A 72,089-nucleotide genomic window follows, 5' to 3' on the forward strand; every position below is an offset into this window, starting at 1 on the left:
CTTTACAAAAGTTGTTTATCTATCAACAACCTTTCATTTTCCACCATAAAACTTCATAATTCATGCATACTCATCCATGACAAATTAATCCCTGAGATAGCTAGATTAAGCTATTACGATCTCGGAAACATGAAAGTTACTAAAAATAGGACAATAATACTTACCCAATTAAGCCAAATAAGCTTGCTCAAAACTTAATTTCCATGGCTAGGGTTTCCATGTTTTTGTTTAGGAAAGATGATATAAAATGATGACATTTTTATTGTATAATCATTTATCCTCTTTTGTTATTTCACTTTCCAATTTAGTCCTTTTCTTTATTTAATTTTCCAATGATGACTAATCATACTTATCTACTAACTCCTCTAAATGGTCTATTTTCCATATAATGACCTCAACTTTTGAATTCCATAGCTATTTGTCCCTTTATCTACTAGAATTCAACTTTTGCACTTTATGCAATTTGGTCCTTTACATTCAATTAGACATGTAACGGATAAAATTTCTTTACGAAATTTTCATACGATATTTAAATCTTAATGCAGACCATGAAATAATATTAAAATACTTTTTTATTCTGGAGTCGGATTTTGTTTTCGAAACCACTATTCCGATCTCACCAAAAATCGGCTGTTACAAGAAGATCCTGTACTGTCTTAGCCTAAATCTGTTGTTTATAGTTATGCATCGCTTAGTGGCTTAGGTTTTGTTTTGATGCAAGCTGGAAAGTTTTTAGCTTATTCTTCTCGACAGTTAAAATCACATGAGAGATATTACCCGACACACAATCTGAAATTGGCTGCAATTATTTTTGCTTTAAAGATTTGACGACATTATTTGTATGGTGAGAGATGTCACATTTACACTAATCATAAAAGCCTGAAATATTTGATGACTAAAAAAAGAGTTGAATTTGAGATAGCGATGGTAGCTCGAGTTATTAAAAGACTATAATTTAGTAATTGATTATCACCCTATAAAGGTTAACATTGTTGGAGATGCATTAAGTCAAAAAATCATTGTTTGCTTTGAGAGTGTTGAATGCTCGAGTTATTAAAAGACTATAATTCAAAGCTAGACTAGTGTTTCTTCAGAAAATTCGAGAGTTGCAAAATGATGTCCTGGAGTTAGTAGCTAAACGATATCATATTCAGAGTGATCCATCTACAGAATTTAGTGTTTGGGGGTATGATATATTGTACTTTCACAATAGATTGTGTGTTTTGAATAATCTGGAATTGAAATGAGACATTTTGACTAAAGCTCACAGTAGTACGTACTCTATTAATTCAGGTAGTACGAAAATATTTTGTGATATGAAACAGATGTATTGGTGGTCGGGTATAAAACGAAAAGTTACTGAGTTTGTAGCTAAATGTTTAGTTTGTCAACAGGTGAAAGCTGAGTATCAGGTACTATCTGGACTATTACAACCTGTTATGATTCCTGAATGGAAATGTGAGCGAGTCACGATGAATTTTGTATCTGGATTGCTTGTATCATCAAGAAAGAAAGATTCAATTTGGGTTATTGTTGATAAATTGATGAAGTCAGCTCATTTTATTCAGGCCAGAACGGTTTATTCATTTGAAAAAATAGCTGAGTTGTATGTGTCTGAAATTGTTCGATTACACGGGGTACCAATGTCTATTATTTCTAATCGAGACCCTAGATTTACTTCTATATTTTGGGGTAAATGTCACAAGGCTTTGGGTATAAAACTCAATTTCAGTACAACATTTCATCCGCAGACAGACGGACAGTCGGAACAGGTAATACAGATTCTGGAAGACATGTTATGGTGTTGCATTCTTAAGTTTAACAGAAGCTGGGAAAAATATTTTCCATTTGCTGAATTTGCCTATAATAATAGTTATTAGTCCAGTATTAAAATGAAACTATTTAAAGCTTTATATGGTAGAAAATGTATAACATCGTTATTGTAACACCCCTAACCCATTTCCGTCGTTAGATTAGGGTTACGAAGTATTACTAAACAATCAAAAACATTTGAACCTTGTATCATTCAAAATTATAATCATATCATAAATTATTCATGGACATGCATATAGTCCCTGAATAAAGCCCTCAAGGCCTTAAAAATAGCCTAAAAACAATTTGGGACAAATTTGAATTAGTTTGGAAAGTTTAGGAAAAAGATACAAAATCTACAAAATAGGGGTCACACGACCGTGTGCCTCACATGGTTGAGATGCATGCCCATGTCTCAGGCCATGTAATAATCGAACTAGGGACACACGACCATGTCCCAACCCATGTTCTGACCCGTGTAACTCTCTAAGTAAGGTCACACGGTCGTGTTACACGCCCGTGTGCCAGGCTGTGTAACTCACTGACTTGCACCCTAAATAATTTATCAAATGACACAAGATCGTGTCGCCAGGCCGTGTGTCTCACACGACTGAATTACACGTTCGTGTCTCAGGCCGTGTGGACCCAAAATATATCTTAAACAATAAGTTTACCAATTCAAGTTTACTTAGACTCTAAGTAATCCATTTATCACCTTTAAGACCTATTCAAAGCGACATTAATCAAGCTAAAAACATGCTAAATCAAGCATCATAATTTCCTAACCAATGTATCCTCATTGATACCACAAGTATATACAATTTTACAATAAAAAGAACTATCATTCAAGGCATTTTCAATCATACCATCTCACATTCAACCAACATGCCAAACATAGGCATCTCAATCACAATATTCCAAACACACTTACCATGAGCTTGCACTTAAACATCATAACTCATTCACATATATCACATAAGTTGACTATTTGCACTTAAGATCATATTAACCTTTTACATATCAAAATAATAGTAATGACATACAAGCATATTACATGTCATAAAATCCAAAATGAATGTTCCAAAAACTACGAAAAATGAGTGGATAGTGTGAATTGAGTGCCAATCCAACTATCCAACCTTCAAAGTCTCCATAAGAACAAAAAATAACACAAGTAAGCTCATTGAAGCTTAGTAAGTTTGACATGCTAAAACGATAAATGTTACCGAAGTAAGTACAATAAGTCAAATAATAATACAACCATATGTGTGTTCCCTATCATCTACAATCTCAACCAAGTGAATTTCAAAATTTTATTCAAAGTCCAAATACATAACATAACCATCAAAACCACAAAACAAGTTACATTACGGAGATTACAATCTGATGAACGACTTACGAATACGAGTACATCGATATTTCAACTGAAACACACTAGATGCCCATAAGAGCTAAACCATCTGAAACACACCAAATGCTCATACGAGTCAGTGCACCCGATAACACACTAATGGCTCCGAAGAACAATCCCAACTAAAACATACCAAAATAGGGAGTATAACATGAGAGTTTGCAACAAATGCTAAACCTCAGTCTACTTGGGAAACAGATATATAGAACACTCCACAATAAACTCCACTCCAATCCCCCATAACACACCATATCTCGATTGTACTCTATCCCAAGTTTAATCCGATCCAAGTATTGAATTTCAAGAACTTTTCTCAAATATCTTTACATCATTTATAATAAAATATATCTATTATATCACATTATACCATAAAAAATTTCATATAAATGTTAAATTATAAACTATATGAACTTACCTAGACTGAATTGTAGTAGTTGTAGAAGTTTAGGGACTATTCTGTGATTTTTCCTTTTCCACGAATATCAACAGGGTCTTGATCTAAAATGTAAGATTTCTCAATTATTAGCTTACATTTCACCTTTCAATTCACTTTACATTTTATACCCTTTTATTTTTTAAAATTTACATAATTACCCCTAACGTTTACAACTTTTCAATTTAGTCCTTTAACTCAAAAATCATCAAATTAACCATTTTTCTCAAGTCAACATTTTATCCGAATATACTAGGCCCTTATACAGTCATTACTAGACATCAAATTCACTATCAAACCCTAAAACTTGTCATTTTCACAATTTAATCCATATATCAAAATCTAACAAAAATCACTTCACAAAATCACCAAATACCACATCAAAGCTTCAAATACATAGTTATCATAAAAAAAATTTCAAGATTCATCAATGGAAGCTTCTAAAATTATTAACAGATTCAAAAACGAAGGTACAGGCTAGTTGGACATAGTTGCAACGATCTCAAGAACATAAAAAATACAAGAAACGGGTATCAAATTCACTTACATGCAAGGAAAATAGGTTGACCGATTCTTGAAGCTAAGTTTTTGGTGGTTTTCAACTGTAGAGAAAGCAAAATGAAGAAGAAAGACTTTCTTTACTTAATTTTATTTTATTTTAATTACAAAATTACCATTATACTTAAATTATTTTCAATTTTTCATTAAAATTCACTCCAAAATTGTCCACTATCAAGAAATAAGGTTTATTTGCCTTATTGGCCCTTCCACATTTATTAGTTAAACTATTTGATCATCTAAATGCAATAATTACTCTATTTTGCACATTTTACAAATTAGTCATTTTTCTTTAATTAACTATCTAAACGTTAAAATTTCTTAACCAAATTATAATACGACTCTAATGACTCTATGAATATTCTAAAAATAATATTTACGAGTCTATACGACAGAAATTTGTGGTCCCAACATCACTGTTTCGTCACCATTGAAAATTGGGCTGTTACAGTTATACTAGTACGAGTTGAGTGAATCCAAATCAGTAGGAATTGATTTGATTCATGAAACGTAAGATAAATTTCGAGTTATTCGTGATTTCTTGAAAGCCGCATCAGATCGTCAGAAGTTGTATGTAGATTAAAGGAAAGGATATAGAATTTGCCATTGGGGATGAAGTGTTTTTGAAAGTACTATGTTTTAACAGAAAAGGAAAATTGAGTTCGAGGTTTATCGGGCCATATGAGGTGATTGAAAGAATCGGTCCTGTAGCTTACAGATTGGCTTTACCTCCTGAGCTTGGAAAGATTCATAATGTTTTCCATGTTTCGATGCTGAGACTGTATAGATCATATCCTTCCCATGTGATTACCCCCAGTGATATTTAATTACAAAATAATATGTCGTATTTCTGAAAAATCAGTGAGAATTTTAGCTCGAGAAGTAAAAGAACTTTGGAATAAGCAGTTATCACTAGTAAAAGTTTTGTGGCATAAGCATTGTGTTGAGGAAGGTACTAGGGAAATCGAGGACTTGATGAGATTACAATATTCTAACTTATTTTCATGTCACAATTTCGAGGACGAAATTTTCTAAGGGGGGAGAGTTGTAATAGCCCATTTTTCAGTGGTGTCAAAATAGTAGTTTCGAGACCATAAATTTTGACATGTCAGCCTGTAAATGTTAATTATATTTACGAGGTCATTAGTGTCGTATTAAATTTTGATCTAGTAATTTTAATGTTTAGATAGTTAATTAAAGAAAAAAGATTAAATTGTAAATACTGCAAAATTCAATTAATATTTAGTTAATAGTTAAAAAGGGTTAAATTTAAATGTGGGGAAAGCATAATGGCAAATATACCATTAATTTTGGTAGTGGACGGCATGAGGTAGTTTGGTAAGAAATTTTAATTAAAATAAGGTTAAAATAATAATAAAACAAAAGCAAAATAAAAGTAGGGGTTGTCATCCTCTTTACTTTTTTCTTTGGTTTGGCTGAAACACCATTTTCTCTAAGGCTTGGGAGTTTGGTTTTTATTATTTTTGAATGCATGTAAGCTCAATTTTTACTCATTTCTTGTAATTTTTATATTTTTGTGACCGTTGTATTAAAATCTAGCTAGTACAAGGACTAATTTGTGAAATTAGCAAAGTATAGAAATTATACCATTGGTGATTTTAAATTATTTGGATTTTAATTGGTAGAAAATGATGTTTTGAGTGTTTAATAGAAATATTTTTAAGTGATTTTGTATAATTTTCAAGTTTAAGGGTTTAATTTAAAATAAATTAAATTAGACATGATTTTCTTGTGAAATTTTAGCATGTGAGGGCTGATTTGGGATATTTATAATTTTTTATAATGGGTATAAAGTTTAATTGTAGAAATAATCATGTTTTGGTCTTAGGGACCAAATTGAATAAAATGTGAAAATTTTGGGTTAATGTGAAAAGTTGTAAATAGAAAGTTATATGTAATAAATTGAACGGTATATTAAATTGAGGCTACTAATTGAAATAAATCATATCATAGATCAAGAACAAGTAGATAACCGAGGAAAAAGGAAAGTACCTGAATAGTCCCTGAATCTTTGCCGTTACTACAGTTTAGCCTTGGTAAGTTCGTTCGGTTTATTTTGATATAAATTGCAATATAAATTGAATGAGTTGTTGAATGTTGAATGTTGAAATGAATGTTTTACTATTAATTTAATATGAATTGAGGTAATAAATTGCTTGGATTTGTTTTTTTACAAAAATAACTCCTGAGCTGGACGAACGTAGGATAGAGTACGATTGGCATGTCAATATGTTATAATACGAGCTGTTCAATATTTGTTTGAGATGAGATGATGATTCATGTTTGTTTGTTTTCATTGAATACACCAAAGTCCAGCATTTGTTGTGGACTATCGTGTTATATTTACAATGTTTCTGGCATGTTACCGAGGGTGCAGATGTAAAGCCTTCGGGCTTGGCACTTGGTGCCGAGGAGTGTTATTAGTTGGATTAGCTTATTTGAGCACTTGGAGTGTTTCAGATGGATAATTGTGCACTCATATCCATATACCGTTCATTGGGCAATGTTTCTTGTGTTAAATGTCTTGTTATTGAATTGTTGAACAATTATTCATGAATCTCTTGATAGCATTGTGGTTTGATCGTGAATGATCTCGTACTTGTTTATGTATAAACTCACCTATTGTGGATTACGGTTGATAGGAGACTCTGACTTTTAATCTTGTTATTAAAATTTTTATATTTAATTTTGTAAGCTTTATCATTTTAACTGTTGAACTTACTAAGCTCTAGTGAAGCTTACTCGTGTTCTTTTCTGTTCCTTATAGATAACGTTTTGTAGAGTCAGACGATCGAATCAACTTGAAGATCACACTATCCAGATACATTTTGCTAGATTTTGATACATTTATTTTGGGTTATATGGCATGTAATAGGTGCTTTTGTATATGTTTAGATACTTATTACAAATGTTATGTTTTAAGCTTGGTATAAGTTTACTTGTGTATGTGTCTTTAATCTTGGTGTGAATATGTTCATATAGAGTTGTTTTGGTCATGTGATATAAACCTAATTTAAATGTTTGAATCATGGTGTGAATAGATGTGAATGATTAAGAAGAAATGATAGGTTTGGCATGAGTTTCACATATGAACTTATGAATTTGAATGCACATTAGTTGATGTGTCATGTGAATTCAGGTTGATAATTGAATTGCGGTGTCAATGAGGACACATTGGTTAGGCACTTAGGTTGATTATTTTAGCATGTTTTAAGCTTGTTTAAATGTGCTTTTAAAGTATGGAAATGGTTGATTTTGATTTGGATTGGAACCTAAGTGTTAGAAGAAAATTTGCCTTGTTTTAGAAGCTTTTTAAGGTGCACGTGACCTTGTAATCCCTGTTTCTAGAATTTTTAAATTTTTGCATATTTTTTGTTTTGGTTCCAATTAGTTTCACTCTAACCCAAACTATTTTGATTCAAAAAATGATATAAAAAACAAATGAGGTTTTGGTTGAAATGATAAGGTTGAGTCATTGAAGTCTATGGTGTCTTATGCTTGATTCTCATTGTGTAAGTGTATTTTTCTAAATTTTGTATAAAATATAAAAAAAAATCCTCGTAAAAATATTTCTTACTTTGTAAAAGGAATGAACGTTCAGTAACTTCCTAACTAAGTTGAGACTCGATTAATGGGTGACACCAACTAAATCAAGCATGTAATGAATACTAGATTATTACAAACACATAATGTGGGTGAAGATTTTATGTAACAAATATACTTATAAAAAATTGATATAAAGAATAAATGAGGTTTTGGTTGAATTGGTAAATTAAATCCTATCAAGTGTATTTTTTTAAAGATTTTACACAAAATATAAAATTATAAAAATACTCTCATAATAATTTTTCTATTTAATAAAATTAATGGGTTTTTGATAATTTTTCATCTAAATTAAAATCCAATTAATAGGTAACACTAATGTTATACCAAGCTTTATTTGATAATATATTTTGATATAACAAATTAAAGCGTTTTTAAATAAAAGTTAAAATTCTGAACCTATTACTTTGAACTCTTAGAAAATTTTTAAATCAACCTTTAAATAAAGTTAAAATAATTTCAATCATGTCACACCCCAAAATTGAGCTGAGAAGTTTTGAGGGTAAATCAAGAATTTTGGCTCAGAATGGGTTCAGAAATTTTGAATTGTGGTAACCCGAAATTGTTTGTTTATGGCTTTTTGAAAATTGAAAAGATTTTTGAAAATAATGTTTAAAACATTTTAAATTTTGAAATAAGGACTGAGCTGTAATATGGTCTAAATTATGAGTTTTTAAAAGGCAATTAAACAAAATTTTAATTTTCACCCAATTTTCCCCTCCATCTTTATAAAACCCACATTAGTCTCTTCTCCATTTAATTTTGATTCCCAAACTTTATTCCCTTGATTTCTTTCGTTCTCCCAACATTAAACTTCCATAGTATTTCAAGAAAAAGAACTCAAAACACCATAAATTCCTCCATTGTTAAGTTTTTGGGTTTTTCGAGTTTTCGATCAAACATTTGATTTTTCGTCAAATAAGGTAACAATTCGATTCCTTATTAGTTTTTGATGTTATTTGATCTTTTAAATTGATTTTTTAGCCGTTAAATCTCATGTTTTAAACAGAAGTCGAAAATTAGGTCATTAATGACGGATTTCAGGATTTTGGGTAAAAACATGGTTTCAAAGTGTTTTTCAATTAGTTTTGACATGATTAGAATATTTCTAATTACTTTAAAGTTTTGTTGAATATTTCCAACGTTTTAATGAATTTTCTTGAAAATTTCCATAAATATGTCGAAAATTTTGATACTATGAATTGGGTAGTTTTGAGTAATTTAAAGGTTGAGAATTAATCGTAGGTGAATAATTAGATGAATAGAATCAGTTTTAGGTAAAAAGATTAAGTATAGACCGAGATAATTTAAATTTAAATTTGTTATGTTGAAGGTTTTGGTTACTTGAGAACTTAGCTTAGACTTATGTTTTTTATTGCTTGAGTTGAGTCTTTAACTAATTTTTGAATGTGTTGTTGTGTGAATTATTGTGTTAAAGCTTCAGATTCATTAAGTCCATCTACGAGTTAAGGAAAGGCTAGTTTGAGCTTTCAGCATTTCGACAAAAGTGTATTTGGTGAATGTTTGGAATCACTACTTGTAGACATGATTCATAGTGTTAATTGGGAACTTAAGAATAACCTAAACCCCTATCCTAAGTTCTGAGTGTAAGCTTTCTATTTCCCTTACTTTATTTTGGCAATTATGTGATTATGTAAATAATTGTGGATTAATTACTATGATGCAATATTGTGATATGAGACATGTGTGATGACTATTGTGAATTATGTTGTGTTGTGGGCATGATATACATGCCAAATGACAGTGATAATGGTATGCTAATAGTGCAAATATGTAGCGAAAGCTAGCAAAATTTCGGGAAGTATATATGTGTTAGATTATGGAATGTGATATTGCTATGACAGGTAATATGTGAGAATATTTGTATGTGATATATGATGTTTAACACCCATATTCCGTTTCCATTGTCAGAATAAGATACAAGATGTTACCAGACAAGTTGGAACAATTAATAATCAATTACATTCAATAATTAATTAAATTCCATAATTACAAGTAACACTCAAAATGAAAGAGATCATTCAGTTTCGGGTCCTAAATCGAGCTTTCAAAGGTCTAGAATAAGTTACAAACATTCAGGAATCAATTTAGAGTAAATCAAAACATTCTTGAAGAAATTAAAAATTTTCAAGTTAGGGGTCACATGGCCGTATGTCCAGGCCATGTGATAGAGCCTAGCCCGTGCGTGATCTCACACGCTCGTGTGCATGGACCCTGTAACTCTCTGATTTGGACCACACGGCCGTGTCGTAGGTCGTATGACAGCTCGTGTCCTAGGTCGTTTGAGCTAAAAAATGTCCAATTCCAAGCTAAAACTTCACCCTTTTTTCTTAGGTACCTAAACACATTCAAATACACAATTTCCATGCCGAAACCAACTCTGAACACACTTAAACATGAAAATAAATTCAACCTATATCAACCAATGTGCCATCATTTCACCTCAATGCATTTCATCACACTTCACTTCCAATTTTGCAAACACAATCAAATTATATCTATACATAACAAACATCCATTTCATTGCAAACTTTAAGTTAAAAATTTACCAAAGCATCTCATACTTTTACCATCAAGCAACATTAAGTAACATGTAGGTTTTTCACAAGTCATTTAAAACACATCACAAACATAGGTATATTACATCAAAACTCTATAAGTGTCATAACCTATATAAATAGCCTATTACATGCTATATAAACCAGCCAAAATTAAAGTCTACCAAGATTCCTGGATAGTGTGATTTCCACGTTGATCCACCCTTCCAAGCCCACAAATGTAATCTACAAAATGAACAACAACAGGTAAGCCTAAATAAAGCTTAGTAAGTTCGTTCGAATATTCATTAAATTGAATCCTCAGCAATCACTATTTCTATGGAGTAGGTACTGTTGGTAGCAATATTTCAGTGTTCATTTCCAACCATCAATACTTATGATCCCATTTAGTAGAATCAGTGTATAACTCTTGTTGAGTAGCACTCAGTATAATCAGTAAATTTTTACTCGCTGGAATAGTATTCAGTATATTTTCAGTAAGTTTTGCTCGATTGAGCAGTATTCAGTATATTCGGTAAGTTTGCTTGTTTGAGCAACATTGCAGTATATTTAGTAAGCTTTGCTCGATTGAGCAACAATTCATTATATTCAGTAAGTTTTCCTCGATTGAGCAACAATTCAGTATATTCAGTAAGTCTTGCTTGATTGAGCAATAATTCAATATATTTAGTAAGTCTTGCTCAATTGAGCAATAATTCAGTATATTCGGTATTCCATTTTCATTCCAAAATAATATAAACATTTGATATATAACCCAGTAAGATTTCATTTACATAAAATATAAAGTCATTATTAGTTTAAGTAAGTATACGAACTTACTGGACTGATTTGTAGAATTTCCAAAGTACAAGGACTACTTTATAATTTTCCCTTTTCCACGATCGTCCACACGTTCTAGATCTAACACAATAGTTTCATTCAATTAACTAATTCAGCAGTAAAAATAAATCACTTAATGCAATTAAGTACCTTTTTGACAATTTATAAAATTACCCATAACTTTTCACTTTTACTTAATTTAGTTCTTAAGCCCTAATCATGTAAATTAATCATTTTTTATTTAAACCCAAGTTCAACCTAACAACATTCCATGGTCTTCTAACAGTCCTTATCCACTATTATTTCACACTAAATACAAACACTTTTATCATTTTAACAATTTAGTCTTTAAACGTTAAAATCATTAAAAATCACTTCACAAAATAGTCCACCCAAAAATAAAACTTCATAATCCATCATAAACTTCAAGAAAAAACTCAACTCATCAATGGAAACATTTATAACATTTAATAGTTTTGCAAATTAGTCCTTGGAATAGCTAGATCAAGTTAATACGAGTTAAAAAACATAAAAATTACTAAAAATGAGCATTAAAATGCTTACCAATCAAAGCTTCAATTAAAAAGAGCAAAACCCTAACTTTTCTAAGCTTTTTCGTGGAGAAGATAAGAGGAAATTGTCAAATTTCTTTTAATTTTGATTTTAACTTAATATATTGGTAATTTTGTAGTTTTTACAACTTTCTTAATTAACTTTAATTAATCAATGTTTAACATTAACTAAACCATCCACCTATACATAGCACCAAAACCATCCACCTATACATAACACCATCTCATTCCACTAACTAAATTTCCATGGTAAAATTATTCATTTAGCCCCTTTAATTTAATTACACAACTTTTTCAGTTTTTACTATTTAGGCCTTTTTACTTATTAAACTACCTAAACGTTAAAATTTCTCACCTAAATTTTAATATGACTTTAGAGACCTCACAAATATTAATTAAATAATATTTACGAATTACTATGTTGAAATTATGATCTCAAAACCACTATTTTTGACACCACTAAAAATCGGGCTGTTAAATGATGTACTGATTTTAATGCACACATATGTGATCGGATATGTGATGGCACAATGAGCATTATTGTGGCACTTAAGGTGAAATTAAATGTGAATCTGATAAGCATGAATTGGGTACAAGTTGTGATTTAAATTGATGAATATTAATAGAGATGACGTGTATTAAATCAGTAATTAAAACTGTGTAATTGTAGATATTTTTGCCTTGTGATCGCTTGAAACCTTTGGATTGTAACACCCCTAACCCACATCTGTCATCTGGTTAGGGTCAAGGGCACTACTAACCAATCATAACATTTAATTACAACATAAACAACGGTGCAAGCTGACTATTAATATCATATTATTCAGAGAGCAGAACATGTTAACTTAATACTTCCATATTATTATCTTATACAATCGAGTAATGAGATATACTATGCAATGCTAAATCTAGTCTTCCACTATTTACACTTTTATCACTATTTATCCCCTCTTAAAAGCTAGAAGTTGGGTTCCCAGCAATGCTATTTTAATTATTTCCATTAGTGCATTAAATTAGACACTGCTTACTGTCTTCAATGATATTAGTAGAATGAACTACTTCATCTAATTTAGGTTCGCTATTTCATTTAAAACCAGGGTAGAAATACTTTGACAGTCCTTAATACAAGTTTATGGGACCTTAAAAATAGTCAGAAAACAAACAAGGGCTAAATTGGAACAACTCAGAAAGTGTAGGGAAAATTTGAAAAAAACTTAAAACAGGGGTCACACGGCCTAGCCAAAGCCATGAGGCTTTCGCAGTTGGGACACACAGTTGTGTCATAGCCCGTGTCTAACTATGCTACTTTGATTTGATCAAACAACACCGGTTTGATTTTCAACTCAGCCATCAAGCTTCCATCATCATTGATACTAAGTTGAGCAACCATCGTTCGCAATTCAACTACTGTCTTCCTACCTAATGCGTCAGCAAGGACATTAGCTTTACTAGGATGGACACACGCCCATGTGCTAGCCCGTATTGATTTCGCACCTTGCTTCCTAAATACACGAAAAAAAACCTAATTTTTAGACTTTCTAAGCATTCTAAAGTCTATAAATACCCATTAGAAGAAGACATAAGGGAGCAATCAGAGAAGATCGAACAAAACACTCGAAGAACAGCATCGAAATCAACTCAGAAGCGGATCTCCATCAAGAACGAAGATCTCCTTTTAATTTCTTTCAAAGTTTTATTGAGTTTCTTTATGTCTTGTGGTTTTTTTGACTTTGAGATGTTTTCATTCAGGATTATGAACTAAATTCCCTAGATATGTTGGGAGGATGAAACCTATGATGAATCATTTTATTTAATGTCTGTTTTTACGTGATAAATACTTGATTCTTGTTCTCAATTATGTATGATTATTTCTTGTTTTAATATTTTTGGGATATTAATTCATGTTTAATGTGCTTAATGCAGTGGAGCAAAAGTCTCCATTTAAGAGTAGATCTAGCATAATTGAGTGGAGTTGCATGCAATCCTAGAAATAGGATGACATAAATCTACCGGATTAGAGTCAAATCTAATCGGGGAATCTATAGATCGAGTTAATGCGAAGATAGAGGTTTTAATTAGAAAGAGATTTCAATTAATCAACTTAGAGTTAGGTGTTCTGACTCTCGAAAAAGATATTAACATAATTTAGGGAATTCTACGGATCAAGGCACAAGTAAATAAATCATTTAATTCATATTCATAATAAAAGGTGAAGTCTAGGTGGATTCTTTCCTAGGTATTGTCTATCTTATTTGTTAATATTCGATTATTTCTTTTATTCACTCTCTCTTGTGTTCTTAGTTAAATTAGCTTAGTAAATTTAGATTAAAACACATCACCCCAAATTTTTGGCTAAATAATAGAAAAATAATAATTATTAATACTTTTAGTCTTCATGGATACGATATTCTCTACTCACCATAGCTATACTATTGTTCGATAGGTGCGCTTACCTTTGTCATATTTATAGTTAGTTTAGTGACCATCAGTTAATCTTATTTTTATAATTTAATTTTGTTAATTAGTAAACTTATTTGTTAAAGGGTTTTTTTGTATATGGTAACGATTGTTTATATAATATGACCGAGCTCTCATTGTCAATGTTTTTTTTCTCAATCATTCTCTTTACAACCAGGATGAAAATTACAATTGTTAAACAATTATATAATCATTTGGATTTCAGTACTTGAGTTTTTATGACTATAGCTAGTTTGAACACTCCAATATCTGTGGACGATGGGTTTAATGAATATGAAAGTGCTCCCAAACATCAAAAGTCTACCACTTCAAAGGTGTGGGATGAAATGACAGAGCTTGAATGTCAGAAAAAAGAAAAATTGAATGCAAAATGTAATAATTGTAAGAGTATCTTTTCTGCTAAATCTTCTAGTGGAACCTCTCATTTAAGACGTCATCTAAATAGTTATTTGAAAATTTTTAATAAGGACATCACTTAATACACCATAGCCACTCAACCATCCTTAGGAGGTGGTCCATCTATAAAAAAAAACTACAAGTTTGATGCTGATTAGTGTCGTCAAGCTGTTTCTACTTTTCTTATGTGTGGCAAGCATTCATTTAGGACAGTTGAAGAACTATGATTTAGATACATGATGAGAATTGCTAGTCCTAATTTTCAGAATATAAGTAGACATACAGTTGCTAGAGATGTCCTAATACATTATGCAAAAGAGAGATATCATTTTAAAAAAGAGTTGGCTAAAGCACCTTGTAACACCCCTAACCCGTATCCGTCGCCGGAACAGGGTTACAGAGCATTATCGGGGTTTATGGATCAATCAGACAGAAATTTCTACTATTTCATTACATATCAATATTCATAATAAAATCAATCAAAACCATATTTACTGTCCCTTATACGAGCCCTCAAAACCTGAAAAACATATTAGAAACAAGTCGGGACTAAATTGAAAACTCAAAGAATTTTTTAGAAATAGTTAAAATTTTCAACATTGCAAGGGTCACACGGCAGTGTGGCCATGCCGTGTGAGCATTTGAAACAAGGACACATGGTCGTGTCCCAATTCGTATCTGTGCCCGTGTAACTCTCTGACTTGGGTCAAACGGCTAAGCCACACGCCCGTGTGCTAAGCCGTGTAAGCATACTAACTTACGCAATCTAAAAGATACAGGGGACACACGGTCGTGGGTCACACATTGCTGAGACACATGCCCGTGTCTCTACCCGTGTGGACAAAAATAGGCCAATTTTCAATCCACATTTCTCACCCAATTTGACATCAACCTAACTTAATATTTTTGCACATCAATTATCACCACATAAAACTAATAAACCCCTAGGCACCTCAAATTTTAACTTAAAAACATATCAACCAAGTATCAAAACATACCTAATTAATTTACCTAACCAAGCTACCAAAGTTCACTACCATTCAAATACATACATACATACATATAACACTCACACTGACATCACAATTATACCTTAATCTCATACCACTATATAAGTTGATTATATAAACAAAATACTATTTATAATATTTACATAAGCTAATTTTTGACCAAAATCATATAAAAGCCTATACATGCCATATAAATCGTATTTAATGTTTCAAAAACTACCGAGATAAGCTAGATAGTGTGACTTTAGTGTTGATCCGATTGTCAAACCTTCTGAAAAATCTATAAAGACATTAAACAATACAAATAAGCTTAATGAAGCTTAGTAAGTTCGACTGTTTAACAAAAATTTTACCGAACCTACTATAACAAGTCAAATAAATACAATCATTCATGTCAATTCCCTATCGTTTACAACTTCAATTGCTAAATACATTCGTATTCAAATCAATGCAAAAATAAATATAATGTCTTTCAAATTCATTAAATAAATCACTTTACCAAAATCTTTCCATTTGAAGAATGACTTATGGATATGAGTACATCGTCAACAAAAGCTCATAAGAGCTGGTTCTCCCGAATAAGTCAATAGAAGCTCAAAACCTGAACAGAAGCTCGTAAGAGCTGAATAGACGCTCGTAAAAGCTAATTCACCCAATTACACCAAACAGAAAGTAAAACACAAGAGTTCACAACAAATGCTGAACCCCATTTTACTTGGGTAAAATGATGATATCTCCTTCCAATACCATCTTACAGTAAATTACGAATGTACTTAAATCCCGCGTTCCATTCAAACCGAATATCCAATTCAATATTATAATTCCAACAATAATTAATTTTCCAACAATAGAATAAATGCATAATACCATTCATCAAATTTATACAAATATGAAATTTTAACCGTACGAACTTACCTAGATTGAATTGTAGTAATTGTAGAAGTTTAGGGACTATTCTACTATTTTTTCTTTTTCACGAGTATCTACATGATCTTCATCTAAAATATAAAATTATTCATTTATTAGCATATATTCCATTTCCAATTCATTTCACAATTAATCCCCTCTTATTTTTCAAATTTACACAATTATCCCAAACTTTTATAATTTTTTACAAATTAATCCCTTAAATAGTTAATCTATCAAATTAACTAATTTTCTCAATCAATAATCTATCCAAATATTCTAGACCTTCATACAGCCCCTAATAAACCTAAAATTCACTATCAAACCCTGATATTTTAACCCTGTCACAATTTAATCCTAAAATTAATATTTAACAAAATCACTTTATAAAATCATCATACAACACAATCAAAGCCCTAAATCCTTGTTATTCGTCAAAAACATCTAATATTTATCAATGGAAACTTCCAAAATTTTTAATAAAATATAAAAAAAAGGTATGGTTTAGTTGGACCTAATTGTAACAATCTCAAAAATATAAAAATTACAAGAGACGGGTAATAATTGAACTCACACAAAGCAAAAATATGAAAAACCAGCTTAAGCTCTCTCTCCTATGGCTATTTTGGTGAAAATTGAAGAAGAAATGTCTAGAAAACCTATAAATTCAATTTGTTTTATTTTTAATTTCATCAAAATTACCATTTTACCATTGAATCATTTTAATTTATTAATTTCTCATCATATGCCACATCATCTTTTAATTTAGGTTTATTTATTACTTAAGTCCTTCCTCTTTTATTAATCAAGCCATTTAATCACTTAATTATTATAATTAACAAGTTTTGCACCTTTTTCAATTTAGTCTTTTTTAATTAATTAACTATCGTAACGTTAAAATTTTTCAATGAAACGTTAATCCTACCTTAATGGAACTCCATAAATATTTATAAAAATTTTTACGGCTCGGTTTATAGAAACGAGGTCTCGATACCTCACTTTTTAAAACCACTTAACCTAATAAATCATTATAAAACACAAATTACCATTTCAAAAACCTTTTTAAAACCATATTTGACTCGTAAATATTAAATAATAATATTTACAAACTTACTCACCGAATTTGGTGGCCTCGAACCACTATTTCTGCCATCACTAAAAAATCGGGTTGTTATAACTCTCCCTCCTTAGAAAATTTTGTCCTTAAAATTGTTACCTGAAAATAGATTTGGATATTGTAATCTCATTGATTCTTCAGTTTCCCAGGTAGCTTCTTCAGAACCATGTCGATGCCACAAGACTTTTCCTAACGGTACTCGTTTATTCCGTAATTCTTTGACTTTCCGGGCTAAAATTTTCACTGGTTCCTCCAAATACATGAAATTTGGTTGTAGCTCAATCTCACTATGAGAAATCACATGTGAAGGATCAGATATGTACCGTCTCAGCATCGATACGTGAAACACATTATAGATTTTCTCAAGTTCAGAGGGCAAAGCTAATCTATAAGCTACAAGGCCTATTCTTTTAACAATTTCATACGGTCCAATAAACCTTGGACTCAGCTTTCCCTTCCTGTCGACCCATAACACTTTCTTCCACGGAGAGACTTTTTAGAATACCAAATCACCAATAGCAAATTCTATATCTTTTCTCTTCAAATCCGTATACGATTTCTAACGATCAGATGCAGCTTTCAAAACTATCCTGAATAATCCAAACTTTATCCTCAGTTTCTCGGATCAAATCAACTCCTACCATTTTGGATTCACTCAACTCAAACCAATACAATGATGTTTTACATTTTCTCTCGTAAAGAGCTTCAAATGGTGTCATTTTTATACTAGATTGATAACTGTTATTATATGCAAATTCAGCTAATGGTAGATATTTTTCCCAAATACCTTCAAATTCAAGTATACATCATCTCAACATATCTTCCAAAATCTGAATCACTCATTCTAATTGCACGTCAGTCTGTAGGTGAAATGTTGTGCTGAAGTTAAGCTTAGTGCCTAGAGCCTCATGAAGTTTGCTCCAAAATCTCGATGTAAATCTCAGATTTCGATCTGAAATAATGGACGTCGGAACTCCGTGTAATCTCACAATCTCAGATACATATAGTTCCGCTAATCTCTCAAGTGTAAAGTCTGTTTAGACTAGGATAAAATGTGTCGATTTAGTCAATCTATCAACAATCACCCAGATCGAATCTTTCTTTCTCAGAGTTATAGGTAAGCCAGATAAAAAATCCATCGTGACTCGTTCCCACTTCCATTTAGGAATCATAACAGGTTGTAGTAAACCCGTTGGTACCTAATGTTCTGCTTTCACCTACTGACAAATCAAACACTTAACTACAAATTCACAAATTTCCCGTTTCATACTCGGCCACCAATACATCTATTTCAAATCACAATACATCTTCGTACTACCCAGAAGAATAGAGTACGTGCTACTGCCAGCTTCAGAAAGGATATCATTTTTCAAATCTAAATTACTCGGAGCACAAATTCTATTGCGATAACGTAATGTACCACTATCATCAAAACGTAATGTATCACAAATTCTATTGCGAATCGTCATCTTGCAATTCCCGAATTCGTTGTAGAAATAGGGGTTTCGTTCTCAACTCCGTTAATATAGAACCATCTTCATTAAGAGCTAAATGAGCGTTCAATGCTCGTAGTGCAAACAATAACGACTTTCGACTAAGTGCATTCGCAATACATTAGCCTTTCACGGATGGTAATCAATAACCAGATCATAATCTTTTAGTAATTCTAACCACTGTCTCTGTCTCAAATTCAATTATTTCTGACTCGTCAAATACTTTAAACTTTTTTTATCTGTAAACATGTAACATTTAACTATAAACACGTAACATTTATCACCGTCTCCAAATCTTCAAAGCAAATACAATCGCGACCAATTCGAGATCATGTGTAGGATAATTTTTCTCATGCAACTTTAATTGTCGAGAAGCATAGGCTGCTACTTTTCCTGACTGCATCAGTACACAACCCAAACCATTGAGAGATGCATCACTATAAACAACATATGCTACTCCAGATTCAGGCTGAGTCAAGACTAGAGCTTCCGTTAACATTTTCTTCAACTGATCAAAACTCTGTTCGCACTTATCGGACTAAACAAACTCAACATTTTTCTATAATAATCTGGTCATCGACGAAGCAATAATCAAAAAATTTTTAACAAAGCATCGGTTGTAACCTGTTAAACCTAGAAAACTTCTCACTTCTGAAAAATTTTTCGGAGTTTTCCAATTTATCACAGTAGAAACTTTGCTCAGATCAACTCAAATCCCATCAGCTGATACTATGTGACCGAAAACTCCAACCTCACGAAGTCAGAATTCACATTTACTAAATTTTGCGTACAACTACTTTTCTTTCAAAGTCTGTAGTACGATCCTCAGATGTTGTGCATGCTCAGATTCTATCTTAGAATAGATTAGTATATCGTCAATAAACACAATAACAAATCTATCCAAATGAGGTTGAAAAATTCGATTCATTAAATCCACAAAAGCAGGAGCGGCATTAGTCAAACCAAATGGCATTACCAGAAACTTGTAATGACCATAATGAGTTCTGAATGCAGTTTTTGGCACATCACAGTCTTTAACCTTCAATTGATAATACCCGAATCTGATATGTATCTTCGAGAACACTGCGACACCTTTCAATTGATCAAACAAATCGTCGATACGTGGCAAAAGGTATTTATTTTTTATTGTGACACTGTTCAACTATCTGTAGTCTATACACAATCTCAAAGAACCGTATTTATTTTTTACAAACAAAATAGCTGCACCCTAGGGAGACATGCTCGGTCGAATAAACTCTCGATCTAATAACTCTAGCAATTGTGCTGTCAATTCTTTTCGTTCAGTTGGTGCCATATGGTATGGTGATATTGATATTGATATAGTTCCAGGAATCAAATCAATCACAAACTCAACTTCACGATCAGGAGGTAAACCTAGCAATTCTTCAGGAAATACATCAACGAATTCAATAACAACTGGTAAGTGATCTAGCTTTGATTCTGAATCTCGGGTATCAAGGATATATATTAGAAATGCTTCGTTACCTTTTCATATCAATCTCTGAGTAAAAAAAGCTGAAATAATTCTAACGACATCTTTCAGATCCTCAGACTCAACTGAAATCATCTCCCCTACCTGACATTTCTAATCGATCCGTTTCTGTCTACAGTTTACCACAACATCATGCAAAGATAAACAATCCATACCCAAGATAATATCAAATTCCCGAAAGGGTAACAACATCAAATCAACAGGGAATTCACAGTCCTTAACTTTCAGTGGACAATTACGACAAGCTAAATTAATTATCACACTTTGACCTAGTGGATTAGTAACTTGAATATCATAATCAGTAGATTCAATAGGCAACTTCTTTCCCATTACTAATGCAGTGCAAATATAAGAATGAGTTGACCCAGGGTCAATTAATACATCCACAGTAACATCAAAGAGATAGAATATACCAGCAATCACATCTGGAGCAGTAGCTTCCTCTCTACCTCGAATGGCGTAGGTGCGAGCAGGTGCTTTAGCCTCTGACCGAAAAACAATATCTTTCATTCCCAAACAAGTAGTTTCGACAGTACTATTCTGACCCGAGTGTCTACTTTTCTGAGAGGTAGACATTTGCTTTTCTTTCTGATCTTCTTCCTTTTTTGGAAATTTAGGACAATTACGAATAAAATGGTCAGTTGATCCATACCTATAATAGGGTCCCGTTTTACCTCTACACTCACCAAGGTGACATTTTCTGCAATATCCACATTTGGATTTCGGAGCATTTTATACACAACCCACACTATCAGTCGGTCTAGTAAATACTCTGAAATCATCTTGAATCATCTTATTTTTATTCGAATGTCAGGCACTGAGGTAGCTCGGCTAAAATCATCTTTAGTCTTTTTTGCCGGTAATGCCGAAAATGACTTGAAAGAACCTCTCTTGTGAAATTCTTGATTCCGTCTATCCCGTTGTATGTTACGGTTGTACAGTTCTTCCAATTTCTGTGCACGATCAGACAAGACAAAAAATTCTCATATTTCATTACCTCTAATCATCATTCGAATTTCATCATTCAAACCATCTTCAAACCGGATACAGATTTCTTCTTCAGTAGGCACAATTTCTCGAGTATATTTATTGAGATACACAAATTCTCTTTAATATTCAGCTACTGATCTATTTCCCTGACATAACTTAAGAAATTCTCTCTTTTTCTTGTCCAAATACCTTTTTTTGACATATTTCTTTTAAACTCGGTCTGGAAAAATTCCCAGGAAATTTCTCCTTCGGTACCACAACTACTATTGTCGACCACCAGCTATACGCTTCCTCTTTTAATAACGAAACAGTACATCTCAGAAAATCATCAGGAGAGCAAGCCATTTCTTTGAAAACCCTTATTATATTTTGAAGCCAGTACTCAGCTTTAACTGGATCATCCTCAGATCTGCATTGAAATTATTCAGCACTACACTTTCTAAGTTTCTTAATTGGAGTACGTTTATTAGGTTCAATCATTAGAGGAGGTGAAGGTGCAACTAGAAGTACAAAAGGCAGTATAATAGGGAGTGGAGGTTACTGAGCCGGATTTCTTTCTTGCATAAACTCACTAAACCATTGGTTCATATATCCAAAGAACATATTTTTAAGTTCACGTTCCTGAGCCGAAGAGATTGGGACATTACTACTCGTCCCATGTTCAGAAGTCGGTACTTTACTATTAACCTCATCATTATCAGCACGTTCAGATCCTTCTGACATCTTTACAGTCTATAAAAAATAAAGGTTAGATCGGATCATACACATCACAATATCACAGATTTATATGGCATATAATTCTAGACATTTCACATTCTACGTTTAGTCTGAGAATCGACTTAACCGTAGCTCTGATACCAATAAATTTAACACCCCTAACCCGTATTCGTCGCGAGAATAGGGTTACAGAGCATTACCGAGGTTTACAGATCAATCAGATAGAAATTTCTAATGTTTCATTACATATCAATATTCATAATAAAACCAATAAAAATCATATTTAATGTCCCTTATACGAGCCCTCAAGACCTGAAAAACATATTAGAAACAAGTTGGGACTAAATCGAAAACTCAGAGAATTTTTTAGAAATATTTAAAATTTTCAATACTGCAGGGGTCACATGGTCGTGTGGGCATTTGAAATAGGGACACACGGTCGTGTCACAACCCTCGTCTGTGGCTGTGTAACTCTCTGACTTGGGTCACACGGCCAAGCCACACGGGCGTGTGGCTTAGCCGTCTGAGCATACAGACTTACACAATTTAAAAGATACAGGGACACACAGCCGTGTCACTTGCCCATGTGGACAAAAATAAGCCAATTTTTAAGCCACATTTCTCGCCCAATTTGGCATCAACCTAACTCAATATTTTTGCACATCAATAAGTCGTAACAAGGTATTCAAATCAAGCTAAAAATCAAGTCTTAAATATGAATTATCACCACATACAACTAATAAATCGTTAGGCACCTCAAATGTTAACTTAAAAACATATCAGCCAAGTATTCAAACTTACCTAATTAATTTACCTAACCAAGCTACCAAAGTTCACTACCATTCAAATATATACATACATATAACACTCACACTGACATCACAATTATACCTTAATCTCATACCAATATGTAAGTTGATTATATAAAAAAAATATTATTTATAATATTTACATACGCTAAATTTTGACCAAAATCATACAAAAGCCTATACATGCCATATAAACCGTATTTAATGTTTCAAAACCTACCGAGATAAGTTGGATAGTGTGACTTTAGTGTTGATCCGATCGTCCAACCTTCTGAAAAATCTACAAAGACATTACACAATAAAAACAAGCTTAATAAAGCTTAGTAAGTTCGACAAGTTAAACAAAAATCTTACCGAACCTACTATAAGAAGTCAAATAAATAAAATCATTCATGTCAATTCCCTTTCGTTCACAACTTCAATTTCTAAATACATTCGTATTCAAATCAATATAAAAATAAATACCATGTCTTTCAAATTCATTAAATAAGTCACTTTACCGAAATATTTCCATTCGAAGAACGACTTACGGATATGAGTACATCACCAACAGAAGCACATAAGACCTGGTTCTCCCGAATAATTCAACAAAAGCTCAAAAGTTGAACAGAAGCTCGTAAGAGCTGAACAGAAGCTCGTAAGAGCTAATTCACCCAATTACGCCAAATAAAAAGTAAAACACAAGAGTTCGTAACAAATGCTGAACCCCGGTTTACTTGGGTAAAATGTTGATATCTCCTTCCAATACTATCATACACCAAATTATGAATGTAATCAAATCTTGTGTTCCGTTCAAACTGAATATCCAAGACAATATTATAATTCCAATAATAATTAATTTTCCAACAATAGAAGAAATGCATAATACCATTCATCAAATTTATACAAATATTAAATTTTAACCGTACGAACTTACCTGAATTAAATTGTAGTAATTGTAGAAGTTTAGGGCTTATTCTACTATTTTTCCTTTTTCATGAGTATCTACGGGATCTTGATCTAAAATATAAATTTATTCATTTATTAGCACATATTCCATTTCCAATTCATTTCACAATTAATCCCCTTTTATTTTTCAAATTTACAAAATTAGCCCAAACTTTTACAATTTTTATAATTTAATCCCTTAATTAGTTAATCTATCAAATTAACTAATTTTCTCAATCAATAATCTATCAAAATATTCTAGGCCTTCATAAAGCCCCTAATAAACCCAAAATTCACTATCAAACCCTAATATTTTAACCTTTTCATAATTTAATCCTAAAATTAATATTTAACAAAATCACTTTATAAAATCATCATACAACACAATCAAAGCTCTAAATCCATGTTATTCATCAAAAACATCTAATATTTATCAATTAAAAATTCCAAAATTTTTAATAAAATAAAAAAAGGTATGGTTTAGTTGGACCTAATTATAACAATCTCACAAACATAAAAATTACAAGAAACGGGAAAGAACCAAAATCACATGAAGGAAAAATATGAAAAACCAACTTAATCTCTCTCTCTTATGGCTGTTTTGGCTGAAAATTGAAGAAGAAATGTCTAAAAAAACCTTTAAATTCAATTTGTTTTACTTTTAATTTCATCAAAATTACCATTTTGCCATTGAATCATTTTATTTTATTATTTTCTCATCAGATGTCGCCTCATCTTTTAATTTAGGTTTATTTATTACTTAAGACATTCTTCTTTTATTAATCAAGCCATTTAATCACTTAATTATTATAATTAACAAGTTTTGCACCTTTTTCAATGTAGTCTTTTTTTAATTAATTAACTATAGAAACGTTAAAATTTTTCAACGAACCTTTAATACTACCTTAATGACACTCCGTAAAACTAGTTACAGCTTAGTTTATAGAAATGAGGTCCCGATACCTCACTTTCTAAAACCACTTGACCTAATAAATCATTATAAAACAGAAATTACCATTTAAAAAATCTTTTTAAAACTATATTTGACTCGTAAATATTAAATAATAATATTTACGAAACTTACTCGCCAAATTTGGTGGCCTCAAACCACTATTTTTTTACATCACTGAAAATTGGGCTGTTACACACTTGGTTTAATTTGTCTAACTTCTGATAATTGGAACTCAGAGCATACTAATGATGAATATATTTACATTACTGCTATTGGGTTTACAAGGATTGGAAGCTACAAAAGAGAATCATAAGGTTTAGAGCTTTATTTCCACCGTGTGATGGTTTGAACATAGCGGATGAGCTTGTTTTGTGTTTATCTCAATGGGGTATAGACAACAAAATTTTTAGCATCACTTTGGATAATACTTCTTATAATGATGTTAGGGTTTCTTGTCTTAAAAATCGTTTTCGTGTGAACCGAGCTATTTTGTGTAATGGTGTTTTTTTTCAAGTTAGTTGTTGTGCACATATATTGAATCTTATAGTTAAAGCTGGTTTAGAACTTGCTGATGATGTTGTTGGTAACATTCAAAATGGAATTAAGTACATAACAAAGTCAGGAATTCGTAGGAAAATATTTTATGATGTGGCCAACAAAAGTTTTCATTTGAATGTGACCAAAAAGTTTGTCAAGATGTGTGTGTGAGAAGAAATTCTACTTATTTGATGCTTGAATCTTCTCTTTACTATAAAGATGTGCTCGATTATTGGGGCCAATGGGATAAAGATTATCAAATATTTGCACTTTCTAATGAGGAGTGGAGAAATGTTGCTATTCTTTGCAAATTTTTGAAAGACTTTTATGATGTGACTTGTGTTTTTTTTGTTCTAATTATCCAACGACCAATCTTTATTTTGGAGGAGTTTAAAAGGTTCACAAGTCTTGCTTTGTGACACCCCAAACCTGACCAGGATGGACCGGCCCAAATTCAAAGCGTTAAATTAGCCGCCTAAGTGACTCTCCAACTAATAAACTCCCAAGACACACCCTGACCTTATAACACCTCAATCTTATCTATTTATTACTTGTTTATTAATGCGGAAGCAATTTGTGAACCAATTTTAAACTTTTTATAAGTAATTTAACCTCAGGCATTATTGTCATTTTAGCACCTAAGGTTAAACTAACCCAAATTTAGATCTATACATTCACCAATCCACTTTTAGACAATTTATCTAAGCCCTAAAAATTTCAGCTTAATCCGAGTTTATTTTCTATGTCTAATTCAAGTTTTATTATTAAGGACTAAATCGTAACAATTTCAAACTATTAGTACTATACCCGAATATTAAATTGAGTGTGTTTCTAACAAATTTTATCTATTACAAGTCTAACCCTAAAATTTTATTAAGTTTCCTTATCATTTAAGGCTCTAATTAGACTTATCAAGTTACAAGACTAACTTATAATTTAAACAGACTAGAGAACAAATTTAAAAAGATCAGAATTCAAACCACCAACAGCCCACTGTAGTTTTTTTTGTGCAAAATATTCGATTTTAAACCCAATTTTGAGTATTTTAATGGCTAATTAAACCTGATTTAGCTACAATTAAATATCATAAATATTCATACACCTTCAATTGAATTTATTAACACTAATTAAGCCTCTATTAAATAGAATTAAACATTCAATTACATTCATATTAACCACCGGTGATTTCAAACAAGTGGCGTACCTTAGTCGCTAGCAAACCATTCCACGGAAACTTCATTTAAACAATTGTTAGTGTAAACATCATGCCCCACACACCGTGTTATCAATCACCGTACTATCAAGCAACAATACACCGTAAATTATTCAATAATCCAACTCAAGCATGCATATAAGATATTATAAAACCATCCAAGATTAAAAATGTCCAATTTCCAAGTCCAATTACAACCAAAATTAAACTAAGTCCCAAAAGTTTCACAATGCCCAATTAACATCTCTAAAATGTGTAACTAAATCTCTACCAAGCCTTAATCTTTTGGAACTCTCTTGCTTAGCTCCTCAGCTCCTCAATCCCATTGGTTATCTACATGAATGTGAGGGTGTGAGCTTACAAAAGCTCAGTGAATGTAAATAAAACGACGAGTAAATTATCACCCAAATCATGCTTAAATTGAAACCAATCAAATACAAATTTTCAATCACAATATCAATCCATAATAGTTCAATGTCATATGCTCAACCATGTATCAAAATCATAATTAATAATGGCATAAAATCATCAATTTAGCATATGATAACACTCTAGAATAACGTATTTTTATGTATTAATTATGTATTTATTCTGAGTATGATCCTGCTAATTTGAGCTATTTACGATCTTTTATCTCATAGGGACTAAATTTGAGGCAAAAGCAAAATTAAGGGCCAAAAGCGTGAATTTAGAGATAAAATGGTGCAATGTGCGACACAAGGAAAAGTTGGTGCCAAAAGTGCAAGTATGGAGGACACAAGGGTTGAAATGCAAAAAGAAGAGATTTTATTCTATCAGACTCTATTTTAATTATATTAGGATAATTAATATTAAGGATTATTTAATTTTAGGATTTAATTTTATTTATCTTTATTTATCTTCAATTAAATATATTTATCTTTTGGGAATTTAAGTAGGATTACACTATCTCCCCTAGCACTATAAATAGAGGGTGAAGCGACTCAAAAAAAGATCCATCTTTTTCTGTAAACACTCTCTCCCCAAAAATCTAGGCTTTTGTTCTTCTTATATTTCCTTTCAATAAAATCTCTATTTTTATTATATTTATTTTCTTTTCCACCACAACCAGGAGCCACTAAACCCATCTAGCCGAAGCTTGTCAATATTCCCCAAAAAGGGTTCTTGAGACTTAGAGTCCGTGCTTAGCCTCCTCGCCGAGTATTCATCATTTCTCTACACTACGGGGCTGACACTTTCGTCCATGTCCCTTAAGAAGTAAGTTTTTCAACGTATGCAAAGGCGGCCGCTTTGTATGTTTTGGGAATGTTGCACATTCGGTTCATTAGCTTACTACGTCAGAGGTTAGCGATCCCAAGAGACAATGGCGTGGGAATCGCCATTCAGAAGCGTTGATCTAGAATAAAACGATCCCACAGAAGCGATTGTTGGCTAGAGTCAGGTTCCACTAAATCGTAAGTCTAAATCCTTGGAGCTGGTGGTCGTAGGTGTCCTCTTCCACTATAACTGGCTTACTCAGTTTGGGAAGGATCATCTAAAAGCCGAGGATTGAACCCAAGGCGAAACGAGACAACTAGAGGCTGGAACCTCCCATAGGAATTTCCTTTCTCTCAACTCTATTTTTAATTTCTCGAATTTTCGATTCAATATTCTTAATTCTATTTTTATTTTATTTTTCGTTTCCAGATCCAAACCTTTAATTCTGTTATTTTCTTATTTTTTTTCCAAGTACGGAGGTTTTCTTGGGCAAGATCCTGTCTGGGATTTCACGGAACAAGACATTATGCAAATCCAGTCCCTAAGGATTTGACCCTATTTCCTTTTTACTATTCTTTTTCATTGTTTATTAGGGATAGGATATTTTTGGTGCTTTCAATGAGCACATCAAATTTTGGCGCCGTTGTCGGGGACTGGCAACGTACTAATCTTGTTTTTTTGTTTCTTATGATCAAATCTGCTCTAGGTACTCTTACGTTCGATTCAGAAATTGAGAAGACTGCTAGAGCCAATCGCAAGGAGACAAAGTTACAGAAAAATCAGTCAGCGATGGTTGGAACTCAAAGTAACCCACTGCCAGAAATCGAAGTCGATGACGAAGCTAAGTCTAGGGTCAATGAAAACCCTACTCGAACACTTGAAAGCGAAAAAGTAGAAGTCGACTCACCAAAAGAAGTGCTTAACGCTAGGGTTAACGAAAACCCGAATCTAGCACACCAACCAATGGCTCAAACGATTCGGCAACTAGCCACAGCTCCGATAGAACAACCGCCATTGTGCATCGCGTATCGTACTGTGGATACTGATTTTGAGTTGAAGTCAGGTTTAATCCAGTTACTGCCAACTTTTCATAGGTTGCAAAATGAAAATCCCCACAAGCATCTGAAAGAGTTTCATATGGTTTGTCTTAGCATGAAACCTCAGGGGGTAACTGAGGATCAGATTAAATTGTGTGATTTCCCTTTCTCCCTAGCAGATTTCGCTAAGGAATGATTATTTTATTTATCCCCTGGATCTATTACAACTTGGGCTGATCTATCTCGTTTGTTTCTAAGCAGAATTTTTCCAGCGTCTCAAGCAGCTGAGCTAAGAAGAGAGATCATTGGAATAAGGCAAAAAGAAGCTGAGTCCCTTTACGATTATTGAGAGCAGTTTAAGAAGTTGTGTGCAAGCTGCCCACAACATGGTATGATGGAGAAATCTCTCCTCCAATACTTTTACGAAGGTTTGAAGCCCATGGAGATGAATATGGTAGACGCCACTAGTGGAGGAGCATTGGTCAACATGACTCCCCAACAAACGAGAGACTTGATCTCCATGATGGCTGAAAATTCTCAACAGTTCTGAGCCAATACTAAACCCCCTAGAAGGGTTCACCAGCTAAGTAATTCAACCTTAGAGGATAAAGTTGATAGACTTACTAATATGATGAATTCTCTTCTTACAGAAAAAGCGAAGACAGCCCGGTTATGCAGAATATGTGCTACACCTGATCATGCAACTGGTACATGTCCCAGTTTGTATGATGATACCATGGCCCATCTGGATGCTGTGGGAAATTTCCCTGGGCTGCCAGAAAGGCGATACGACCCCTACGCTAATACCTACAACCCAAGGTGGAGGGAACATCCTAACTTAAGTTATGGGGCCAATTCACGAAATACCCAGCCATACCAAAATCGATTTCCACAATAGCCGCAAGGTTCAGGTAATTTTCTAAAACCATGGTCAATAAGTTAGCAGCTAATGTTCTTGATTTTCAACAGAAAACTCTTAATTTCCAAAAAGAGATGAAGGATTCCCAACAGAAAATCGAGGCGTCCATCAGAGAGTTGACCACATCGATCGAGAAATTTACCTCTCAAGGGAAGCTGTCGTCACAAATAGAACCAAACCCTAGACAAAATGTAAATGCAGTAATGTTGCGAAGCGGAAAGGTACTAGAACCAATTCCTGACAGGAATCTTGGCCAAGAAATTGCCCAAGAAAAACTCGAAAAAGACGAACAGGTCCGACCGAAGCCTCCATTGTCGAAAATTCAACCTCCATTTCCAGAACGATTCAACCAGTGTCGAAGAGGTAAAGAGGACAAGGAAATCCTCGAAACATTTAGGAATGTCGAGATCAACATTCCGCTGTTGGACGCCATCAAACAAATACCGCAGTATGCTAAATTTCTTAAAGAGCTTTGCACCAACAAGCGAAAATTAATAGGTAATGAAAGGGTGAATGTTGGTGAGAATGTATCCGCAGTGTTACAGCAGAAAATGTCGACAAAATGCAAGGATAGGAGCATGTTTGCAATACCATGCAAAATAGGCCATCTGGGAATTAAGAAGGCTATGTATGATCTATGGGCTTTTATAAATGTAATGTCGTATTCTATTTATGAATCACTTAGCGCAGGTTTTTTAACAAAAACAGGTGTTATCATTCAATTGGTGAACAGGTCCGTTGTGCATCCAGAAGGAGTCCTCGAGGATGTTCTGGTAAAAGTTAACGAGCTTATTTTCCCTGTAGATTTTTATGTGATCAAAATGGAGGAGGATAGAACTCCTGGATCTTCAGATCTCCTGCTGGGTCGACCATTCCTTAGTACAGCTAATACTAAAATTGCCGTTCGAAGTGGAACTCTCATGATAGAGTTTAATGGGGAGATTGTAAAGTTTAATGTCTACGACGCCATTAGCCATCCCAGTGAAATCTTGAGCATAAATTGTATCGACAAAAAGTTTTACTTTATAACTCCGTGTTAAAGTTATTCCTAGAGAGTAAAGAATCTGGAAAGTGGTTCGTAGTCAATGGCCAGTGGTTGAAGCCGTTTTATGAGAATTTTCAAGCCCATGGTTGAGAATATCCATTTCGAACCACCATAGAACCAATAACGGAGTCGAGCTAAAGACGTTAAACAAGCGTTTGTTGGGAGGCAACCCAATTTTTATTTTTATCATTTATTATTTCTTTGTTTCTTTACTTTATTTATTACTTTATTTTATTTTATTATTTATTACTTATTTGGATATTAATAAATTTTTCTTCTTTTGCTTAGATAAAACAGAGCGAAAATGCGAAGAAAACCGTTGAGCAACGCTTACAGCGCATTGAGGCCCGACTTGAAACATTTGGCCAGCAACTGATCGAGCTCATTGTCATCATATGCGATCGACAGTAACAATACGGGGATTTTTTTCTCAAATTTTCTACGTATTTATTTCTTTTCGTCCACATTGAGGACAATGTACTTTTAGTAGGGGGAGGTACTCTTCGTTATTACTGTAATTTCTGATGTGATTTTGGTTGTTGTTGTTGTTGTGATTATTTTTGTCTGGTGTTACTGCTTGATGATACATTTTGTCCATATTTATTTACAACATGTTTGGTTGGGTGTATTGGCTAATCAGTGGGCCCCACCTAATCCCTCTCTATTTCGTCGTTTGGTTCAATGTATTGCTAATACGCGTGTAATCCATTACTTTCCTAATCGGTGAAAACCACCGATTTCTATTCCCCCTCTTTTGCCCAGATTAGCTACCGCTTCAGCAAACCGTCCCTATTTTACCCTCCCCCGATCCCCTTTGTTTCTCTTCTGTTCCTTCTAGCTTCATCCGATTTATTTCCTTGTTTCTTTACTTTTCTTTTCTGCCGATTTGCTCCCAGTTTATTTTCTTTGTATTTGTAACATGGGCGTTTCCTTCCTTAGCTGTGAAACTGAAAAATCTCTCTTGCTTTCTCTCCCTCCCTCGAGTATCTTCTCTTCGCAGGCAAACAAACATAGCTCAATTTCTTTTCTTATTCCGAGTCTTGGTTATCAGGTAAGGCATCTTCTCTTTTCTCCATTTCAGAAGCTTTAGAACAACCGCCTTTTCTTTTCTTTAATTCAGAATCTTGATTTTATTTCGAGACTATTCCAATTCCCTTTCTTTTCTTTTTAATCAACTGGGTTTTTTGTGAAACTGAAGGAACGGTGGTGGGTGTATTCTTTTTCTTATGCTAAAATTTTAGGGTTTTGTTCTCAATTTCAAGAATTTCTTTGATTTATCATTGTGTTTCTGGGTTTTGGATTAACAAGTTGATAAAGTGAACTAAACTCGGTAGGTTTCAAGATGAGATTGTCGATGGACCTTATCATGAAAACTGGAAATACTTTATATTGGATAAATATAATAGAGGGGACTGAAGTATATACACAATTGAGCTTCTATATATTATTGTTTTTTTTCTTTGTTCTCTTTTATCATATTGTTGATTGTTTTCTTGTCTTCTGCTTATAATAGCTAAGCGCTTCTTGTGGATTGTGAAGTGTGATATTTGTTTTTGGCTCTGTTGATGGTTAAATAATTCTTTATTCACGCAAAAGAGGAGCCTAGCCAACTACAATAAAAGCATCTGCGAAACTGATAGTAATCACAATAGAGAAGTATTCTGGATAAGTAATCACTACACTCAAACCCCAGTTGCAAGCAAGCATCTTGTTGGTATCATCCCTTTCAACTGTGGAGTCTTAGTCAAACTGCCTCTATGATTTTATTAAGAATAACTGAAAAAGTATTAATATTCTTGCCATGAAGCCTAGAATTTCTCTCCACCAATAACTGAAGAAGTGTGATATTTGTTATTCCTTGATCAGAATTGTTCTTAAGATTATATCTAGGCTTTTGTTTCTTGGCATTTGGTTGTAGAACTCATGTCAGACATGAGTCAGGACATGATACACACACACATAAGGACTGACATATGCCTGGTGTCAGTCGATGTAAGGTTAACGGAACTCATATATTTCTATTTTTGTAATTTTCAGGTGGAGGTAAGATTAAGGGAAGGAAGGGCTGTCAACATTCACATGTTTTGTGCTCGCAGGGCAGGTCTCTTGCTCTCCACCATGAGAGCTCTAGACAACCTTGGATTGGACATACAACAAGCTGTAATCAACTGTTTTAATGGGTTTGCACTGGATGTTTTCCGAGCTGAGGTGCCCTTCTTTTTTCTCTTCATCTACTTCGTTGATTTCCATTTAAAATCAATTTTAATTTGCACATCTATCCAACATATTTCAACTAAAATCTGTCTAACAATTTTTGATGAATGTGATTTCTTTCAAAGTCTAGCTAACTCTAGTGCAAAAAATAAGGCCATATAGAAAGCTATTTCTTCTGTTTAACACTTAAAACTACAAATGAAATGAGCCTTTATTGAAGAAATTCAGTTATTTTCTGTGCATCTTTGCTACATAGAACTGCTGTTGAAAAGAGCAGCTCAGTAAAAGGCAAGTTCAAATAATGGTATAGACCATGAGTCAGAAACCCTGAAATTGATGACTCTCTTCCCATTGTCTTTTTGTATATGAATAGCAGACTGACTACTTGCACTAGTTTGCACATAGATTAAAGTAAGAATCCTTGTTTAGTGGGATATATCCTAGGCAATTTTTTCTTTCTGCTCATACCTCTGAAGGTCAACTATGATGCTAATGGTTAATAATTGTTGATCTTTAGATCACTAAATTACTTGTGAGATGAATTTGTTAGGTATTTACTGCAAGTGATAAACAGAATTTATCGTGAGGTGTGTTTTCCTTAAAGTTTAGTTTCGGATCTGGTGATGCTGAACAAAGACAATATGAAAATTGGGAAATTGGAGCTATGCGAGTACCATAATTGTAGCTTTGTTAAACAAGCATTATAGTACCAGCTAATCTGGAAGTCTGCATATCATCTAAAAAATAGAAAAGTTGTAAGGTGTTTGGTTTGTTGGTGGATATTAATATTTGGATGAAGAATTCAGTAATTTTGATTTGGTGTTTGACAAATGACAGCAACGCAGGGAAGGCCAGGATGTATTGCCTGAGCAAATCAAAGCAGTACTTTTGGATTCAGCAGGGTTCCGTGGGATAATGTGAGGGTGAATGGTTGGCTTATTATGATGGTATTGGTATGAACAGAGGCAATAGTAAATGTTGATGTAAAGTAATTAGTTGCTTCTCATCCCAGTGGTGAAGCAAATTTTACAAGGTAGTGAGCTTTGTAGGTAGCGCAAGCAAGTAGGCAAATAATTGATTTCTTAGTTATTATATCACTTGAGAATGAAGTTGATTATGATGGAGGTTTTTATTTATTATATTTATTTTCTTTTTTCTTTTGGGTTAATATTCATACACCATAATCAAATCACACATGCATACACAGGGGAGTATGGATCTATTAATAAATTAAGGGTGTGTTTGTACAAAAAATTCCAGATCATCCAACTCAAATGATCGTTTTCTTTAGTTTACCTTCTATTGCGCGATTGGAATGGGTCAGAAGATTTCTTTCTGACCATTAAAAATCAAAGTTCAAACTTTTTGATGTTGTAAAACTATATAACATATGGATTATGATGTAGAATTTCATTTTCATCTAACATTTTCTTAATATAAGTTAATTATGTTTATGCAGAATATAATTCTCAAGTTATATTTTGATTTTAGTAAATTCATATAACATTTTATTATTAAGAATTTTATGAAATTATATATCATTATTAAATTATATTTAATATTAATTATTTTAAATTGTATAAATTCATATAAGAAAAATTATTATCAATAATTTTATGAAATTATATATTATTAACTTATATGTAATAATAATTATTTTAAATTATACAAATTCATATAAGATAATTTATTAGTTATAATTATTTTAAATTTTATTAAATCATATATTTTAATTAAAATATATTTAATATTAATCATTTCAATTTATCTTTTATAGTATCATATATTATGATTTGAGTAAATTCATATAAGAAAATTAATTATTAAGAATTTTATTAAATTATATATTTTAATTATAATATATTTAATATATTTAATAATAATTATGTTTAAATATGATTAAATTATTTATTATTGATAATAATAATCTTATTAAAATTTAAATAACAATAACAATAATCATTTACCAAAATAAATTTATGCTAAGGGTATTCTAGTCATTTTAGTTTTTTTCCATTATGCTATTACACCTCTATTCCATTCAACCAAACACAAGATTACTATTATGCCTCTATTCCATTACATTCAACCAAACAGTTGATTTGCTATTACACCTCTATTCCATTACACCTCTAATTCAATACACCTCTAATCCAATACAGTGAACCAAACGTGCCCTTAGAATCTCCTGCCTCTTTTCATGCCCAAGATTTTTACCAAGAATTTCCTACTGTTTGACCTGCAAGCATGATTCTTGTTTTCTGAGGAAATTACGGATTTTCCATAATTGATGTCATCTCCACTATTTTATTCTTCTTAGGCTAAAAATAATTGTGATTCATAGAGTTAACTTTATCTTACTTTTCGTAAAATTGATCAAGTTTAATACAAAGTGGACACTTAATATGTTTGCATGCTAAAATATGTTCATGACTATTAAGGTAATTATTGAAACTTATTTTTGACACTTGATTGGTTTTCTCTAAAGTCCTCATAAAAAAAGTTATTAATAAAATGTCGTTTAATGTTTCCATGCTTATGAGTGCAGCTTAAAAACATGACTGACTGAGTAACCGAGGTAGGGTGCTTGGGTTGTCATCCTATTTCCCGTCAAAAGGTTGTGTGACGTGTTAGGTAAAACTCCACTAACCGGAATTAATTTTTAAGAACATGTTGGGCTGAGTAACCGGGGTGAGGTGCTTGGCTGTTATCTCTCTTCGCGTCACAAGGTTCGATGTGTTCTTAAGAAAAAAATATAATTAGGAGTCTACTGGGCTGAGTAACCGAGGTGGGGTGCTTAGCTGTCATCTCTCTTCGCGTCAAAAGGTTCAGTATATTTCTAAAGCATAAAAAAATATAAATAATAAATAAAAAGAAATAAAAAGAAAAAGAAAAAATATAATTTGGAGACTAAAGGAGGAAACAAATAGGGTGTCTTGGTAGGTTTGGCAATTTACCTAATTTTCATTAAATAATTCAAGTCGATTCTAATTTTTGTGTGTATTAATTGGAAAATTTTTCTGTTTTACTTAAAGCAAGCTTAGGGTTCTCTTTATTTTTCATATGCATTTTTGACTGATTTTTATAAAACTTTGGAGTAGTATTTCTTTTATTGCAAAATCTAACTTTCATAGTAGATAGGAACCATACTTGAGGGCAAGCATGGGCTAAGTAGGGAGAATTTGACAACACTCTAGAATAATGTATTTTTATGTATTAATTATGTATTTATTCTGAGTATGATCCTACTAATTTGAGATATTTATGATCTTTTATCTCATAGGGACTAAATTTGAGGCAACAGCAAAATTAAGGGCCAAAAGCGTGAATTTAGAGATAAAATGGGCCAATGTGCGACACAAGGAAAAGTTGGTGCCAAAAGTGCAAGCATGGAGGACACAAGGGTTGAAATGCAAAAAGAAGAGATTTTATTCTATCAGACTCTATTTTACTTATATTAGGATAATTAATATTAAGAATTATTTAATTTTAGGATTTTATTTTATTTATCTTAAATTAAATGTATTTACCTTTTGGTAATTTAAGTAGGATTAGACTATCTCCCCTAGCACTATAAATACAGGGTGAAGTGACTTAAAAGAGATCCATCTTTTTCTGTAAACACTCTCTCCCCAAAAATCTAGGCTTTTGTTCTTCTCATATTTCCTTTCAATAAAATCTCCATTTTTATTATATTTATTTTCTTTTCCACCACAACCATAAGCCACTAAACCCATCTGGCTGAAGGTTGTCGATATTCCCCAAAAAGGGTTCCTGAGACTTGGAGTCCGTACTTAGCCTCCTCATCGAGTAGTCATCATTTCTCCGCACTACGGGGCTGACGCTTTCATCCATGTCCCTTAAGAAGTAAGCTTTTCAACGTATGCAAAGGCAGCCGCTTTGTATGTTTTGGGAAGGTTGCACAATCAATTCGTTAGCTTACTGCGTCAGAGGTTTGCGAGCTCAAGAGACAAAATGGCATGGGATTCGCCATTGAGAAGTATTGATCTAGCACAAAACGATCCCACAGAAGTGATTGTTGGCTAGAGTCAGGTTCCACTAAATCGTAAGTCTAAATCTTTGGAGCTGGTGGTCGTAGGCGTCCTCTTCCACTATAACTGGCTTATTCGGTTTAGGAAGGATCACCTAAAAGCCGAGGATTGAACCCAAGGCGGAACGAGACAATTGGAGGCTGGAACCTCCCATAAGAATTTTCTTTCTCTCAACTCTATTTTTAATTTCTCGAATTTTCAATTCAATATTCTTAATTTTGTTTTTATTTTATTTTTTGTTTTCAGATCCAAACCTTTAATTCTGTTATTTTCTTATTTTTTTCCAGGTACGGAGGTTTTCTTGGGCAGGATTCTACCTGGGATTTCACGGAACAAGACATTGTGCAAATCCAGTCCCTGAGGATTTGACCCTACTTCCCTTTTACTATTGTTTTTCATTATTTATTAGGGATATGATATTTTTGGTGCTTTCAACGACCGCATCAGCATATAACATTTCATACATTTATATTGGCATATACAATCATGGCTTAATCGGGTGATCATACATTGGATAAACGGATCTCCTTACCCCCAATCAGAATCAGAATCAGAATTAGTCCCGAATTGAGCAGCCTAAGGCCACACGCTCCCTTATATCGCCTCAAATCAGTCCCGTTGAGTGGAGACACAAGCTTAAAGCTCCCTTATCTACTCCAAATCAGTCCACCTAGAGCCTCATTTCTCACAAATAACATATCAATATGGTGAATACTCAGAAATCCTATGGCATGCCAACTATATCAATTGGATCCACCATGCTATACTGCCAATATAACCAATCAATCATAACATAATTTCACTCAATAATGTGCTCAATTTAAAGTGCCAAAATGCAATCTAAATCATGTAACATAGCCATTTTAACATCAAATTAAATCTAGCATACCGATTACCTATTATCAATGTTCATTTATCAATTGAAATATTAACATACCATGAACCAAAAACTCTAGCATGCTTGCTTAGTTCACCATTATAATCAATTAAATCAAGCACATAAAATCACTAGATGCTCACTTACCAACACTTAACAAAAATTTCATCACCTAAACATATATCAATAATATTATAAAATTAACCAACCAAAACTCAATTAAATATTTGCAATCAGTAACTAATCATCCGATTAAGCATAAGTGATGGTCAATTTACCAAATTTCCCTTTAGTAGCACTCACCACACAACTAACTCAACCACAACCAAGTGATCAACCAAGAAAATCCAAGCTTCAATTTCAATTAGCTCAATCCTTTTCAAGATTTGGAGCTTCAATAGAGATAAGATAGATATTACCACCTTTCAAAAGATATAATAAACACAAATTTTCATCAACTAGGCTACACGAAATTCTCACCCAAAGTTACCTTACCAGATTTGTATCATGAAGTCGAAAACTCGATTCATCACAAAATCGATCACTCCAACCCTCCTAATCACTTCCAAACATCAATACTAGAGCAAATAAACATATACTAAGCATCAATTTTACAAAAATCAATTTCACAATAATCTGAAAAATCAGTTCATAAAGATGATGAAATTCGAATTTCTTTAAATTACATTACAATACATGTTTAATCTTGATGAATAAAATCAAAAACCTTTTAACAGATCCATTTTGAGTTGGAACATCCATTTATTTATGGATTTCCTCTCAAAATTCAAGATCCACCATTAAAGCACCTTAAGCTTTTGAAAAAGATGACATTGATAAAAAAAAATCATGTAATTATCACCCAAATCATGTAAATATGCTTCTATCATCATGAAAATAAGTTTATAAATGATAATTACCTTTGATTCATTCTAAATCCTTTGATTGAAAATTATGATTCAAGAATCTTTAGAAATTTCAGAATATTTTTGGTTACTTTTGTGAATAATTTCTGGTGAAAAGAGAGAGTATTTTGATAAGGAAATTTGTTGAATCTGTTCTCTAATGATAGATCTTTAAAACCATGCAAAGAAAACAAATTTTATAGCTCTCTAATCTGATGTAAATGGTGTGAAAAGTAGGCTAGATGCATTGTGTTTAAAACTGAAACAACCCACCAAAAATTTAAAAATTGGGAAATTTGTCCAATGGCCACTCCCACATTTCCCATACTTTACCAATTGATCCTTTCCCTCCAAAATTCTGAATTTAAAGGTTTATTTGCCAAAAAAAATACTCCAAATTTCCCTTATTTTACAATAAAAATTAACCAAAATAAAAATTAACCCCCAAAAAAATTTTTTCAAATTCTTTTTTGACTCAAATTAATTATTTTCACTAATAATTATTTAATTACTTTAAAATTAATTTTCCAAATATATTTTTATTTTTTCGAATTATTATTTAATCAATTTTAGATGAAATTGACCTATTAAATTAAATTAAAAAATTACTATTAACCCGATAAATTCCTAAATTCACGCTTGAAACCCAAAAATATATCCAAAACTAGTAGACCCGGTTTAGGGATATTACAAGCTTGATACAATTAAAGGTCCTCATTATTTTTTAACTCCAATGGTTAAGAAAATGCAAGAGAAATTTAATAAATATTGGGCTGAGAATTCGTTGATATTGTCATGTGCTGTAATTTTAGATCCTTGTTACAAGTTAAATTATGTGCAGTATTGCTTTACTACAATCTATGGTATTCATGCTTCAAATTTTGTTGAAATCATTCTTAGCAATCCTAAACTCTTGTTTAATGAGTATGTTAAAAAATCCAAATCCACGTCTTCCTCCTTGGTTGGGAGTTCTAATGTTTCAGATAATAATCCTATTGATTCTAGTTTGCATCAACACAATGTTAATAGTGCTGATTTTGGGGGAGATTTTGATGAGAGTGGTGATTATAAATGGTATTTAAATAAATCTAGCACTAAGATTGAAAATTCGCAGTTGGTTTGATGAGAGTGATGATTATAAATGGTATTTAAATGAATCTAGCACTAAGAGTAAAAATTCACAGTTGGACATTTATTTGGAAGAACAGGAGCTTGAGTTGAATTGTCAAATAGATGTTTTGGATTATTGGAGCAAAAGTTTAGTTTGATATAATGAGCTTTCATTATTGGCTCGTGATCTTTTGACAATTACAATATCGATTGTAGCTTCCGATTCGGCTTTTAGCATGGGTAAGAAAGTTATCACACCTTTGAGGAGTTCACTTAAGCCAAAAACAGTTCAAGTTGTTGTTTGTTTTGATGATTGGATGCGAGCTAAGGGATTTTCAACGGGTAATTATTATTCTCGTTTTATTGTTGTAATTTTGTAACATTTTATCAATTTGATTATCTAATTATTTATTCTTATTTCATGTTAGAAATTGGTTGCAAGAATGATGATGATGATGAGGATGATGTTTCTTCAATTGCTTTTTAGGCTACCTTTCTAATTGTTGACAATTTAATTTAGCTTACAATTTATAGTTTGTTATAAAATTAAATATGTTGATTGGTTAATGTATAGAAATTTTTGTTGGTTGATTATATTTTGCAGGTTTTTGGTGTTGTTTTGGTGTTGCTAGTGGTGTTGTTTTTTGTGCTGTTTTGGTGTTGTTTTTTGTGCTATTTTGATACCATTTTGGTGCTGCTTTTTGTGGTGTTTTATTGTTGTTTCACAGCTATTTATTATGTTGTTCCATTGTCGTTTTTAATATTATTTAGATATTGTAGAACATTTGTTTTATTATTAATTTTGTTATTATTTTACCTCTAACTTGTTACTATTTTAATATAACCACTTTTTATTGTATTTTCAATTTGTGTATTGTTTTAAGAATTGTTTTAGTATCATTTTTTATTTTTTTATTGTTTTAATATTTGTTTTTATGTTTTTAAATGTATTTGATTTATTATATTTTAAATTTTGTTTATTAATAAAATAATCTAAAATTTTAATATGGATTGGGCTGGGCTTAGGCTTAGCAATTAAATTTTAGGCTAGGCTTGGACAAATTTTTAGGCCTATATATCAAGTGTAACACTCCTAACCCGTATACGTCGATAAATTAGGGTTACGAAGCGTTACCAGATAAAACGCAACTTAACACAGACATTCAATAGAATTCAAGAATTTTACATTTATATTAAATTAGTCAAATATGAAGTAAGTATAATTATAAATTTTACTTTAACCTTTTATAACAAAACATAATATTTCAGTTCAGTTAAACCGTAAGAAAAATAAGCTAGTTTCATATGGCTATTAATTATATATATACAGTACATTAAAGTACGACTCCCAAAATTTTATTTAGTCTATACATGCCATAAGTTAAAATTTAAACGTTTTAATACCGAGATAATAGATAGAGTGATGATATTCGCTAACGATCCCCGAGTCTGCAGCTTGGTTTTTAACTATAAAACAAAAGGACAAAAACAATCAAAGTAAGTTTTATAGCTTAGTAAGTTTATAGCATATCTAAAATACATATAAACGAACATATGTATAAACATTATATGCTTATAATCAAGTTACAGACATAATCATTAAATGCATATACTAATTTCTAATATACTTATCATTTGCATTTCATCGAATGCATATCTATGATCTTTCAAATACATAAGTCAAAAGCTTATATTTTTACTTATCAATTACATGAACCAAATGCACATTTATACTTCTAATCCACATGTGCCGAATGCATACATGTATATTCAACAATTTTCATAACAACCAATATATGTGCCTATTCACTAAACACATAGATCCAAACATTTATATGCTCATCAAATACATATAAATAAATGTTCATATACTTATCCATTACATATAACCAAAATCATATATATATATATATATCAAATGCATATAATCATTTAATTTAACAGATTCACCGGCACTTAGCCTGCTAGGCTTATAGCCTGATTCAGATCACCGACACTTAGCCTGCTAGGTTTATAACCTGATTCAGATCACCGGCACTTAACCTGCTAGGTTTATAACCTGATTCAGATCACCGGCACTTAGCCTGCTAGGTTTATAACCTGATTCAGATCACCGGCACTTAGCCTGCTAGACGTATAGTCTGAATAATTTCACTGGCAATAAATTCGATTGATACTGAGCTTTAACAAAAGAATCTCAATTCACAGAAGTTGTATCTCATATTTGTATATAAAATCCACATAAAATTCAGCTCAATATTCATAACTTATATCTTTAAAACACATGGATATATATAAATCCCAATCATCAAATCTAACTTAAATAATTCAATAATTCAACCGAAACACATTTATATATATATAACCTCATACTTTAGATTCCACTACTAATATCATAAGATTTAACTTATAATATACTATGTACTTTTAACATTTGAATTCCATATATACCTATATAATTTCATATACCTTTTCAATTCAAGATCTTATACATGTACATATATACATATTCGAATCTAACAAATATATATTACTCTATGCTTATATTCGAAACAAGATCTTGTACTTTTATACATTATACACATATATATTCGAAATTAACACACATATATATAAATATAATTTCATACCTATACTCAATATAATTATTTATTCATATATATATATATATGTTTATTCAATCCAACTTATACAAATATTTGATACATATATATATCTTTATATATATCTATTCGAACATCATGTAAACATATAAAACAATTAACATTAACTAAATTAAAACTTTATTGACATATATACATACCTATGTTCGAATACATCACATGCCTATAGTTCCATACCTAAATTATTTACAAAGACATTGATGTATATATTTTTGTATATTCATACTCATTCGAACCTAACACATATATATACATAATTTTCATACTTCTCATTCGATTTATATACTTTTAATTTTAACTCAACATAAATACATTTGATATCCATACATGTAATATAAACTGATTTAATAAAATTAAATAGCTAATAAACTTACCTCGGATATCAACGGACACGATCGACTATTCAACTACTTTCGTTTTTTCCCGATTCAAATCCGTTTTCTTCGTTTCTCGATCTAAACATATTCAAATTTAACCTTTTTATTCATCAAAACATTCAATTAAATCCAAAAATACATAAATGGGCAAATCACCATTTTGCCCCTAACATTTTACACTTTTTGCAATTTAGTCCTTTTTGCTCAAAATAAAAATACACAAAATTTGACTACACTCCTTTAGGGCTGAATATTCCTAGTATCTTTACAAGCCCACACATTTCATTTATTTCACATTTTAACCCCTCAAAAATTTATTTTTACAATTTAACCCTAATTACTCAAATTCATCAAAAATTCAAAGACAAAACATATTAATCTTTCACATATCTTTCATATTTCATCATCAACTATCACAAAGCTCAAGCATTCATCAATGGTACATTTCAAAATCATCAACAATTCATAAAATTAAGGCATGGGTTTTAAATTATTCGAAGCAACGATCTCAAAAACGTAAAAATTATCGAAAACTGAACAAAAACGAACCTTGAATTTAAGCTTGAATATGGCCGAAACTTGACTAAGCTTTAATGGCTTTCTTCCTTCTTGGTTTTGGCTAAGAAAGATGATAATAATCTAATGTTTTTATGCTTTTAACTATCTTATATTATAATATTTATTAATTACTAATTTAGCCTTATTTAAATAAATATAACTTATATATATATAATAAGGTTAGTTTTGTCCTTAGCCATCCACTAACTATTTAGTGGTCTAATTGCATGTTTAAACCTTCCAAATAAAAAGACAACAACAAATAGATACTTTTAGCTTTAACCCCTAAATTTTTATTTTTACGCGATTAAGTCCTTTTTATTTAATCAGTTACTCAAACAACAAAATTTAAACACGAAAATTTCACACAATCAAATTCACACATAGTAAACTCCCAAAGTAATATTAAAATATTTTTTTGACTCAGATTTGTGGTCCCGAAACCACTATGTCTGATTAGGGTCGAAATCGGGCTGTCACATCAAGCCAGGCTAGCCCCGGGCCTAGAAAACGGGCCTAAAATTTTGTTCAGTCCTTGCCCGAACTCGGCCCGACCCATGATCACCTCTATGTGTAACCATTGACCTAACACTCATCATGAACATGTTTTCATTTGAGTTATCTTGGGACAATCTCTCTAAAAGTCATGCATGACTAGTTGTCCTTAAAAAGAAATCTCATCTAATGAACCCACATGACAAAGTTTACCTTAGGGTGTAGCCAGGGTAGGAACCAGCTCGAAACTTTATCATGCTATCACTTAGGGACCACCATTGGAGATCATAGGTCTTGTTCAATAACCTTTTCCCACTCAATATTTTAAAAATATGCAAGGTTTTTTTTATCCCAAATTTCAAGAATGATCATATAATAATCCTAGTGGCATTCTTACCTAATCTAAATGACATGCTTCCAACATATGCATGACATGCTATGGCAATTTTATAATATACATTCATAAGAATCAATCAATCTTAAAACAAATAATTTTGATTCTCCACATATTTTCTTTTAAGGGAAAAACCAAAGAAGTAAATGAGAATCATGCACCACGTAGGGTCCTAAGAAAAGGAGGTGAGTCAAATTTGACCATTTAAAAACCAAGCCTTTCCTAGCTAGAGTCAATCCTAGACATGAACCTTTTCATTACCACACTTCTCACAGTTATTAAATAACCTAAAGAAGTGAATAGAACAATACAACACATGTATTTTCTCATTACCGCACTTCTTATTTTTAATCGATCAACTGTGGATCATCTTATATATATATATATCACAATTATAACATTGCATAATTTTATAAACAATTATAAAGCAGATATACAAAGAGATAGGTCATTAAAATAAAATTGTCAGCTAAGGTTTCCATGGTTCTACTTCTAGAAAATAAATGGAAAAATAAAATTACACAATTTTTCACCACAAGTCATTCCTTGAGTCTTCCACCGCCATCATATCTTTTACTCGTCACGGACTCCTTTTGGAAAAATTACATTTAATTCCTATGTCTGTTTCTGGCTCACAAGAATTCTATGAATTTTAAAAAATATATCCCTACATAGATATGATAGTCCACTGTCTATTTCCTAAGAACCACAACCTTGGTAAAAAATAATTATATAACAAATATATAATATCGCATCTATTCTCGTATATAACTCAAAACAAGTATAAGATCTAAAGAATGCCATTTTCTATGTAATCAAATTGGTGAATCTCGGAATAGAGAGCTAGGTCATGTTTTCAAAATGATTTTCAACTCATTTTGACATGATTAAGAGCTTTATAAATTGGATTTAACAAATTCTTAAATAAACTGTATGAATCAAATAATTTTCTTCTTTGAGATGGAAATGAACGTGATTTTTTCGAAAAAGGTTGATTTATGAAATTGAGTGAAATTAATAGCTTAGGTCTATAATTAAGCACTAGATCTGATGTTAAGAAGTGAAAATTGAGGATTTATTATTTGAGTTAAAATGAATTAATTTTAAGATTACAGTAAGGTAAGGTGAGCTCGTTAGTTTTATGAGGGTCGGGAGTTGTTGTTTGTTGTTAGGTGATTATCTTATTTGTGAGTGTTAGTAATCTGTATATTCTCATGTTATATGTAAAGCCACTCAACGCGAAGGTGCATCCACGAGCAAGGACAACGGCAAGCAGGTGGTATAGGCTCGTCATGAATTGTGAACCATAGGTGAGTGCCTTTGTATATCGCATTTAAACACGAGTTCACATGACTTGGAAAGTCAGGTAAAGCATGCGAACCCTCATATTTAACGTGCAAACCCTTTTAAATTGTAAAGCTTAATTATTAGTTTGGTACATTAAGGACCAAATTAAATAAATTGAAAAACTATCATGAATTATTGGTAGGAATAGAAAATAGAGGGTCCCTAATGAGATTTGGTGAAATTAGATTTTAATCCGAGGCTTTAAATTGAAAGTTATGATTATCCCTATTTTAGGGACTAAACTGAATAATTTGCAAAAAATTTTAAAAATTGGTATTTGATTCTTTTTTATTGAGATTTGATAATATGATGTGTTTTATTATTATTCATAGGTAACGACAACATGGAATCATCGAGAGGGAGAGGAAAAACGAAAGTGATCAATGAGTAGCCGAAAATTTTAGTTTGTACATTTATAATTTAAAGTCATATAAATTGCTTGTATTTTCACATTACATGCATACGAAAGTAACGAGGTAAGTATATAGTAATGGTATAAGTTATTGGATTGATTTTGAATGCGAATTCTCATAATAGATGACTAAATTGAATAAAATATAAAATAGTATCGCTTGAAATATGAATTTTGCTATGGAATTGAGTTAGAATATGTATTGATTGATATGAAATACATACGTTATGTTAATGACTTGATTTATTATAGTGTATATGATTGAAATTTTTGATATGTGTACTAAATTGGAATTGGGATTGAAATTTGATACCCTATTAACAATTCATGCTGAGTAGGATATAGTTGGCATGCCATATGAATGAATTCTGTACGGGTTTATACGGTTATGCTCCAAGATGCACCTCTTGCACCAGGATGCACTTCATGTGCCAGGTATGCACTTGGTGTGCTAAGATGCACTTTGTGTGCTAGGATGTGCTTTGTGCACCAGTATACACTTTATGTGCTACTTTACCCTGCTTTAGGTTATCTGATGATGCACTTCGGTGCCAGTTTGGTTTGTTGGACGGATGATCCGAGTATCCGTTCGAGTCCAAGTCAAGTTAATAGGGATTGTAAAATGTAACTTGGTGAATGATATGAATGTGTACAAATCCATACCATTGAATGAATTGTACTTAATTGTGAAAGAAACGTTGAAATCACATAGTTGAGTATACAAATCAAATGAACCAACCCTGGGAGCCTAAATGGGTATGAATGAGTCAGTAAACTCCAGAATTTAGTAAAGAATGTGATATTAAAAAGTGAATTATGTGTTATTAGATGTAAGTTATTTGTGGAAAAGATTTATATTGAATGCTTAATGTTGTAATTGGATTGGATTGAATAAAGATTTGGTTTTATGCATACTTACGTATAAATTTTGATGATGAAAAGTACGGTAACCAAATTGAAAGTTAGTATAATGTTATATGCATATAAATATACATGTATGGAATTGAAATGTTTTACTACTTCTTATGTTTTAAGCTTTGGTTTATAAATGTACCACTAAGCCTATAGCTCAGAGTACGGTTTTTTTTCTCCGTGCATAGGCTCAGGTGATTCTCGAATCCTCGAGAATTGAAGCTAGCATCCAGATGATTTTTTCTGACTTAACAAAGTTTGTAATGTACCCCTTTCGATTGTAAATGGCAAGTACCTAGGGTTTAATTCGATTTTCTATAATAAAAAAGGTCAAACTTGGAACTTAGTTGCTTAATGTCATTTCGAAGTATTGTTTTGGTATGTTCTACCTTATATACTGTTGTAAAAGTGTTGTTTGGTTGTGATTAGGATTATATAGGTTAACACAAGTCTTTTGAACTTGTTTCAAAATGGTCATTTTTTTTAAATAGTGAGTCATGTTGCAACGAGGAATCTCTGATGTCGCGACGAGAAACAAAGCAAAATTCTAAGTGGTGACGTCATTGCTCGAGGTCACGATGAGCACTGAACAGAGAGTTGCGTCACGAAGAGGAACCTGTAACGTCACGACGTCAACCCAAAACTTTAAAATTTTTACAATTTGTTCTATTTCGATCTTAGGTTAGTGAAAGAGCTTTCGTGAGCTTGTATAAGACCAAAAAATGATTATGTATTGTTTGATACACTTGTTTTAGTTACATTTATATGTTTAACAGTAATAGTTAATAGTAGCTTGATCATAGTTGCTTCGGTAACGAATGTGACACTTTGTAGCTCAAGTCCGACAATCGGGTCGGATATCTGGGTGTTACAGTCCAAAATTGAATTCATCTTCAATTTCGTAAATATTATTATTAAATATTTACAGGCTCAGTTTACAGAAATGGGGTCCTAAAATTAACTTTTTCGACACCACTGGAAATTGGGTCATTACACTTCCTAAAATTTTAACCCAGTACTTTATAATTCAATCCAACTCGATATTTGTTTTTTTTATTTCCTAAATAACATCTTTAATTTTTTTTAATTAAATAATTTTCTCAACCCAATTCTAATTCTATTAAAATCATGATGACTTTACAGTAAAAGAATCTATGAGAAAATATATTTAGTATTTCTATATTCAACGAATTCACTATGAGTAAATAATTTATTCCCCTTTTCAAACTTCATTTAATTCAAAAATCATAAATTCATTTCTAGGTCATTTTCATTTTGGAGAAAACCACATTCATTTCCAAATGTTTCCCATTTATCCAACTTTATCATTTATGTTCATTTGATTCAACATGCGATTAGAACTCAAATGTTTTATAATTAAGTTTCAGCTTTTCATCTATTAATTATAAACTCATTTAGTCACAAAGTCATTCCACCATAGTATTGTGACTGATTTTTCCCCAACAGCATACCATTACGAAAGCAACTCGACTAATGCTTGTACAATGACCTTGTCATAAATGTGTTACCCTTATAAGATATACTTAATCTCTTTGGGATAAATTTGCTCTCCCAATATTATCCTATTTTATGTCATGGTAACCATTACATCTTCATGAAAATTCAATTACTATCAAATAGTAATCAAGTCATTCATCACAAAGACGAACGACCCATGGTCACGTTCACTTTTCATCAACCATGTAATGGAAATAAGAGGATATCATTTACTCATATTTCAGGCTATAAAATCCACTATTGTGAATGACGCAATATACTGCAGAAGTCGTATACCCAATACACCAGCTCTCGTTTCTTTATCTATTTGAACTCAAGTTTTTACTTACATCAAAGTATACGAGTCACACTGTTGGGAAATGTGTCCATATTGTAGTAAACATGTAATTGTTTTCTATATATTTGAAAGATGAATAAATAAATAAATTTCACATTTCATATTATGTCTTTTGTATTTTTATCTTTCATATTTTGCATGTATAGCGAAATTGTGACAAACAAATATTAGTTCATTGATTGTCTAAGTTCAAATTGATGATAAGTGGCATTGTAAAAACGTTTACATTGCGAGAAAGACATCGTACTTTAATAGATAATCTAAACGAGTTTGTAATCCTGTAAAAGAATCAAAGTGAGCATTTGATTCAAATATTGAGAATGATTATTATGTCGTCTATAATTCCAATTGAGGAGATGGTTAGTCTTGGCTAGAAGCAATTGACTCCACGGGTAAAGACATAGATGTATTCATTGACAGAATGATACATTGCACTGGACCCGAGATGAATTAATTCTGAATCTATTTGTGAATTAATTCACTTGTGACATTCATGGTGTGATTTACCTAAATCTTGAGTTAGCCACTGATCATGTGTATGTAACTCATGTGCTTTGATATAAGTGGAGGGTTATGGTCTAAAGATGATTGGGTCGACAGCCTGTATGTTGGGTATATGACTTGTGAATGGCACTACTTTACTAGTAATAGTGGAATTCATAGCTCAATTAAAAAGTTAACAATATTCTCTCATTGGCATTGTGTGGATTGATACATATGGAACGTGGTCACGTGTTGCTTGTTCTAAAACAAGCAATTTATCAGTCATTTATTGACAGTGATCATATTAATCATTAAGAAGACACAATGGTGACAATGAGATAAAATAAGATTGTATTGAATGAACAGATTTAACTCAAAAGAATTAAGGATATCATATGAGGGTAACACACACATGACGAGGTCATTAGGAAAAGCAGTTGGATGAATTGCTTTTGTAAAGAGTATACAATAAGGAGTTTTCAATCATGGTACTTCTTGTGGATTGACTCCATGATTAAGTAATTGTGAATTATCTGAACGATGCTTCTGGGCATAATTGCAATTACTAGAGCCTAATTATATATGTCTGATTGGTCCCTCCGCTAGCTCAACAAAAGCTCGATCAGATTATATTTGAATTAGAAGAAAATTCTACGACTTTGGAAATAATTTAATTGAGTCGATTTATTCAATGTGGAATTCAATTGGGCGGTCGTAAAATTTGTTCAACTAGAGAATTTGATTAAAGAATTTTCTTGAAAAATTAATTTCGAATATCTAAGTGATTTTCGGGTAAATTAATTTTGATCAAATAAAATTAAATTAATCAAATTAATTAAATTAATATGATACTTTTGGAAATTAATTTTCAAGTCAGAAAATTGGCCTAATGGGTAATTAAACTTGAAAGTTTGACCTGAGATCAGAAATTAGGCTAAGAGCCCAAAACCAAGACCAATACCCAAAAACTGGTCGAGTCGGACCAACAGTTCAACTGGTGGCTGGACCGGACCGATCAAGTCGTCATTGGAACCGGACCAAACCGGCAAAAACCAAATTAGCTCGGGGTGCCAACGACTGCGACGGTAACATTTCGGTGGCCGAAAAATGGTTGCAACGGTGGGTCTTTGATGGTTGAGTTGCGGAAGAATTACACTCCTACTGGGACTCTATTAAAGAATTTGATTTCATATTAACTATTTCAAAAATAAAACTATTTTAATAGATTTAATATTAAATTTATTTTAATACTTATCTTTATAATATTTTATTAAATTAATATTAAAGTGATTATCTTAATATTAAATTTAATTTAATGTTTATCTTGTAGATAAATATTATATTAATTTAATAAGATTTAATATTAAATTTAATATTAAAGTGATTAAGTTTAATCATAGTTGAACTATCTAAACTCTTCCTATATAAAGAGAGCCTTGGGTCATTATTTATACACACTTGAATTCAAGAAAAAGTTGTAGAGAGAAAATTCTCTAAAGAAATTATTTCAAAATAATTTAGAGATATTTTTCTTATTTATAACCTGACCCAAAATTTTAGAAAAATTGCAAAATTACCCCACTGGTAATTTTTGTGAAAATTTTTCTAATTTGAAGCGAACCCATACTTGGCACATGTGAGCTTGGAGATACTGGAGAAGACTACTCGGTCGAAGCATTCATCCTAGACAAATCAAAAAGGTACAATTTTAATTAAGTGTTTAGTACTTTAGATATCACAACCAAGTTCTTGTTTTGAAAAAAAAAATTAAAATTTTGGTTTTTCCCTAAATTTATTTTCCGTTTTGTTTTCCAAACCTGATTTTCCAACACACACATACATAGTCCGTCATCCACTCAAGATTAATGTATGCCACACTTTAAACTTCACAAGTGAATAAATTCATAAATGGATTCAAGATCTATTCTTCTTGAGTCCAGTCCGGTGTACTGTCAGTCTAGTCAATCACATCTATATCTCTATCTTCCAGGAGTCATTCGCTTCGATGCTCAAGACAAAGCATCTCCCCAATTAGACTTGACAGACGTCATATTAATCTTTCAATTAGTTTGCTCATTTTCGATTAGACTAAGAACATGTTTAGGTTGTATACCAATATAAATTGTCTTTCCGTATTACGATCCGACCACATAATACCGTTTAATATTAGTTTAAACATTAGACAACTAGTGAGCCAATATTTGCTTCTACTTTGATTTGCATGCAAAAAACACATAAGGACATTATATGAAGTATATTAATGTAATCCATAAATTGTTTCATTAACCAATCTGCTCGAAAAAAATTACAAGTTTACAAACGAATATACTACACTCAGGGCACCAGATCCAACACAACCCCCTTCAAACGACTCTAATTTTTTCTCCAAGAAAGAAAACTTGGCAAAAAAAAGTTTGAAGATCATCCCCACAATCTAAAAAGCTTGTTAAAATTCTTTTAAAAGAAAACTCGAGAAATTCTTGAAGAGAAAAACTCAAAAAGAATTTTATTAACTCAAAAGAAAAAAGTTGCTAAATGAATTGATGAATTTTGTACAATGAAGAGACCTTTATATAGGTTAGCAAAGTACACCTAAATAAAACTCTCAAGTCCACTAAACTCTAATTAATCTAAATAAGAAGAAATTTTAAACTAAATTTTCTTATTGACATAAACTCCTAAAAAAATATCCAAAATCTGGAAGAAGTAAATAATAAAATAATAAAACTTAATAAATACAATATTGGGCCCATATATAATAAAAATTAAGCCTAAAAATTGAACCCAATATGATTTAAACTTGAATTAGAATCCCGAAAGTCGTAACTCCATAATAATCCGTCCAGAAACTCTGCTTATACAATCTTCACTAAAACAATTATAACTTAAGTTCTTGAACTCGAAATCTAGTGATTTAAAGTGAATTGTGAAGCTAAGAGGCAGATCTTCGATTAATATGAGACATATTGGCCCAAAAATGCCTAGGTCCTTTCCAAAGATGCATCACAAGTCAAGTGATTATAACATGGTTAGGTGTGTGGGCTTGATTGGGGTCCTTGAAGTGTAACGCCTAAGCTTGTTAACATTTTCTACATGGACTTGTCATCATGGATTGAGATTTAAGTCCACGAACAAAATTGATCCCTTCTAATTCATCCTCGCTTCGTATTGAACTCCAAAATCTGTTGTCTTAGATCTTTAAATTTTCTTCTCGAAATTTCTCCGTGAAAAAGTCTTGAATGAATAAGTTGAGTTTTGACTTCAACTGCTTGAATTTGGATCTTGTGATTGGGCATTGAGGGAAACTAAGCCCATCATTATTATTTTTAGATCTTACTCACTAAAAATCCAATTAATGGATTAATGACTGTCACTTGTGTTAAAATTAAAATTTCAAAAAATGAAAAAATAGGGACTTAAAATGATCTAATTGTAGAATAAATACTAAAATAACTGTACTATAGTACAGGACTAATAATTGAATATAACCAATCAATTTTAATTGCTAATATTTGGGTCGAGACAAAAATCGACAAATTCAAAAAGGATAAGGATTAAATTGACCAATTTGAAAAGTACAAAGACTAAATTGATCGAATTAAAATACAACAAAATTCATAACTTTCATATAGCATTGAGACGGGCAACAGAATTTAACCTAAATTAATTTAAAAAAGCACTTAACATCGCATCCTAAACTTGCTTATAGAGTTTTTTTACTTGAATGGGGTGAATTAAATAATTGTCCTAAGTATAATATTTTTTTATTAATAATTAATCTAAAATGATATATATTATTATTAATGATTAATATTACTTATTATTAGTAGGTTCTATCCAACTAGTTCAATTATATAGTTGAAACAAATAAAGACTATATAAAAGAATATAAAACTATTTTTTTAATTTTATTTTTATAATATAATAAAAATAAAATATATTTTATTAGTTGAGTTTTTTTTATTTAATGATAAAAAAATCTCTTAGTAAATTTAAAAAAAAATTAATTAAAACCTTAAGAAAGACATATACTATTAAGTCCTCAATGAAAAAATAATCAGTTTGGGTTTTTCATTAATAAAAACCGTCAGTTGATTGATTTGACTGTTAAGTATGTTGATGTGGCAAATGATGTTGACGTGGCATGCTAACATGGAACTGAGATGATCTATACTTTGAAAAGTATATGTTAACGATGCAAATTCAGATTCAAATGATGAAAAACTTGATCAAAGACCAACAAATGATGATAAATAGTATATGTTAACTTTTAAAGGGAATAGTCCAACAAATATGAATGCTAAAGCAATTAGATAAAATTTTGTATAATTTTCATTTTTTTATTATTTTTATTAGTAATCGTATTATTTACTATTTTCTTGAACGAATATATTACATATGACGATTTAATTTTAGCTTTTATTACTTATCTATAAATTTTTTATCATGCAACAATTTTTTATAATGATTAATATTTAAAAAATATAAATTATGTAACTGTGTAACATGATATAAAGAATCACAATATAATTACACTCTATTAATCAAATAAATTTAAAAAATTATTATTTTTTATAATTACAACCTAATGTATTTTTATTCAAATAGTTTGTACTGTCGATGTAAATGCCCAAGAGACAATGGGTAACAAAATTCTTAATTGTATTACGCCACGTAACAATGTTGATCACACTGAAAAAAGCAAAGGACTTGTTTTAAAATCTATATTAATTTATTAAAATTTATGTAAATGTAAATCTTATTTAGTATGTTTGTGACAGCAAAAAGTTACCCAAAAGTAGTAGTTTAACCAAAGTAGTTTTAAGTAATATATGAAACGATGAAATTCACAATGATATAGACATACGGTAACTACCATAACCATAACCTTAAAAGTATCTTAACCAAATCACACATCATAGGTTCATAATTACATTGCTAATCCACACATTAAACCAAGAAACAAAAACTCACAAAAATGGCAAAACCCGAAACCTCAACACTCAATTCCTCCATAGTTCTCACAAAATACACATTAAAATATTACAAACCCAAAGCATCCACTAAAAAGAAAAAGAAAAAAGAAAAACTCATCTCCTGCAGCGGGTAATCCTGGAGCATCCTCTAGAGTAAGGGTGGACTGATCCATGTGCCTTGAAACAGTTGTTGGTATAATAAGACCTTCCTGATCTTGGGGGACATGGGATTCTATTAGCAGAAAGCGCCGAGTACGAAATGTAATACCTCATTCTCGTCCAAAACAAGGATCTACGACTATGCCCAGTTTCCTCTTCACCATCTACCTCTTCTTCACCTTCATTGTCGTTTAAGTCACTGTAAAGTGACACAGAAAGCGGCCATTCCAAAGCATCTCTCATCAGCTTCAAGCTTGTCTCTTCAACTTGGGCATCCACTTTCGATCCCCACAACACAATGTAAGAGATGAAAAGGAGCAAAAGGAGCTTGCTGAGAAGTGAAGAAGAAGCCATTGTCAGTAACAAGTTGCTTGCAAGGAGAGTTTTGGATGAAGAAGAGAATAATTGAAGTGGTTTTCGTTTTGGGGTTCGGTTTAAGGGGACAGATGGGGTCACAATCAGCACAGAGATGATTGATTTACAGCTGTGCTTTCAATCGATGCCCTCCATTACCGCGTGCTTCGGTTCTTGAGCCAATCAAATGGAATTGATCGTGTTCTGTGTGGTAGCATTCCATGGTTTTAGATTGGCTTTTGCCGTTGATTTTGTGATGTTTGTGGGTGCATTATTGGCTCAATCAAGGTCGTTTATGTATTATGTTTATGATAGGGGGACATGGTGCACATGCGATGGAGGGGATGATGGAGATGGACGCGGCTGGCCGCTAGCCTGACGTGGTCGAACTACATTGGGCCCCTTGATTCTCTTTACAATTTTTTTCTCGAAATGTAATTTTGTTGCAATTAAAGGGTTAATCTTTAATTAGGCTTATAAGCATTTTTTTTAAATTAGGTAAATAGGTTTTTTTTAGATAGAAATAGAAATTACATTCAGTTGTGTGCGTTTTCCTTCGACGATCAAATCCACTATCTCTTTGAACATTGGTTGTGTAACGATAAAAAATTTAAAAGGGGCAATGATCATTCTTTTTACCGATAAATACGCCTCAAATTTATTTATTTTTCACTCATATTCTATTCTCTCAATTCTTATTTATTTTTCACTCATATTCTATTCTCTCAATTCTTTCTAATTTCCTAATTCTCTCAACTTTCTCAATTTTCTCAAGTTCTTGTTCTAAATTTTTCAATATTCTCGTTTAAAAATATTAGTTTTTTTTTAATTATTATGTATTTTATTCGTTCGGATTAAGTTTTCACGAATAGCAACCTTTCTAATTCGTTTCGATGACAATCACATTTCTGTCACTTAAGCAGTAATGGTAAGATGAAAATTTAATTTTCGTTATTTTCGATTAAGTTAAATTTAAATTATTTTTTTTCAATTGAAATATTTTTTATCATTATAAATAAACGGATGATCGTGTTTTGGAGGCGTTCATACATAATTTGACAAAGCCTCTGATCACTGAAATTTGTGGTTACTTGCAAGAGGCAGAATTCTTGCATACGTCTCATATGCTTGGGGGCTACAAACTCGATCCTAGACTCATCAGCGCGTTGGTGGAAAGATGGAGGCCCAAGACACACACTTTCCATCTTCCATGTGGCGAGTGTACAATCACACTAGAGGACGTGGTGTTACAATTCAGTCTACCGATGGATGGGTCAGTCGTCACGGGAGCAACGGTCGTTCCTGGTAAAGAGGATCCCTGCACTGCATTATTGGGGAAGGTCCTGAACAAGTTTGATGGTGACCGGATATCGATGAATTAGTTGGCGAAAAATTTCGATAAGCTTCCTCTACACGCGACTGAGGTTGTCAAAGAATAATACGCCCAAGCATTCATCCTTCAATTAATCAAGGGCATTTTAATGCCCGACAAATCTCGAAATTTGGTACACATAAGGTGGCTATTACACTTAGTAGACTTCAAAGAATGTAGACAAATGAGTTGGGGATCAACCGTGTTGGGCACATTGTACCGAGAGTTGTGTCGGGCTATAACATCGGATAAGATGTCAATCGGTGGTTACTTGCTCCTACTGTAGTCATGGGCCTGGTGGCGACTATCATTTCTACGTCTCCGAGTGAACAACCCACACATGTTTCTGTTGGTGACAAGGTAAAAATTATTTATTAATAAATGCATAGTTTGTACAGTAAATGTTTTTATTTATCATATGTTTGAAATAAAATATCATTTTTACAGGTGGAACCATTAGCCGAGTTACGTAGGACTACCCGATGGGCTGGACGATATTAAATTGCTGTTAGATCAACGCTCGGAAGTCGAGGTTAATTACATATTCTTTCGAAACTATATTAATTACACAATGATTTTTAAATATAAAATTTTGTACATAACGAAATTTAAAATTATGCATTTCAGTTTGAATGGATACCATACACAGACACCGATATCATATTTTGCATCCCACCGGGAGTGTTGGGAAATCGGGGGATGTGGGACACAAAGGTGCCGTTGATAATGTACACGACGGTGGAAATACACGAATCGGGCGGGGTGATGCGGTAGTTCGAGTATCAGCAAAAAATTCTACCGACACCGCAAGGCTTAAAGGAGCTGCATAAGGTCGACATGCGGAGGAAGAATGACGAGGGTTGGCGAAAGGTTCACAATGACTACATCGAGGCTTAGGATCATAAGATGGAATCCTTACCCATCCGTAAATCTTTTTCTCAGCGGACATGATAGCCTGTTTGGAATACTTGTCATGGTTCAGAGTCGCTGGCAAGCCATATCTAAAATCAGTAGAATAATGTCAGAAATCCTGGGACGGGAATCTTGGGACTCGCCTTCACCATCGATAGAATAATCTCATAAATCATGTCAGAGTCTAGCTTGGGATGATCCTGACTTGCACCTTTCGCAACACAAGTATGTGGACAGAAAAATTTCTTTATCGTCCATAGCCCAGTTTTCTTCCATAAATATGCCATAATTTTTCACTTGCACCTCCTATCGCGAATTGCGCACTTTACACTCCACCTAGGCGTACTTTCTCTAACCTTTTTTTTCAAAAGTACGTGTTCGTCCAATTTTTCAGTTGTTTTTAAACACGTTTTGAATATATTCCTAGAAGATGTTAGCCTTGCAGTGCGTTTTTGACTACGGGAAATTTCTACTTTGCAATCCAACCCTTTCCTCACGCCTATAAAAGGGTTCTTCCACTCCATGCTTTATTGTCCCTCAAACATCTTCTTCTACAACCTTTCCATCCCTCATCTATAAAACACTTCTCCGTGTTAAAAAATTCTATCGCTAAAATTTTTTAATTGATGTTCAAGGTATTATTGAGTCGTCAGTAATGCGATATCGCTCCGAGTCGCACACATTTCATTTATCTTACAGAGATGGGACCATTATCTTCGAAGCCTATCCTTTCGGGCTAACAGCGCTTGCCATTATTAAACAACCCATTAATAACTACAACTACTATCACGCTAGCCCAAGTTTGACCTCTACTTTTGCTGAAACATTTGCTCTCCCTCTGAGAGTCCTCTTGTGTCCACCTCGGTGTCAGCCTTCGGATAAGATTAAAATGCTAAAGATACCGACTGTGTGGAATTAGAGAAAAAAATTTACATTGATTACACCAGAAATCCCTCCGTTTTTCCCTATGATTATGGCATCAATCTTATGTATGGTATATATAAGGCATCATTTGCGGGGTATCCAAAAAGCTTGAACTCGTGACCACGTAACAATCGTCAACTGGCCCCAGGTTATACTCGAACCTGTGACTGCATCACGATCATCAACTGGGACCTCTACTTAGACTTCGACCCTTGATGATTGGTTTGCGACGGAATGTGCAAGTCTACACAGTCATTATCAAGTAATAAGTAAGTAAAAAAGTTATCGTCTCCACAGGGACTATATTTAAATCAATAATTGTAAAATTAAGAATTTAAAAGTTGGCTAAGAAAACACAATATTTTGAAGTGATGGATCAAATTAATTTAATTAACTAAATGCAAATGAATTAACCTAAATGCAATGAATGAAATGCAATTAAATGATTTTAGCAGCAATTTCACAAGTTTTAACAACAATAACATGTATAAGCTAGAACAATTACAATACTTGACTCAATTCATTTTTCATCATGTTTAACAATGTTCCAAAAAAATTCCATGGCAACTCGATCTTTCTTTAACTTGGAATCTCATATAAGTTCTTTCAAAGTCTTATACTTAGAAAAAACATGTATATTTCTATGTCCATATTTTACTAAGCATTCCTTAGAATTTATGTGAAGTAACAAGGACGTATTAGGTTTGAAAAAATTTAATCACATAAACCTAAAGTTATGTAAGGTAATAGTGCTCTCTCGAGTTATTACGAACCTTTAATTTAATTGAATTAGGATCTAAATTAAGCATGCATCTTCCAATTATCATGTCCATTAATCGCCACCTGATTAGGATTGATCAACTAATTCTAATGCATCAAAACATATTTTTATGCATGAATAACATGAATGATTTTAATTGGAAACATGAACGACAGATGCACAGAACATCGTAAACATGAATCAAAATGAATTTTATCAAACTATTGCAATCATTCTAGCTAAAACAAAATTAAGTCACCATCATTAATGGAAAAACAATTAAACAATTTGCAAACATATTTGAATAACTAAAAATAAAAATAAAGAACAAGGAAGAAGGAACTTTTTATGATTTTGGCGATTCTCTGAAGACTGATCGTGGTGGTTTCTTCCACTTCTCTTGATTTCTCCTTCGCAAACTACTCTTCAAGGTAGTTGGCTAAGAGAGTTTTTCCTAAGGGAAATTCTAGCTAAAGGAAAGTGGGGAAATGAATGGCTTATGTGTGGAAGGGAGGAAAGAAAGATGAGAGAAAGATGATAGAAATGTGAATTGAGGGATGAATGAAATGGGAGATGGAGTGGTATTTATACTAGAGGAATGGCTTGGGAGTTTACTAAAAATAGCATGGAGATCCCTTGGATTTCTCCTTTTCTTGGCCGGCCATAAGTTGTGGAGAGAGGGTTGAGTGGTTGATTGATTCATACTTCATTTTATGCATGAATCATGCAAAGGGTTGGACGGTTTTCAAAGGTTTAGTTGGAGGTAGATTTCTGATTTTTTTCACACATATAAGGACCTTCCATTCAAATATTTCAAACCTAATTTGGGCTGATTTTCATGCCTTGGTCGAATTGGGCTCTTCTCCCCCTTGTTGGACAGTTTTGACAACCCAACTAGTTAGCAGACTAGCCCTTCTCAACAACCAACTTTCAACTAGATCAAAGCAATATTTCCGAGCCCAATTTATCTTCTTTACCGTCCAAAGTATTGGATAATCAACTCACTTATATGTTTCTTCAATTGCTCCCAACATTGAGTAATTTTAATGGTCCATACTGCAAAAATTTAACAAAGAAATTATCATATAGCATAATTCAATGAAATTATGTAAAATTACAAACTTTACTTAAATTATACCCAATGTCTCAATATGAACCAAAATTACATAATTAGCTATCCAAATGTTCAAGATTTGCATGAATTTTAAGTAAAAAGGTATTATAAAAGTCTATATAATTTAGACTTATCAATGGTCCTATCTTGCCACGACATATAAAATGTATGTGTTATGAGGCGCATTATCACATCCCCGACTCCTCAAAACTACCTTTGAAATTTCCTAGTTTTTGTCAAAAATCCTAAACCCAAAAACCCTAAACCTAAAAATATTAAAAACTTTAAACCTAAAAATATTAAAAACTTAACCTTAGGAGATAGAAAGGGAAAACGTGTCCAGCTGGGTGCGCTTCCCATTTCTCTCTCCAAAAATAGCCTATTTCCCTAAGGCTCAGTTTGTTTGCCAGTAAAATGTTTTCCGGAAAATAATTTTTGGAAAATGATTTACTTTTCTGGAAAATAATTTACTTTTTTGGTGTTTAGAAGAATCTGTGAAAAATATTTTCTGTTGTTTGGCATATTTCCTGAAAATATTTTTCGAAAAAGCTGTTTTTACATATATTAATAAATTTATATACATATTAATAAATTTATATTTTAAATTGTTTTTACATATATTGCAATGATTTATTTATAAATAAATAAATCAAATTAAATATATAATAATACTCAATTATTAAGCTACAATATTAACTGTCATAAATTGAAAACAACCAAAGTCAAATAAATTATTTGTAATTGTGTTATAAAAAAATAAAAAACAAGGATTGAATAATTATAAATTAGCTTTCAAACCACAATTAATACTAGAAATTAATAATATTATCCCAATGCATAATTAGTAGTACACCACATAATAACAACAACATTGTTCAAGTGCATAACTAATATTACACCACATAAAAGTATCAATATCTTCAACCTTGAGAAAATTTTTGAAGCCAAATTTTTTTATGCTTCTTACTTTTAACAAAAAAAGCTTTGGCCTCGGATTCATGACTCACTAGATAATCAAACACAGAACATAAGAAGTCATCATCAAATCCTTCTTCCTCCATCGACATCACTTCTTCGTAAAGATGTGGTGTCTTCTCCGCAGTAAATTGCTCCAAAGCATTAGCAATTTTGCCAAGTTGTTCACCCACAAATTTAATTTGTTCATCAACGATACTTTCTTAAACATTTTTTCTTTTACGTTTGGATGTGCTAGATGAAGATACATTTTTTCTTACCTCTTCAGCCTCTTCATTGTCGCAGTCTAGAGGCACTGAATCTTGGTTACCATCATCCAAATCTATGTTAGCAAATGTTCTGGCAAAACTCCCTGTTGCCATATTTTTGCCAACAACCAAAGCCATTTCATCATAATGATCAATGCTTTTATTCAAAAATGGTTCATACTTCTTGTGTGCCTGTTGGATATTATACACAATTAGAATAACAAGTAAAAAACAATTGAAATATACTTAACATATATATACATATATTACCATCACTGCTGCATCATATGTCGCTCTATCACATGTAATCATTTTCATGTTATCATCCCATCCAAAACCACTTTCACCTTGAATTGTGCATATAATCTGCCACTGGTTTTTTACAGTCCTCAAATGATTTTCCACATGCTTCGCTCGCATTGGACTTGAAATCTTTCAGAAATAGCTTCGGCAACTCGATTAATAGAAACTGCTTTGAAAGTATTAGAAGGTTTATTTTCTCTCTGGGCCTCCTCTACTAGAATTTCAAAAAAAAATGTTCCATCAGTTTTGTGCACCTGAATTGCTTGGAGGTTCATTCGTTGTTGCCCTTACACATTCTACATTAATAATTGTCATTGTCAATCATTTCAATATCCAACAAACTTAAAACATAATAAATTCAATATCCAACAAGCTTAAAACATAATAAATTCAATATCTAACAAGCTTAAAATATAATCAATATCTAACAAATTCAAGACATAATAATTTCAAAATCTAATAAACTAAAATGGAACCTATCATTATCCAACCAACATTAACAAAAAAAAAACAATTTTTAATACTAAACATACATAACATAGAAATAATAACCCTAAGCCTTAAACCTACCTAATATTTCTAACCATATAATTAGTCCACATAGTTTGTGCAATTTCGTCTCTCTTAGCAGACCATTCTCTTGCTTCTTCTCTTTCTTCTCGCTCCATAAGAGTTGGTATTATCAAATCAGACTCAGGCTCTTCATATAATCCTTGATTAAGTAAATCACTAGGATCAACTCCCATTATATGATTATGAATGATACAACAAGCCAAAACTATATCTACTTGAGTTTGAAAATTCCAAAATGGTTCAACATCTAATACACGAAACCGTTTCATCAAAATCCCAAAACACGTTTAATAGTGATTCGTAATGATGAATGACGAAGATTAATGAGTTCCTTTGCATTTTCAGGCCCTTGAACACTAAACTCTTTTAAATGATATCAGACACCACGATATGGGGTAATATATCCATTTCGGATGCCATATCTAGCATCATCAAGATAATATTTACCTACAATTTTACAAAACATAATTAGTACTAATAAATTATGAGCTTACTAGAACTATTTGGTATTTAATGATAATTATTACCTTCTGAAATTCTTAATCCTCTTGGGCATGAAAGTGCATCACTTAAAATACGAGAATCATGTGCACTACCTTTCCAACCAGCTAGAACATAGGAAAATTTCAAATCAAATGTAATGGCAGCCAATACATTTTATGTTGTCCCCCCTTTACGACTACGAAATCTTCCTTGAATGCTAAGTAGAACGGATGTAGGAACATGAGTTCCATCTAATGCTCCAATACAATCTTTAAAATAAGGATAAAACCTTGGATTGTTTCTGATTTCACTAGGAGTTGACTCATCAGGTAATCTAATAACTAGTTTGTACAATTTCAAAATTGCTCTCAATACAGCCCTAAAGTAATGGTAAACTGTCTCAGTTGATCTATAATATCTAGATCCAATCACTCGAAAACTTACATTATGACCAATTATATGTAAAAATATAACTACTTGCTCCCTAATATTCATAGATTTAGTTGATTGTAACAAATTATTCCTACTAAGAATATCACACAAATTAAAAAAGGCAATCGGTCTCATCCTTATCACATCAATACAATGCTGATCACCACTATATAAAATACTATTAATATAATTTTCTCTTTCATAATCTCGATTCACACGAGGGTGAGAAGCAACTTCCTTCGTAGTTTTTAATTTTTTAATCCAAAGAGCCCCAAAAGCTAAAATGAAGCCACGACTCCGACAATTGCATTTTGATCTTGATTACGATACATCTGCACAAAATAATGCCACACAAATATTTGATCACTACAAAAAAGATGTAAGATTTTCATAAGTGCATGTTTTCATTCACGTTATCAAAACATTTCAGCAAATAATCCGCTACATCGTTCGATAGAACTGCAAGGTTTATTGATAGAAAAACACCAATCCACCCAACTCGAACTTTGACACAATACACAGATTTCAAATGTAAATCTAAATTGTATATATTTCTAATCCCAAACATAAATCTAAATAAGTGGTTTGATATGAGATTGTCCTTGAAAAAATACAAAAAATCCAATTATTTAAATCTTAGGATTTTGAATTTATATTATGTATTTTTTAAAGAGTAGGGACTAAATTAATAAAAATTATAAACATTAAGGGTTAAAAAATTATTTTATCTTTTTATAATTGCCACATCAACAACTCTAATAGCAAAATTGGATGGAGGGACTAAGATTTTTAAATAAAAAAAGTACTGGAAACATGGTAGTAGGCACCATACCGATACCGGCTGGTACGTACCATTTCAGTCAAAATGTCGATGCGTTTCAGCCTGTTTCAATCAATACCAACTTGTATTGGTAAGTACAAAATTTTGATATTTTAAATCAATTTTTAAAATTTTTATATTAACCATTTTAATTTTTCTATAATCATATTTATATGTATATAATTAAGATATATTTACATGTATATAATATATAATTTAATAAGAAACTAAAAAGTTAGACTATAATTATATATATTAAAATATTAAAATGTATTATAATTTATAAAAAAAACTAAAAAAAACTATATATATGTGAAAAATATTTTAAAACATGAAGAATGCTAAAATAATGCACTGAAATATGTCAGTACTATAAATAATGCCATATTACCGACATGAAAATTTCACTTAATAGAGCAAAAAACAAGCCATACCTCCAACTATAAATAGTGTTCCTATTATCCAAAAGTTAGCATACATCCATAATACCAAAATGCCGAACAGTCCTACAATAAAGAGGCCAGGTGTGTAACCCAAGTACTGAACAACAGCTCCAGCAGCTCCCTGAAACAAACGAGACCGGACTATCAGCATCATTCTAAAATTTCTCATTGTGCACTGATAAGATTGATGCCATAAAGTAGAATAAAGTTGGAACGGGATAGCATAAATCCACCTAAGTCTTAGAAAAACCTAAACATTACATGTTTACCCGAACTTTTAAGCTACTCTAACTTTAAAAGAAAAAAGTTCCAACATTCCATTCCAATTTCAACATAATAAAAATCTAATTTGTTTACCAGCTTTCAACCAAATGAATATAACCAAGAACCCATTCTTCTTTTTAAATAAAAATAAATAAAGCTACAGACTGTACCAAAAATCCAATTCAATGTAATTGCCAAATATAAAACCTAAACTTATATATATATATGTATCACTTACAAAAGCAGGCTTGCAAGATAAACAAAGTAATACAATTTCAATACCAGCCTTGAAATGACAGTTCTTTATACACTCAAAAATTTTTTCAACTCTCCTTATCAAACCAAATGGTTCAAAATCCACAATTCTACATTGCCTAAAAGCTTAAAAAACCTAGAAAAACCAACAAAAACCCACTGGAAATCAAGTTTTTTGAGAATAAAAAAACTATACATAGAATTTTGATATATCTTACTTCAGGGTATGATTTCCAATCAACACAACCATCAGATTCTAGAAATGAAAAAATTCAAGCATCTTTGCTAAGAATCTAACCTAATAAACACATCAAATCAGCATCGAAAAATCAAGCTTAATTCTATGACTTTATCAAACAAATTTCAAAGATAGATCAAGGTTGACAAGCATAAAATCCAAATAAATCAATCATCTCAACCTCATTTTGAGTAAAATCAACAAGCAGCTATCCCAAAATAAAAGCAAAACACAAGATTTTAAGGAAACAATACATTACCATGCTTAAAAGCACATAAAGCAAGCAAGACATGGAAATCAAGCTAAGGAAACAACTCCACATTATTACAAGAAAAGAAGCTGAACCTAATCTGCTACATGATTGAAACCCTCTCACTAAACAGATCAATCTTTTTTTGTTATTAATCCTTGTGTATGAACAGGTGTTGCAGGATGACAGTGAAAGAAGGAAGAAACTGAATCTTCTAAAATATGAAGCTGTATGCTACTCATCAGAATTATCAGTTAGTTGTAGGGCTTTATTTTTCTATATTAAGTTATTTCAATAATGCATCAAGGACTGGAAAAATGGAAAAATGTTTTAGTTGCAAACCATGAATAAGTCTTGCATCAGACAATTGTTAAATTTTTTTGAAAGGTGCTAATTGTTTGTCAATTAATCTTGCAGCTCAACAGGGAATTAACACTTAAAAGCACATAAAGCAAGCAGGACATGGAAGTCAAGCTAAGGAAACAACTCCACATTATTACAAGCAAAGAAGCTGAACCCAATCTGCTACACGATTGAAACCCATTTGTACTTTGGAAAAAAATCACCGTGGTGAAAGGACTTAACCACATGCAAGCTACCAGAAGGGGAAGACAAAAGGGGATACCAGAAACAACAATAAAAATTCCCAATTCGACATAACCACATGCAAGCTACCAGAAGGGGAAGACAGAAGGGGATACTTACAATATTGACAATGGGCCAACTTTGGGATGTTTAGATCCTGTAAATTCGTGAGGGGAAGACAGATTGAAGAAGGAGAAGGACGAAAAGAGGGAGGGATTTTCCGAAAAATGTCTTACGGAAATGAAATCGGTAAGACATTTTCCCTAAACTGAGGCCATTTTACCCGTGTCTTGGAAAACATTTTCCAAGTGTAAAAGGTTTTCAGGCTTCCAAACACTGTAAAATTAGGAAAACATTTTCCGAAAAATGACTTATAAGCCTAATTAAAGAAAAACCCAACATATATGGCTAATTTAGCCAATTAAGAGAGGTTTTTATTTCAATATTGCATCTTTTTTTTTCAAGATGTAGTTGTTTTGAGATTAATATTTAAAATGAGTTTTAAATCAAAATTCTTCATGCGTCATTAATGTTAATTTTTAATTAAATTATTTATAAATCAAGAAATTACCTTTTTTATAATTTTTTATAAAAATTATATTATCTTTAATTAATTTAAATTAATATGAGTTAAATAATAAATAAGAGAGTTTATTCCTTGTAAATCATTCATATAATAATGTTGTATTCTAAAACAACTCTATTTTTCTTAAATTGGTACCAAACCATTCAACATAACTTTAGAAGTTTAGAAGTCTGGAAATTTGCAACTGGTCTAGAGAGAAGATTTTAAAGATTAGAAATTTTCTTCAAAATCTCAAAAAATATTCGAAAATATCAAAAATTTGAAGACTAAAAAAACAAAAAGCCGAATTCGTTTTAAAGAAAGCTACTTTTGGATCTTGTCTGATCTAGAGAAATAAGGCTAAACTCATTCTTCAAGATCAAGTCTAAAAAAGCTCTTAAAGTGGAATCATTCATTCATGATCAAGTCCCATAGACCCTTAAATCAAAGCTCTTCATGTTTCGGTTGCATCAACACAAAAGAGATAAAATTTATTTTCAAAGTCAAGTCTCGACAACCTTTAAAGCAGACTCAACCATCCAAGATCAAGTCTCAAAAACCTTTTGATCCAAACTCTCTCAAAACTAGTGTTCAAGATCAAGTCTCGACAACCTTGAAGTGAACTTCATTTATTCCAGATTAAATGTTCATTTGTTTCACTTTTTTATTTTATAGAAAATTTTTTCATCATTGTTCTTTGTTTGGCTTAGTAAAATGAGCTAAGTTAATATAAAGGTAAATCGGGAAAACCCATGTTTTTATGTAAAATGACTTGTTCTTTTATTTTTTGGAAGATATTTTACGATCCTTGATAAGGACACACACGAAACAAAATCGTAAGTTTGTCCAAGTTGCAGATTTGGCCTAGGGCTCTAGTCGAATGAAGTAGAACTTGGAGTTTGATATACAATCTGAAACGCAAACAAATCTAAGTCAGATTTAAGAATTAAAAAGAGAAACAATTAAAACAAGTAATAAAAGATAGAAAAAGAACAAGGAATCCAAATTAAAGATTAGAAACAATTAAAGAATATTATAACACAATAGCAAATCAACGAAACAAGATAGATGGAAAAGATGGAAAGTGGCGTGTAAAAGTCTTAAGGAGTCTTGGAAACCAAATAAATTCACAACCCCCTTTGAACGACTTTAATTTTTCCTTAAAGAAAGAAAACTTAGTAAGAAAAAGCTTGAAGATGATCCCCACAATCTGAAAAGATTTTTAAACTCTTCGAAAAGAAAACTCAAGAGAAATTCTTGAGGAGAAAACTCAAAGTAAATTTTTTGAGTTCAAAGTGAATAATTAATGAATTGATCAATTGTATATAATGAAGATACCTTTATATAGGTTAGCTAAGTACATATATTATTTACACTAAACTTTCTTATTGACATAAAACTCCTAAAAAATCTAAAATTCAGAATAAATAAATAATAAAACTTAATAAATACAATATTGAGCTCATATATATAATTAAGCCTAAAAATCGAACTCAATATTATTTAAACTCAAATTAAAAGCCCGAAACTCATAATTTTCATAATAATCCCGTCTAGAAATTCTGCTCGCATTGTCTTCACTAAAACAATCATAACTTGAGTTCTCGAACTCAAAATCAGGTAGTTCAAAGTGCATTGCAAATCTAAGAGACAGATCTTCGATTAATATGACGACATATTGACCCAAAAATTCCTAGATCCCTTTGAAAAATTCCTAGATTCCTTTTAAAAGTGCACCACAAGTTAACTGATTATAACATAGCTAGACATGACGTGACATACTATTTGGCGACATCACAATGTGGAGAAAATCTCGTAGCGACGTCGGCTCTGTACTTTCAAACTTTGTAATTTGGCCCTTGTTTGATCCCAGGATAACTTTAAAGGTCACGTAAGTTCATATTAAACTCGAGAAATGTTTAAATTTGTTCTGAATGACTTATAAAATTATAGATAATGATTTTCAACTTGAATTATCCGTTAAAGGTCTGTAACTGTTCTGTTTGTAGTGTAGCACTCTGTAGCTTAGTCTTGGTGATCGAGACGGGTTAGGGCCGTTACACCTTTAATCAATAATACTAAGTTAATAACACTCTTCATCACAAGTTTAATCAAAATTTAAACATATTTAATAACAAGAATTTAATTGTTAAATACTTAATCATTCAAATATCATGTAAAATACAACTAAATAAGAAAAAAAACTAATGTAAAGAAACCTTAAAATAATAATAAATTTTCTTTCTAAATAAATATAAGAATGTAAAAAAAAGTGAAAAAGAAAACATACCAAATATGGTTTATATAAATTTCTTGACATTTAAGATTGAAAAATCTGGTAAAAAGCTTTAGAATTACCAAAGAACTTGAGTTGAAGTCTCGTTATAAGTAATTTTAACTTTCTTTTCGGCGAGGATTAATTTTATAATTTTATTGAAAAAAATATTGAAACACTTTGTCTAACCGAATGATTAAGGAGGAGAGGTCAGATGAGACTTTGATTCCCTTCAACAATATCTGCTTTTATTTCTTTTTACATCCAAATGACCAAATCCAAATAGAAAAAATAGAATAAAAGAAATGAATTTGATTAATCACTAGAGATGTTTACGATTTTTTTAAAGTCTATATTTATAAATATAAGGAATATAAATAATATAAACTCTACTCCTAATAAATAGTAGAATTCTAATGAATATTAAACTTAATGATAAAATTGTATTTGAATTCAAGTTTTGAATAAATAATATAAACTCTACTCCTAATAAATATTAGAATTCTATTGAATATCAAACTTAATGATAAAGTTGTATTTGAATTCAAGTTTTGAATATCAAACTTAATGATAAAATTGTATTTGCAACTGGTCTAGAGAGAAGATTTTAAAGATTAGAAATTTTCTTCAAAATCTCAAAAAATATTTGAAAACATCAAAAATTTGAAGATTAGAAATTAAAAAAACAAAAAGTCGAATTCGTTATAAAGAAAACTACTTTTGGATCTTGTCTGATCTAGAGAAATAAGGCTAAACTCATTCTTCAAGATCAAGTCTAAAAAAGCTATTAAAGTGGAATCATTCATTCAAGATCAAGTCCCATAGACCCTTAAATCAAAGCTCTTCATGTTTCGGTTGCATTAACACAAAAGAGATAAAATTTATTTTCAAAGTCAAGTCTCGACAACCTTTAAAGCAGACTCAACCATCCAATATCAAGTTTCAAAAACATTTTGATCCAAACTTTCTCAAAACTAGTGTTCAAGATCAAGTCTCGACAACCTTGAAGTGAACTTCATTTATTCCAGATTAAATGTTCGTTTGTTTCACTTTTTTATTTTACGGAAAATGTTTTCATCATTTTTCCTTGTTTGGCTTAGTAAAATGAGCTAAGTTAATATAAAGGTAAATTTGGAAAACCCATGTTTTTATGTAAAATGACTTGTTCTTTTATTTTTTTTGGAAGATATTTTACGATCCTTGATAAGGACGCACACGAAACAAAATCGTAAGTTTGTCCAAGTTGCAGATTTGGCCTAGGGCTCTAGACAAATGAAGTAGAACTTGGAGTTTGATACAATCTGAAACACAAACAAATCTAAGTCAGATTTAAGAATTAAAAAGAGAAACAATTAAAACAAGTAATAAAAGATAGAAAAAGAACAAGGAATCCAAATTAAAGATTAGAAACAATTAAAGAATATCATAACACAATAGCAAATCAACGAAACAAGATAGATGGAAAAGATGGAAAGTGGCGTGTAAAAATCTTAAGGAGTCTTGGAAACCAAATAAATTCACAACCCCCCTTTGAACGACTCTAATTTTTCCTTAAAGAAAGAAAACTTAGTAAGAAAAAGCTTGAAGATGATCCCTACAATCTGAAAAGATTGTTAAAACTCTTCTAAAAGAAAACTCAAGAGAAATTCTTGAGGAGAAAACTCAAAGTAATTTTTTTTAGTTCAAAGTGAATAACGGATGAATTGATCAATTGTGTATAATGAAGAGACCTTTATATAGGCTAGCTAAGTACATATATTATTTACACTAAACTTTCTTGTTGACATAAAACTCCTAAAAAATCTAAAATTTGGAATAAATAAATAATAAAACTTAATAAATACAATATTGAGCTCATATATATATATAATTAAGGCTAAAAATAGAACTCAATATTATTTAAACTCGAATTAAAAGCCCGAAACTCGTAATTTTCGTAATAATCCCGTCTAGAAATTCTGCTCGCATAGTCTTCACTAAAACAATCATAACTTGAGTTCCCGAACTTGAAATTGAGTAGTTCAAAGTGCATTGCAAATCTAAGAGACAGATCCTCGATTAATATGAAGACATATTGACCCAAAAATGTAACGGCCCTGTTTTAGCTAAATCGGAACAGTGGTTTTGGGACCACAAATCTGAGGTTAAAATATTTATTTTATTATTTTATTATGGTTTACGGCATGATAGAATTATTGTGTGAAATTTTCGTAAAGAAATTTTACCATTTAAAGGCTTAATTCGATAAAAAAAAGACTAAATCGCGTAAAGTGCAAAAGTTGTGTTGTATAAGCTAAAAGTATTAAATAGCTATATAACTTTAAAGTGGAGGTATCTATATAGTAATTAGACCATTAGTGTGTTAGTGGATGATAGTGGTTTGGCAATGTAGTAATTTTTAAATATTATAAAGGTTAATATATTAAATTAGGTATTAAATGAATAAATAAAGAAAACATAAAGCTTTCATCTTTATTTTTCTACCTCAACCGAAAGTTCAAGCAACAAAGAAGCCATGGATGCTGAAAAATTTCAGCAAGTCAAATTCCTTGCATTTAAGCCCTTAAACTATCAGTTTCTTATAATTTTACGTTTTTGAGATCGTTGTTTCGTAATCTAGCTAGCCCGTGCCTCTGAATTCGAAACTGTTAAAGATTTTTAACATGTTTACATTGTTGAATGCTTGAGTAAATTGATGATTTATGATAGATTATGAATATTTGATGTTAGATTTTCATCTTTTATAAAGTGATTTTTAAGAAAAATGTCAATTTTTAACTAAATTGTGAAATGTGGAATTTTAGTGGTTAAAATGTGAAATAAATTGAAAATATGGGCTGATAGTAATATATGAAAAATTCAGCTAGCTTGGGTTTGTGTTTAATTTCATGAAATTGTGATTTTATGTGATAAGGACTAAATTAAGAAAATGTGAAATAATAGGGGCAAAAATGTAATTTTGCTAAAATGTGTAAATTGTGTTAAATTGAATGAAATGATGATTAAATAAGTAAATTTTGATATTATCTAGAATGAGAAAAGCGGAATTGGG

General features: G+C 31.7%; 4 protein-coding genes and 2 long non-coding RNA genes across 8 annotated transcripts; 2 read left to right on the top strand and 4 right to left on the bottom strand.

Annotated features, from left to right (window-relative positions):
* Window positions 1–20,436: 20,436 nt before the first annotated feature.
* Window positions 20,437–21,452, bottom strand: LOC121224529 (uncharacterized). The gene is made up of 3 exons (XM_041107976.1): window positions 21,408–21,452; window positions 20,877–21,321; window positions 20,437–20,669 (listed from the first exon to the last, which is right to left on the bottom strand). The coding sequence occupies exons 1-3, from the start codon at window positions 21,450–21,452 to the stop codon at window positions 20,437–20,439; spliced, it is 723 nt and encodes a 240-aa protein (XP_040963910.1).
* Window positions 21,453–30,066: 8,614 nt separating this feature from the next.
* On the top strand, window positions 30,067–31,514 carry LOC107942444 (uncharacterized). Its single transcript, XM_016876112.1, has 3 exons — window positions 30,067–30,638; window positions 30,792–31,002; window positions 31,392–31,514. The coding sequence occupies exons 1-3, from the start codon at window positions 30,067–30,069 to the stop codon at window positions 31,512–31,514; spliced, it is 906 nt and encodes a 301-aa protein (XP_016731601.1).
* A 316-nt stretch (window positions 31,515–31,830) lies between these two features.
* On the top strand, window positions 31,831–34,592 carry LOC107945718 (transcription factor SCREAM2). Of its 3 annotated transcripts, XR_001696688.2 has the most exons (4): window positions 31,881–32,154; window positions 33,141–33,311; window positions 34,155–34,308; window positions 34,547–34,592. XR_001696688.2 is itself a non-coding variant. In XM_016879815.2 (3 exons), exons 1-3 carry the CDS (start codon window positions 32,023–32,025, stop codon window positions 34,236–34,238), a joined length of 387 nt encoding a protein of 128 aa, XP_016735304.1. In that variant the 5' UTR covers window positions 31,831–32,022; the 3' UTR covers window positions 34,239–34,456. The 3 variants fall into 3 exon arrangements, 2 of the variants coding, with proteins under 2 accessions (XP_016735304.1, XP_016735307.1); XM_016879815.2 differs by lacking the exon at window positions 34,547–34,592 and having other exon boundaries at window positions 31,831–32,154; window positions 34,155–34,456; XM_016879818.2 differs by lacking the exon at window positions 34,547–34,592 and having other exon boundaries at window positions 31,880–32,154; window positions 34,163–34,456.
* A 6,955-nt stretch (window positions 34,593–41,547) lies between these two features.
* LOC107947507 (uncharacterized) lies at window positions 41,548–43,643 on the bottom strand. The gene is made up of 2 exons (XR_001697143.2): window positions 43,299–43,643; window positions 41,548–41,728 (listed from the first exon to the last, which is right to left on the bottom strand). It is a non-coding gene; the product is annotated as an uncharacterized lncRNA (long non-coding RNA).
* A 10,978-nt stretch (window positions 43,644–54,621) lies between these two features.
* Window positions 54,622–55,522, bottom strand: LOC107945719 (protein RALF-like 34). Its single transcript, XM_016879819.2, has one exon. It carries the CDS (start codon window positions 55,244–55,246, stop codon window positions 54,848–54,850), a length of 399 nt encoding a protein of 132 aa, XP_016735308.1. The 5' UTR covers window positions 55,247–55,522; the 3' UTR covers window positions 54,622–54,847.
* Window positions 55,523–62,307: 6,785 nt separating this feature from the next.
* Window positions 62,308–66,584, bottom strand: LOC107945720 (uncharacterized). Its single transcript, XR_001696689.2, has 4 exons — window positions 66,318–66,584; window positions 64,597–64,726; window positions 62,955–63,674; window positions 62,308–62,874 (listed from the first exon to the last, which is right to left on the bottom strand). It is a non-coding gene; the product is annotated as an uncharacterized lncRNA (long non-coding RNA).
* Between the last annotated feature and the right edge of the window lie 5,505 nt (window positions 66,585–72,089).

Source organism: Gossypium hirsutum, chromosome D12 (genome assembly GCF_007990345.1).
Source record: "Gossypium hirsutum isolate 1008001.06 chromosome D12, Gossypium_hirsutum_v2.1, whole genome shotgun sequence".
Taxonomy (NCBI): domain Eukaryota; kingdom Viridiplantae; phylum Streptophyta; class Magnoliopsida; order Malvales; family Malvaceae; genus Gossypium; species Gossypium hirsutum.

Excerpts from the sequence above, each read along its gene's own strand:
- LOC121224529 (XM_041107976.1), bottom strand. The coding sequence starts at position 21,452 with ATGCTCCGAAATCCAAATGTGGATATTGCAGAAAATGTCACCTTG. Across the intron at positions 21,322-21,407 it reads TTGCAGAAAATGTCACCTTG|GAAGAAGATCAGAAAGAAAA; the intron begins GTGAGTGTAGAG and ends TTTCCAAAAAAG. Across the intron at positions 20,670-20,876 it reads GGAATTTGATATTATCTTGG|AATCAAAGCTAGATCACTTA; the intron begins GTATGGATTGTT and ends CCCGAGATTCAG.
- LOC107942444 (XM_016876112.1), top strand. The coding sequence starts at position 30,067 with ATGGTCAATAAGTTAGCAGCTAATGTTCTTGATTTTCAACAGAAAACT. Across the intron at positions 30,639-30,791 it reads AAATGCAAGGATAGGAGCAT|GTCCGTTGTGCATCCAGAAG; the intron begins GTTTGCAATACC and ends ATTGGTGAACAG. Across the intron at positions 31,003-31,391 it reads TAGAGTTTAATGGGGAGATT|ATAAAACAGAGCGAAAATGC; the intron begins GTAAAGTTTAAT and ends TCTTTTGCTTAG.
- LOC107945718 (XM_016879815.2), top strand. The coding sequence starts at position 32,023 with ATGGGCGTTTCCTTCCTTAGCTGTGAAACTGAAAAATCTCTCTTGCTT. Across the intron at positions 32,155-33,140 it reads TTCCGAGTCTTGGTTATCAG|GTGGAGGTAAGATTAAGGGA; the intron begins GTAAGGCATCTT and ends TGTAATTTTCAG. Across the intron at positions 33,312-34,154 it reads TGGATGTTTTCCGAGCTGAG|CAACGCAGGGAAGGCCAGGA; the intron begins GTGCCCTTCTTT and ends GACAAATGACAG.
- LOC107945719 (XM_016879819.2), bottom strand. The coding sequence starts at position 55,246 with ATGGCTTCTTCTTCACTTCTCAGCAAGCTCCTTTTGCTCCTTTTCATC.